At 40.4% G+C, this 72,089-nt stretch overlaps 1 protein-coding gene across 1 annotated transcript; it reads right to left on the bottom strand.

Moving 5' to 3' along the window:
- Window positions 1-21,566: 21,566 nt before the first annotated feature.
- Window positions 21,567-66,475, bottom strand: palm3 (paralemmin 3). The gene is made up of 8 exons (XM_080028968.1): window positions 66,066-66,475; window positions 37,654-37,706; window positions 36,462-36,542; window positions 30,424-30,551; window positions 28,384-28,435; window positions 26,809-26,839; window positions 26,119-26,172; window positions 21,567-23,624 (listed from the first exon to the last, which is right to left on the bottom strand). The coding sequence occupies exons 2-8, from the start codon at window positions 37,696-37,698 to the stop codon at window positions 22,591-22,593; spliced, it is 1,425 nt and encodes a 474-aa protein (XP_079885094.1). The 5' UTR covers window positions 37,699-37,706; window positions 66,066-66,475; the 3' UTR covers window positions 21,567-22,590.
- Between the last annotated feature and the right edge of the window lie 5,614 nt (window positions 66,476-72,089).

Below are 72,089 nucleotides of genomic sequence, written 5' to 3'. Positions count from 1 at the left end.
CTACAGTCTCTCCATCCTTCTCTGTCTCAGGGCTGTTTCCCTTCTTCCCTTATCTATAAAGATAAGCCCCTTACTGCGTGTTCAGTATGTTATCAGATGTCTGTGGCCCACATTTGGTGCAAAAAAGAAGCTGACACCCTCCCAGCAATAGCCTTTCCTCATTGAACCATTTACAATCCAGAGAGGTCCCAAACATGTGTTCGTATTCATGCTGCCTAAAGACTAATTGAACCGGAAAAGCCACATTGCAGGACTCTCCGTTAAAGACGCTTCACGGATGTAGAACCTGATATCTTCTTAGTTGCATTCGAGGGAGAATCCGGAAGGTGTTTTGCCTACATTTGCATGTCCTGCACCAAGTGAACCCAGTCAGTATGATTAGTATGTGAATTTATAGAGAGCATAACTTCCAAGTGTCACTAAAAAGAGGCCTGTTGTTGTTCAACATGGTCATATTTTCAGAAAAACCATAGCAAGGAATAAAATAAATAATAAGAATTAACTTCATTGCAATAGGACATATGGCAGCTCTGACTCACCTTTGGCTGATCACTATTCTCCTCTTCAGTCTGGGCTGGTGGCCACATGCCACACTTACCAACAGACTGGCGTTCTGAAACAGATAGAAAGAATAGAAAGTTAAAGAATGTTTCTGTTAATTTTGTTTGTGCCGCACATATTGAGCTAGAAAGCTGCCTTGAATCAAATTAAGAGTGGTTGAGCAGCAGAGAATAATGAGGGGAGAGAGAGAGGTATGCAGGGGGGATTAGGAGGAAACTAATGTCTTGAACATGAACACAAATAGAAACTAAAGTAGGCGCCAGAAATGAAAGAATATAAAAGCATATGACTCATTGTCTATTAAACAATAATTGCTTGTTCATTTCCCATCTCTGAGTCATGTATATCAGGTCCTATAGTGGCACACCCAGGTCAGTTTGTCACGCAGTTGTTAAAGCTTTGTGAAACTCATTCATACAGAGTGAATAAAAACTCTCCCTAACAATAAAACACAAGCAAACATACTGTATGCCCACGCTACTGTACACTAGTGTTTCCCAACCTTAATTTTTTTTCTCATGCAGCCCCTTAGCCTGCCGGATGAACTCAAATCTCCAATGTGTTGATTAGGCTTGTATGTAGCCTATTTATTTATCACTATTAATTATATAAAAGCTGATATTGTGAGTGTCATCATTTAAGTCAGTGTGCATAAGTTTACATATGTTTTAAGCTTGGATTAGAAGCTATTTATTGATCATTTTGAGACAACATACAGGTACCCAGTGACACAAAAATTGGCCTAATTGAATATAAGGCAGTATAACTTTATTGTTGTTTATCCAATTTAGCTAACCATTTCAACGATTTATCTAATTTTTAGGATAGGTCCTAAAATTTAAACCATTTATCAGATACTCTTAGCATTTTACTTCTTACTTGTTGCCAACAGTAGCTTTCACACACTCTTAATAACAAAATGTAATGTTCAGGTGTTACAGCTGACTGAACATGTGGCTATATTTTTTTAATCAAATTGTGATATAAATACACATACTGATCAGTTGAGCAACTCTTTCCATGTACTGTACCCTTGTGACTGCAGAGCAGAAGTTTCCCCTGGTTTCTCCCCTGAGAATCAACGAGGGCTAGACACGTTGAGAAGTGCATGCTCAGGGCCAGGGGCAGCAGGTTAATCACTTTAATAACTTGTCTTTTCAGCAGGCTTTGTAGGCAGCACTATATTTCACATTTGCTCTTGATGTCATTTGTCCCTAAACTGACATTGTATCACCGTAACAACTAAAAAAATAAGTTTTGTGCACTTTTTGAATGTTGGATTTAGACCTTCCAACTCTCTCCTTTCCTGCTGACACTATAAAGTATCGAGATATGACTCAGGACTTTTCCCCGCCTCAGCTTTTGCAATTAATATGACAGAATAAATGCTTTATTTAGGGTGGAGTTACAGAATTTAATTTCCTTGTCCGCCTGTTCTGATGCCTGCTATTATTGCTCATAACAGCTCAAACCAGTTTTGATGGCTGTTTGGGATTTTCCACTGACCAAGAGAAAAATGAAATGATGTGCTCGCTGGGCTGTTTCAAGGATTTTCATCATTTCACACAGATATAAAAATTACACACATACCCCCACATAAGCATCTTCCCACACAAACCCATTGTCTAATCAATTATACCCGGCACACACACCTCTCGCCTCAGACCAACACTCAGTGCTACACTAACCTGCTGGGGGTCGAGTTACATCCCTTGATGATGATCCGGGTAAGTCAGGAACAGCCAGTCCATTCAATGAAGAAGAACACAACGTTGGAGTCTTTCCTTCTGTGCTGGCCGGCCTCACTCCCCCTCCTCCCATCCCCCCTTGTTTTGAAACCTCCGTGCCTCCATACAGACTCTTCCTCTGCTTGTGAAGCTCCTTCTCCCTTTCTTGAGCCTCCCGGATATCCTGCTCCACTAATTTCGTTGAGGAGCGCAGTTTGAAAAAGGGGTTCTCCCTGGGTGCTTCCTCCTCCTCCTCCTCCTCCTCCTCCTCCTCTTCCTCCATTTCCTGCCCTTCCCCTTTAATCCCATCTTGTCCTAGTGTCCTGGATGATGAGATTTGGGGCCCTCCAGAGTCGACTACAGTGATGGGCTCTGCCTCTCTCCTGGCATGGTAGAGCTTCTGTGCTGGGACACTAAGGTTATTCTCTAGGATGATGACCTGACAGCGTGTCCCCTCAGAGAAGCCTGCTCCTCTAGGAGTCAAAGACGTGGGTCCCTCTCCTGGGGTCTGTGTGGGACTCCTCTCTACAAATGAGCCTCCTATGGTGGACGCCTGCGATGATGTGTCCTCCTGGTTCTCTATAGTAGAGATGTCACTGGCAGAGGACCATGACGTGGACTTACTCCTGGTAGAAACGCTCATAGTTGAGTCATTAGGTTTTTGAAAGGCCTCAAAAATCTGTTTCCTCTCCTTGAGTTGGCGTACCGTGCCTTTGTCGTAGTCACCCAGAACTTTCCCAAGCTTGACCAGATCCTGTTCCCTCCGGGTCTCCTCGTGGATCTCATGCTGCATCTTTTTGCCTGCAAACTGCCTGTCTTTACCTTGATAATTCTCTGATTTAACAGTTGGCAACTGGCAGAGAACACTTTTCCTTAAAGGGATCTCCACATACTCTGGAGTATTGGATGGATTCGGAAGCCCTCTTGACCTTCTCAGGCTGTGTTCACGCTCTACAGCCCGTCGAATCTCCCTGTCAACGGGAGTCTCTTTCGGTAAAGCTGTCGGAGTGCCTGTAGAGATGGTGGTGTTGACCTCCGAAGTGCTGCATGGGGAAAAGTCTGCTGAAACCCCACTGTCACTCTGGCTGTCATCACATGAGTCACTTTCCATCCTGGTGTGTTTAGAAGACGTAGATATGTATTTTTCTGTCTTGAGCTTGTGTATTTGGACTGTTTTAAAAAATGTTAACAGTCCTCTGCTGTGTTGCTGCCCGGCCGCCTTATTCCTTTCAAGTCCACCCTCTTTCTGCCCTTCCTCTCCACCTGTTTGCTTGCTTTCTCCTTCTGCCTTTACCCCCGCCCTGCTGTGCCTTTCCCTCACTGCTACAACCCAACCAGAGCCTTGAGAAGCTGCCCCACCCTGATTGGACAGCTCCATGGCAACGGTCGACAAAGGTGGAGACTCCTTGCCAAGCACCTGTTGTGCAGCTTCCTGGTTTACTCCCCTGGGGGCATATTCACATTGGCTCTGGGACAACAGCACACCCTGCTGTTTGGCTGAAGGTACTGCGGGCAGGGGTGAAGTTCGGTCTGATATATTGGCAGAATCTGAGGCTTGGAATGGCTTGCTTCTGATATTGTGTGTAGGCCATTGCTGCTGACAAGACATACGATCAATGCACACTTCCTCTTCTTCTCCACTTTCATCAGCAAAAGGAGGGGAGCACATTGCATAATCATCATCTGAGTTGTTTGTGCCAGAGGGAGAATAATGAGCAGTTGCATTTATACCCGCAACTGCATCCCAAGCCCTATTTTTATCAGCTTCACTGTTGTCAAACCCATCTTGTAAGACGTTCTGCTGTGTATCATTCTCCTCTGTTGCCAAATCATCTGCGGTCATCTCCTCAGATGTTAGATAATCCTCTCTATCAACTAGCTCAGTGAAAAGAAGTGTTGGACTTTGCTGGCTATCAGGAGACATACGGTCTACTGTTGTGTCCGAGTTGATTTCAGCATCTCTGAGCCACTCAGCCACCTCCCCCTCTATGCTGGAAAAGCCCTCTCTATCCAAGTTTTCTTCTGCTGAACAAGCACTGAGAGGAGGGGGAGGAGAAGGTGGTAATGCATCGTCACATCGATCGATGGACATTTCAGATTCATCCTGAGACTGTAATCCTTCTGATAGTTTGGCTAGTTGTTCTACTTCTGTCACCATCTCTTGTGTCTCCCTGGGAAAAATTCTTGTTGATACCCGACTTTCCAATTTGGTTGCATCAGCTATTTTGAGTCTTGAGATAGTTTGATTTTCTTCCAGAGTTTCATCTTGAGAGTCACGCTCTATGTCTTCCTCAGCTTTCGCCATGGGAGCCTCCTTGTCTTGCAGAGGGGAGTTGTGGGATATGATTTCATCCAATTCCCTTTGCGCCCAGGTCTCGTTGACCCACTCGTCTTGTAAGCTGACAGGATCCTGTTCTTGCCAGGGCTTTGTTGTCATGGCGAAGAGTCTGCTGTGGTAAAACCGTTTGGAGTAGTCAGGATGTTCGGCCTCCAGCCAGTCAGTCAGAGAGAAAGCAATGGAACACAGGGGGGGAAAGGGGAACGGCAGAGTAATTAACAGAGATCAGTATTTTCCTTTTTGTTTTCATTCATCTATCCACCTGTGGTGCAACAATAGACCTAATAAAAAGAAACCTTTAAATAAGAAATAAATAAAAATATCACGACAAACTAATACAAAATAATAGTACAATTTTTTATTCTGCATACCCTGGTTGTAACGAGTGGTTATTTGAGTTACTTTTGCCTTTCTATCATCTCGAACCAGTATGCCCATCCTCCACTGACCTCCGACTTCAACAAGGCATTTTACGTCCACACAAATGCCGCTCACTGCATATTTTTTTCTTTTTCGGACCATTCTCTGTAAGCCCTTAGGAAGTTTCTGAAATACTCATACCAGCCCTCCTGTCACCCTCAACATTGCCATGTTCAGAGTCACTTAAAACCCCTTTCTTCCCCATTCTGTTGCTCAGTTTTAACTTCAATAAGTTGTCCCGTCCAGGTCTACATGCCTAAATGCATAGAGTTGCTGACATGTGATTGGCTGATTAGTTATATGTGTTAACAAGAAAATGAACTGCTGTACCTAATAAAGTGGCCGGTGAGTGTATATGTATTATTTTGATGCCTGATACCACTGCTCTTGTTATTGTTTTGACAGACATTGTATGTTTATAACTTTGAGCTTGCCTTTCGTTGTGAGGTAGCAGCTACTCTATCCACTGCGCAACATATAACGTTTTCTGCTGAACACACCTTTTGTTTAATCAGCTTACAGGCTGGGGAATGACTCAGTACCACACACGCACACACACACACACACACACACACACGCACACGCACACGCACAGGCACAGGCACAGGCACAGGCACAGGCACAGGCACAGGCACACGCACGCTCGCACGCACGCACGCACGCACGCACACACGCACGCACGCACGCACGCACGCACGCACACACACACACACACACACCCACACACCCACACACAAACACACACAGATATGATACAACAATAAGATTGTCTCCAGGGTGTACTGACTAAAGGGGAGTCCAGATACTGTAATATCTTTCTCTTTTTACACAGTAATACACAGAGTCTCTTTGTTTCCTTTTCAAACTTGCCCCTCTATCAGCATTTTGCCCACCCAACCCCTCTCTTATACACACACATACACGCAAAGGTCAATTTTCTGTTCAGCCTGCATCCTGATAAACTCCAATTCCCACTCAAGCTGATTCTTGCCAAACCACTCTGGCTGGACTCCAACACTGTGATCATTAAGGGGAATGTAGATCACAGCACTGGGCATGACTCGTCTCTGATGAACTGGGACAGATGGACAGATAGTCGGACAGATTGTTACAGTACATTAGTAGAGATTACACAAACTGACAGCCTGTCATGACAGAACAAATGGGAAACACTGTAGTATTACAGTAGGCACCGCAGCAGGACAACATGGCCTAATATTTGTAAATTGGGGTGAGAACAGTGAGGGAACAGTGAGTAATGTAATTAGAGCTATGAGAGACACTTTTTATGATAAACACTGTTTACGATCAACAATGGTTGGCTGGGGGAACCACTCACCAGCTGCATACCGTTGCTGTACTTGTGGGCAAAATTAGTTACCATACTCTCAGGCCACCCTGCATACAATGCTATAATTTCAGCATTGTTCTCTCCTATACTTCAGATAACACCTGCCCTAAGTCCTATGTCTCATGATGAACAAACAGCTAAATAGAGGCTAATCAGAATGTGCAACTTTCTTAAAATGTACCCTGGCTGATGTCAGACTGGCCCATTTCTCATGGGGCGTGAGTGGGAGGGTGAATGAGGGTGAACCGGGCCTCAGCTCAATCACCTTAATTTATGCATACTGCACCACAACAGATCCCAGCTAAAGGAAAATAATTAGAAGCCCATAAACAGTATATATAACAGGAAACTTCAACCAGCCCTATTGTACAGTCTCACTCTCATGCAATTCATAGAGGGAGCATAATATGTAACTCATTCACTTAAACTTTCACTCATGGAAATAAATCTTTTGTCACAGTTAGAGGGTGATTTTAGTAGTGGTTTAAACTCTAAACCGTTGAAAATCTCTGCTTACAGTAAACTGTTGCGTTCACCCACACCGACTGATTCTTCTGAAAATAAATACGCTTAAATCCATGAATAGAATGATCCTGCAACACTACAGCATGGAAACAATCCCCACAGTTGTATGCAGCATTGTCATGTAATCTGACCACTTTAAATGTAAACTCTGCAAATGAGATGTTTCCCTTGTGCACATTTGCCTCAACACACTACTGCCATTCTAAATCTAATATGATGACATGTTGTTTGGTTTTATCTTCTAAGATGCTCCACAAAGCTGGCAAAATGTCTCCAACTGTTCTCCCACACTGTCATTGGCTATATAACATTTCAAGCGATTGCAGATGAAAACTTGATTGCATAACATTGTGCTCCTTATCTACAAAGGGGCTACTTTATCAAAAAACAATTAAATCAAGATCATCACTAACAGAAAATTCGACTGGCCTGACAAATAAACATTTTTAATAGGGTCAGCAGTGTTCTAAATAAGTTTAAGATTTAAGGGCATTAGAATAATATTTAATTTAAATAAATGCAGTCAACATCATCCCTAATTAGGACTAGTTCTGCTGCTAATAGATGCTGACAAAGTTCTTTGCACATTTTACATTCACTTTATATGCTTTAGTCATTTTGGCTAAAAGTAACATAGAGGGAAGCTGCTCTTTGCAGGCTGTTTAGAAAATTGTCTGTAATACAGTTTTTTTCTATAGTAAACAGATTAGAATATTATATGATAGATGCATGTCTACATGAATTTCAAATTAATTTCAAGCCGAACAAATGACCGAGTTCTAGAATACGCAGTTGCACATACCTGTTAACAAAATGATTTGAAGAGGCCTTCCAAATGACAGACAAACATTTCTGAGAACCCTCTCTTGTCTCATTCCAGGTCACTGATGTTTATTAACACAAAAGGAATCTTGTTAGTAACAGCTCTTCAGCCTCGCAGCTTGTGTCTCCTCCCTTGTTCACACTAATGGCCTCTAGTGCAATGTTTGTGCCCGCCCACATTTGCATATACCATGCTCAAACTTGCAAACGTTCACTTATACATACAGCAGAATGAGCATGTGTGCATGCACAAACACATGTGCTTGAGGCTTACCCCATTGTTAAGATGTATACTGCTAATCCAATTACTGAGCAACACACACCAGTTATTACAAAATGCATGTGAAGGAAGAATGAACCAGGGATAAGACGGTGATTATATCGCTGCACTGTCGGCATGTTTTAATTTTGTCCTCCTATATCTGGGGAAAAACATTTCATTAAAAAGCGTCACATGCTTTAACATTTTCTTTACATTACATTTTGGTATGAATCGCACCAATATATGTGTTCATTGAGTATTCTTAAGATGTAATGTGTTGTGCTCCACTGATATTCTCTTTTAAGGTAGACAACTTTGCCTCAAAGGGCTTTACAATTGGTACAACACACATTTGACAGTTCCTATTACACTATGGGCCATACATTCATCAGAATTGTAACAGAATATTATGTGTCAAAGTACCAAAGTCTCTCAGGCCTTTTGTTCCTCCGTTTTCTCTTCAATCTCAGCTACTGCTGCTGCTGCTGTTGGCCGGCTCTCGGGTTGTTCTGGACAAAGCTCCTTGGCAGGATCCATCACAACAGGTGGAGGCAGGTTATAACACTTTAGCTGAGCCTCAAACTCCTCCATCTCCTCCCGCTCCACCTCCCTCCTCCTGCTCAGCAGATACAAGTCCACAGATGTCCTCTTCTTTGACCTCACAACCCACGACATCACGACACAGTCCGGACAGGACGTATAGATCAAATGTCCTTTGAGGTCGAAGCGATTCCCCACATCAAAGGTGAAGGAGCTTCCTTCTACTGAGATGTTGTAGGGCAGGGACTGGCATTGATCAGCAAAGCGGTTGATTTGGATATAGAGAAGTTGGAAGTGTCACTGGAGTTGGAGAAGTACATAGTGATGCTGTCTCGTAGTTTAAGGGCGTCCAAGGATGGCGTGTGGTTGAGGCTGCCTGCAACTAAAGCCCATCTGCCCTCGAAATGATGAGGATTCAGCTGAGCCAAAGGGTGGAGCAATTCTTCACAGACCAGAGGAGCTGAATGGCTCACAGACATTAAGCACAGGAGGAAGATGACAGCAAACATGTTACCGACTCTGTGTTGATATCTAGAAGTCACCTCTTAATCTTGGTCTCAGATGTGACGTCTCATCAAGAGTAGAGGTGGATTAGGAGGATTGTCCAAATTTGTAGTACAATTTTGGCCCAATAATTTCCAGTCTTGCAACACAGCACAGGTTCACTGTCCCTTATCTAGATGTGGATTCCATTACTGCGCAAGGAAAGAAAGTTTGACTTTTAATTGTGTTATTTTGTGCTTATTTCCCTCCTTTTTGTTGGAGATTATTAATTAATTTAGATTATTGGTTTATGGAATAAAACGGTGTTTGCATTGGAGAAAATTATCTCCAGTCTCCAAACTGGTAATCTTCAATATTGTCTTTGTTTATGGCAACAGTGCGTATATATACAGTATAAAAAAAGTAATATTACATTGAAAAAGGAGCATGTGCTCTGTTAAGGATTCTGTTAGGATACATTACAAGAACTTTCTCCTCTTTCTTGTGTAGAGGAAATAATATGGGATGAGCTGAGATAAAGATTATGGAGAAGGGTTTGCTAACGATATGCACAAATTCTTATTTAAAAACAATTTTTTTTAAATCAATAGATACAGTAAATACTGCCTCAGAATATATCAATATAATTGTACTGATCATTTTCTACATATATATGTGACAAGGGGTTGATTCCAAAAACCTAAAGGAAGGATACAAGGTTTCTCATAATACTATAGGCCAACTTGTAAGATATGAAAAACCCCAATATTTGTTAGTGTTTTATGCAGAGTGCACATTAAAAACATATAACATTTAAATTAATAGAACATTTACTTCACAGTTGTGTCGACGAGAAAGCCTTGTTGATGTAAGAGGTCAGAGGAGAATGGGCAGACTGGTTCGAAATTATAGAAAGGCAACAGTAACTCAAATAACCACTCGTTACAACTAAGGTATGCAGAATACCATCTCTGAACACACCCAACATTGAAGCAGATGGGCTACGGCAGCAGAAGACTCTACCGGGTGCCACTCCTGTCAGCTAAAAACAGGAAACTGAGGCTACAATTCGCACAGGCTCACCAAAATTGGACAATAGAAGATTGGAAAAGTCTTGCTTGGTCTGATGAGTCTTGATTTCAGTTGCGACATTCAGACGGTAGAAAATGAAAATGAAACATTGCAATTTAGATTTTTTATTTGGAACAACTTGACAATGAATACAGCTGGAATTGAATAACATAAGAACATGCAAACTACCCGAGGCTGCTGAGAGAGGCACTGCCCTAATAATAATGCCATGGGAGGCAACCTCTCCACAGCATGGCAAGGGATTCTCTCACATTCAACAGTTATCAAAGTGAGGTGGGATAAATACCATATCCCATTTGAAAAAGGGCCCCCTGATATTTGCAATATATGACTCAGTTGGATGAACCCTCATGACCCAAAGTATCTCATGCCTGTTGCTTCTCCACAGTCTGAGCAGCTGCTGAATTGCTAACGCTCTGCTCTGGACAAAGCTCCTTGGTGGGATCCATCATAACAGGTGGAAGCATATGCAGACACTGTGCCTGAGTCCTGAACTCCTCCATCTCTTTCTGGTCCACGTCTCTCCTCTTGCTGAACAGATACAAATGCAGGAGTTCCTTTGACTCGTTGTGGAAGCGCATCAGCACACAGTCTTGACAGGATATATAGAGCAATATCACAGTGAGGTTATATTGGTCAAAGGTGAAGCTGCTGCCTTCCAGTGTGATGTTGGAGTTTAAATAATGACAGTGTCTGAGGTTTCGCTGACATTGGCAAAGTTGATGGCGGCACTGTCTCTACGTTTGAAGTTCTCCAGGTGTGAAGGATTGTTCAGACTGCCTGCAACCATAGCCCGTCTGCCCTCCAAATGAGCAGAATCCAGTGGATCCAAAGGATGGACCAAGTCCTCACAGGCCAGAGGGGCTGAACGGCTCACAGCCACCGAGCAGAGGAGAGCGATGACATACACACAGCTAACATGTTTTTCGTATTTTTATGAAATACGTTGTGTTGTATCGTTTGCAAGCAATATTTCTATCAACTCTGAGCCCCCCTGTGGTGACTAACTGAAATGAGATTGGTAAAGAGGCCTGTCTGCTTTTATAGTTGTTTTAGACTTTCAAAATCCTTCCACTGCCATTAAGCTTAGGGCATTTTCCCCTATGTGGATTTTTTGATTGTGAAATGAAGGCAATTTTGCTGTTTAATATTAACACTGGTGTGCTTCCCTTAATGTGACAAATATTTTTTCGTGTACACGTTTAACCGTGATGTCATTGTCCCCACACACCAACTTGTGAGTGCACGCTGAAACACACACAGAGAGGGACAGACAGATTCTGAAGACTAGCTTTTATCATCCCCAAATAGTTTGTGTTATTTCTGATGTTAAATTAATGAATGCGTGTCTCCAGAACATATTGAAATAATTTTCAAAACTTAACAAGTTTATTGATTTTTCCTAAACGGTTATGATTTACTAACCGATTACACGTGTATACGTGCACAGCCCTATTTGTAATGTTGTATTGCTTTGCATTTGTTTGACTCGAAGTCATTGAAAATGAGGGTCACCCCTAAATTGATCTCGAGTATAAATAAAGGTTAGATGAAATGAAATGTAGTTTATGTGATGAAGAAACATCAGAGCCAGGGAAACAACTATGGTTTGAAGGTATGTGCACAAATACACCTTTTGAATGAATAATCATATTTGTACAAATCTAATTGTTGGAAGGATTAAAGTGGCTTCAAACTAAATAATACCACAATTAAATGTTACTAACAGATTGATCTTTTATCTCTTTATGGCAAGTTTTATTCATCCTTTTCATCCTAAAATTATTTCTTGACTTATTCAGACTGTGCTCTCTCTCTGTGGTCATGTTGGCTTTAAGTTCCTGATTGCCATCGGAAACCACAGCACATTTCCCACAAGGCACTCTCCCTGTACTGACTGTAATCTATAGGTATAGCCCTAATCCTGATGAAAATCGGTTTACAAGGCCATGTCTCCATATACTTTATACAATTCATCATAAGCAAACATCTAATATTATTTATAACCTGTTTATCAAGTCGTGATAACAAAGATAAGATTTAAATAACAAATGTTTGTGGTTCCTTTGTGTATGAAGATCTTTGAAACTGGCACAGCACATGAACTCTGCAATATATAAATAAACTTGCCCTACTTTTTTGTAGAGTAAGTAAAAATTAATTTCAATTAACTTTTCAAGAGTGTGTTAATTGTTTCAATATTAAAGGAAAACATGTGTTTGAAGGCTTTTGGTCTTTGTTGATAAAATTGCAACTCCGAAAACAAAGTTAAGAAATGCATGTCATTTTACTGTTTCCAGCAGAAGCATGCATACTTGCCCATACTAGACATAAGGCAAATATAAGTTTGGCAACTAATAGGAACGTTTCAGTGTGTGATGGAGGTCTAGTACCAAAATGTTGCTATTTATTAAACCTTTTTTGCAAGTAAGACAGTCCCTTATTGACCTGCTGATTGTGTGATTGTGAAATGAAAGAACATGTCACGTAATGGGCTACTCATTGCTTACACTGGATGGTCTCTCTTACTTTTGGCAATGCTGCAGGTTCACGGTCAGTCACAATTTGTTCATCAAATAATGTGGGGGCGAATGTTTATGGTTTATACTTTTCCCAGATTTCAGTTCTATGAATATTCAAAGTTTATATTTGAATAGTCCACAATCCAGGAAACTAAACTTTAGGGTGCCACGATCGGCATTGGAGTGTTGAGGCTGTGCACAGCCACCTGCAGCCACCCCAGACAGTAAGCAGGGAATTTGTCTAAAATGCATGTACGTCATTATCTGACACTTTGGTATCATTTAGCATGACTTTATAACATTATAACAGCATTTAAAGGTCAGAAAAGATGAAAAAGCATAATGGGTGCTATTGAAATGTTTCATTATCAAATGGAAAAAAGGTGTTTGAAGGCCTTTTTAAGCTTTTGGTCTTTGAAAAAAAAAAAATCACAACAAAAAAAGTCAAGAAGTGTATCTCATTTTATTGTTTTCCAGCAGAAGCATGCATAGACTTGCCCATACTAAGTACAGGGCACATATCATTAGTTTCCGTGAGGAGATATGGGGGGCGAAGTTAATGCAAAAAGGAACTATCGTCGTTATTATGACTTTCAGTCCTTTTGTCCCACTGTTTCCTCTTCGGTTTGAGCTGCTGGATTGCTGGCTGTCTGGTCTGGACAAAGCTCCTTGGCAGGATCCATCCTAGCAGGATAAGGCATTCTATGACACCTCAGCTGATGATTGAACGTCTCCAACTCCTCCGGATCCATCTCTCTCTTCCTGCTGAACAGGTATAAATGCATCATCTTCCAGTCATCCATGGATTCCAAGTAGATGCGCATCACCAGACAGTCCTGACAAGGTGTATAGAGGAATTCTACTCTGAAATAGCCTTTGTTCTTCCCAACATATGTCAAGCAGCAGCTGACTCTACCCCGTGTGATGTTGGCGGAGTCATAGCTGCACTTGTTATCTAAACGGAAGCTGGACGTGAAGGCGATGTTAGCGTCGCTGGCGTTGTTGAAGAAGTGTATAGTGCCACTCTCTCTCAGCCTGAATTCCTCCATGTGTGACTGATTGGCCAACATACTGCCTGCAATCATAACCCATCTGCCTTCCAAATGAGGAAGTTCATGTTGCTCCAAATTCCGCTGCAAGTCATCACAGTTCAGAGGATCTGAATGGCTCTGAGACACCAAGCTAAGGAGAGCGATTGTGAACGCAGCATAAAACATGTTTGATGGTTTGAAGGCCCTCACTGGGATACGTCTGTCCGTCACACTGAAGTGTTAGATGGAGATTGTGGCCGGTGAAATGGTCTACCTGATTTTATAGAGAAATAAATTGTGTTGCACAATAGAGTAAATACCAGAGAGCAGTCTCCTGCCTACCTGTGGATTCTGTGATTGTACAAGGAAAACATGAACAAATATTGAAAACATTGACATGAGGAAAATACTTTTTTCAGAAATATTTTCACAACAGTTAAGATCAGAAGGGTACTTTGCACATCCTTAACTTAAGAGTGGTGCATAGGAGAGGGAACAGTAAGTCCAAAAAAGTGAATTCCTGCACACTGTCAGTGTAGTAGGGGAGACAATGTATTTCCATAGTTTTTAACTGTGTCTGAATGTCTTCTGGGGTGAATGTTGAGAAAAATTATGTCTCAATTTTTTCTGTCAACGTTTACATTTAGTACCTAATTTGCTACTTGAAATTTGGTTGCAATGCCAGGATCACTGTTAAATAAAATTCCCAGAAAGTCCTCTTTCAGCTTTGATGTTTATTATTTTACAGAGGTCTTAGTACCCTTTTTTTTTTTTTTTATTCTTTAAAGCTGTTGAAAATGGACTGTATAATGTGTGGGAAAATGAACACAATTTCAAGTTATATTATTTTCTGTCCTTGAAACTTGGAAAGTTTTACACAGTTGTAGTTTTAATATGCCCACCAATATCCAAATTAAGACCTTCTAATATGATTTAATGAAGGCAGTATTCTGTTGTTGCTGATGAATGTCACCATAGTCATCACTAGTCCTCTAGGTTGGGAAGCTCCTCATGTATGTTCATGAGCTCACTCTTGTCTCTGCATTGTCTGGCCAATCTCTTCTAATGCTTTTATCTCTCTTCTCATGGCTATGTCAAACATGCACACACCAAGCCCCAAATGCACGGCTAGAAATGATTGATGTGCTTCAATTGACAAGTCTCATTTAGATAGATATTTATTCTACATGGACATCAGTGTTTTAGCATACATGGTTGCTCTCAAAACAAGCTACTTGTTGATTATATGGTAAAATTGGATTAGAATTTCGGATTAGGAGCCTGATGTCAAGGCTGTGAGCTGTGCCTCAAAACACGTTTTTTCAGCCATTTATTATAATAGGTCTAATTCATGATACCAGCGTCAAACACGTCAAATGCATCTGGGATTTCTAATACTAATACTCTTTATTAGCGGATAGTCCCTTATTGACCTGCTGATTGTGTGATTGTGAAATGAAAGAACATGTCACGTAATGGGCTACTCATTGCTTACACTGGATGGTCTCTCTTACTTTTGGCAATGCTGCAGGTTCACGGTCAGTCACAATTTGTTCATCAAATAAAACGGGGGCGAATGTTTATGGTTTATACTTTTCCCAGATCTCAGTTCTGTAAATATTCAGAGTTTATATTTGAATAGTTTACTAAATGGCAGATGTCAACAATAATTGATCTCTGAATATGAGTTGTAAAAACAAATTTGTTTATGTTTTGTTATATAATTTATTGAAATAAAAAACAGCTGTGTCGAAGAAGGAACGAAAACACACTATGAAAAGGTGGAGAATAGTGCTTAAACTGAATGAGATCTTGATTTAATGAAGTTTCTCTTTCAAAACTGACAACGGCCCAAACACTTTTCAGTGGTGTATGCTGTTTACCCCGTTGACCATCACATACTTTTAGTCTGCATATTGTCAACGTGTATTACAGAGTGAATTACAATGTTCAAGCCTTAAACTTGGATTGAAAATATCTTTAATAAAAGACCAAATCCAATAAAATGATTCATCTTTAAAATCATTAAATTACAACAATATCCTCTCTGAAACTCTCAAGGACATTTCCAGTTAAATCTGATATGTGGATTAAAAGTGACCCAATGAATTATACATGTAGACAACAGTTTAAAACACTACATCTGTCATGTTTTTTTTAGCAAAACTGCATCTAGGAATAAAATGCTTTTACGAAATGGTGTCCGAGTACTCTCAGTTTCTTGTGGTTTTCTATGTAGTCTATGTGATGAAGAAACATCAAAGCCAGAGAAACAAACAATGGTGTGAAAGTAGGTGCATGAATACAACTTTTGAATATATCAATAAAAAATTATACAAATGTAATTGTTTGAATGATTGAAGTTGCTTCAAATTAAATGACTGCACAATTGAATTCAATCTCATTTGTTGAGCTGTTGGTCTTTGTAAATAAAATCACAAACTTGAAAACAAAATAAAGAAGTGTGTATAATTTTACAGTTGTTCAGCAGAAGCATGTATAGATTTGCCCATACTCAAGTCACATATCATTCGTTTTTTTGAGGTGCGTGTGCAAGTGGGCCTTCTCTTTTTTAAATTGTTGTTTTTTGATATAATTGGATACTTTATCTCTGTTAATTGTTCGAGATGAATAAAAAATCTAATCAAATCAAAAGGGAAAGCAACAGTCAAATCACAGCCTAGGTCCGTAACTTCTGCAGTTTATCAAAACTGTGTGACTAATACTATTGACATTGTTATGTCTTTCAGTCCTTTTTTCCCTCTGTTTTCTCTTCAGTTTGAGCTGCTGGATCGCCGGCTGTCTGGTCAGGACAGAGCATCTTGGTAGGATCCATCACAGCAGGTGGAGGCAGGTTCAGACACTCCACCTGATGCCTGAACTCCTCCATCTCCTCTTGCTCCAGCTCTCTCCTCCGGCTGTACAGGTAGAAATGCAGTCTCTTCCCAGACTCTACATCAAAGCTCAACAGTATGCAGTCTTGACAAGATGTGTGGATGAAGGTCCTGGTGATGTTGCCGTTATCAAAGGTAAAGCTGCTTCCTTCCAGGGAGATGTTGTAGGACGCATAGTGGCACTTGTTATCCATACGCATGCTGCGACTGAGGGATATGTAAGTGTCATTGGTGTTGTAAAAGTTAGCGGTGGCACTGTCTCTTTGCTTTAATGGTTCCATGAATGGTAGATGACTCAGACTGCCTGCGACCATCGCCCATCCGCCCTCCAAATGACGAGGATCCAGTTGATCCAAAGGCCGGACCAGGTGTTCACAGGCCAGAGGAGCTGAATGGCTCAGAGGCATGAAGCAGAGGAGAACGATGGCACACACAACAAACATGTCTGTGTGTTGAAATCAGAATATGCTGTCCCTTGTAATGTTTGAAGGCGTATAGGCCTGCTGAAATAATTATATCAAGCCTCAGTAGCACGTCTGTAACTGATACGGTTGGTTTTCTGGTTTTATAGGCTAGTTGTTTCAGAAACTTGAAGTGTCACAATACTGAAAATACCAGAGAGCAGAGTCCTTTCTCCACCTGGGGGGATTCTAGGGTTGCAAAATGACTTTTGATTATTTACACTTTTTACCATAGGTAACTTTCTGGTTTCAAAATGTCAATCGAATGCAATAACCTTAACTTTTTTTGCTGGGACATTTAGCTTTAGCCTCACTGGTAGAAATATATAATTTATGTTGCAACCAGTAGCCTATATTTAAGATTTTCGATAAAAAAACATTCAGAAGTTAGCTGGATAAGGCCATTTCAACCAAACGAAATAGTGTGAGCATGAGCATTAGCTTTGAATAGCTAGCAACAGCTGATCAAATGTGTTAGTGACACTTTTTAGCCAATTGAATCCACAGTCATTGGATAAAAATTAAAAGACAGATTTTTTTCTGACTGCTGTGTGAATGTGACGTGGTAATGGGGCTTAGGGTTAACAGAATAAACAGTTTGAGTCTGAGATTTAAATGAACTCAATTAATAATAAAACAAATTCCAGATCAACATTAAGAAATACAGATGTGATGGTTTCCACTACATAATCGCTCCTGCATTACATTTAGAGATATGTGTGCTGAATGAAATATTAGAGAGGAATGTATCACATCTAATCAAGTCTTTAATCAGACTTTTTTTGTTGATGGTGGTGTGTAGAAGTAGTGCATGCAACATGTAGGTAGTGCATGCAACATAGGCAGTGGGAAAGAAAAAGGAAATTGAGTATGCTAATTGTCTTTTCTTTGTCTGGTCTGGACAAAGCTCCTTGGTAGGATCCATCACAACAGGTGGAGGCAGGTTCAGACACTCCACCTTCATCAGCACACAGTCCTGACGTCGCTTTTATTTGTCGCTTCAGCTGCTGCCTTTCAGGGAGATGTTGTAGGATACATAGTTGCACTTGTTATCCAAACCAATGCTGTGAGTGTACAAAACGATAGTGTCACCAGTATTGTTGAAGAAATTTACAGTGGCACTGTCTCTTTGCTTGAATCGCTCCAGGTACAACAGATTGCTCATACTGACTGCAACCATAGCCCATCTGCCCTCCAAATGAGGAAGTTCATGTTGATCCACACAGGACAGAGGATCTGAATGGCTCAGAGACACCAAGCTAAGGAGAGTGATGGTGAACGCAGTATAACACATATTTTATAGTTTAAAGGCACTCACTGGGATACGTCTGCCAGTCACTCTGTAGTGTTAAATAGCTGGTTTTATAGAGAACAAATTCTGTTACACAATACAGTAAATGCCAGAGAGCATTTCCAATTTCCGATTCTGTGATTGTGTCATGAAAACATGAAAATGTATTGAGAGCAATTTTGAGCAAAAACATTGTTATAGAAAGTCCAGAAACATTTTCACAACAGTGAAGATACCAGAGCAGATAGTCTCTTGTCCACCTGCAGATTGTGTGATTGTGACACAAAAGAACATTTCACAATATGGGCTACTCATTGCTTACACTGGATGTTTACTGGTCTCTCTTACTGTTGGCAAGATTCACGGTCAGACACACATTGTTCAGCAAATAAAACGGGGGCGAATGTTTAAGGTTTAAACTTTTCCCAGATTTCAGTTGTAAATACTCTTTATATTTGAATAGTTGACTACATGGCAGATGTCAACAATAATTGGTCTCTGAGTGTAAGTTGTAAAAACCAATTTGCTGATGTTTTGTCATAAAATTGATTGAGATAAAACTCACAGTTGTGTCAACGAAGGAATAAAAAAAGAAATACGAAAAAGTGGAGGTTGTGAGATAGTGCTCAAGCTAAATGAGATTATGATCAAATTTACCTTAAGACCTGTCAATTAAAATGTGCAAATCCAATATGAAATTCATCATTCCTTATTCCCACAGTGAGCCACATCTCTGAAAATAAAGGACTTGCTTGTATGATAGCTGTGACACACACAGAGCAAACACTTATGATAAAAAAGTTATGACACTTTGTAAAATGTGATTAAAACAGAATGTGATAATTTGCTAATGCTTTTTGACATGTATTCAATATAAAACAGTACTCATAAACTGTTCAACTTGAATGTTTTTTTTATAATTATACACACATTTTAAATGTCGTGCCTGCAATATGTTTCAAAAAAGTTGGGACAGGGGCATGTTTACCTCTGTGTTACATCACCTTTTCTTTTAACAACTCTGAGCAAGCGTTTGGGAACAGAGGAGATTAATTGTTGACATTTTGAAAGCAAAATTCTTTTCCATTCTTGCTTGAAATACAACTTCAGTTGCTCAACATTCCGGGGTCTCTATTGTGATATTCTGATTCTAGCTGTAGAATAAAGGCACTTTTTTCAAAGAAGATATGCTTTGGATCTTTTACTTGATGTTCACTAATTCTATTTTACAGTTTTATTTCCTAAGATGTGTTAATAGGCAAATTGGAGCCAAAATTCAAAGGAAGAAGTATAGCTGCTTTTCCAAACATGCTTCTTTTCCAATGTAGAGACGGTCTTTCTTATGTCATTCTGTAAACACGGAACAAAATATTGAATGAAAAAAAATCCACTGTTGTAGTTGCATCTTATCTCAGCCTTTTATCAATCACTAGATCACTCAGGTTTCGAATGTCGTTTTTATTGTTTTACAACAGAAAGCAATTCTGATGTCCTTTTTCATTAAATCTCACATTCACTTTGAGGTGGAAATCAGCACAATGGCAATCTGGAACACTGTGCAGCAGCGACATTCTGCTTTTCTTTCACACGTGAACAGATATGATGTAGGCTACCAAAATCTCAGGATTCCCTGTTTTTCCTTCAGGCCGAGCTCATGCTGGGGCGTTGAAGGACAGGACAAAGTTCCTTGCTGGGGTCCATCTCAAAATGTGGAGGCATGTTCAGACACTGCACCTGAGTGATGAACTCGCTCATGTCCTTCGGATCCACCTCCCTCCTTTTGCTTAATAGGAAGAATTCCACTGACTTATATTGTGGTGAATCGATGTCCAACCTCATCACCACACAGTCTGGACATGACGATTTGAAGAAGGTCCCATTGAAGTGATAAATCTCTCTAATGTTGAAGTAAAAGCTATCGCCGTCTAGTGAGATGGTATCGGAGTTATACTGACACTGATCTCCATATCGACTGGATCTGATGTAGGTTGAGTTGTAGTAATCAATACTCATGCTGTCGGTTGATTTAAGAGGCTCTGGACCTTCTGTGATTTTCCGACTGCCTGCAACCAGGGCCCATGTGCCCTCTAAGTGATGAGGAGTCATAGGTTTAACCAGGGCCTCACAGTCCTGACCCACCGAATGGCTCACGGACATCAAGCAGAGGAGAGCGACTGCGCACACAGCAAACATGTCTGTTTGTTGAAATCAGACAAATGTTAATCTACCCTCAGTTGAACTGCAGTGTCCGTCTGAAAGTTGTGCCAACAAAGAGGTCTGATTTTATAGTCTCCCAGGTCCAGAAAAAAATACTGAGAGCAGAGTCCAATTCTGTTCTTAGATACTGAAAAAAAGTATTACTTTTCTCACTCGTACTGAGATGTCTGAAATACTGAAAATCACCTATTTGCTGAGCTTAAGAGCAACTTCAATATTTATATTGTTTGATTTTGAAATATCCATGAAACATAATCCATTTAAATTCAATTAGGTCATGACCTAGATTCAATTTTCAGTGAAATATTTTGGTGAATCTGGGATCTAAACCAATGGTAATCCCAAGCCTTTGGCAATTTAACAGCCGAACCATCTTTGCCAAAGAGGACACACTTGTTGCTTTTATACTTAAAATCAGACTCTTCAGAGAATCAAGCATACATTTTTAAACTAATGGTCTGTACACATATTGAAGGTATTTGTTTGGTTGTTCAAAAATAATATGATTGCATACCTCCCTATAAGGTCTGAACTTCATGCTTGTTTATAGCTTCTGAACATAGAACTCATGTTTAATAATGTATCAAAATGATCTGTACACTTGTTCGCACATTTCACAGGCTATCAACAAGTTGTGAGAGTTGTGATGTGGCTTGTTATTTATTTTTTGTTTATAGCTAACTGCAAAGGCACTTTGATATAAGGTTGACAAGTATAGTTAGGGTACTGCCTCAGGGGGTTAACAAGTTCCATGAATATGAACAAGGGAAGCATGTTTTAGACTTGTTGCACATCGTTCATATTTCAAGCTTCTCTTCGGGGGAATATTTAATACAACTAAAACAGTTCCACTCCCATTTTCTTAAATGTTCTAGGAGAGATTTTTAAAGGTCGCTACCCTCAACCAGTATTTCCAGGGTTAGGAATAAGACTAAGAAAGTATGTATAATTTATAACCTATGGTTATTGGTTATCCAGGGGTTTTCTTTTGCATTATGCAATGTTATGTGTGGCAGAAATCCACCGTTTGAGGAACAGAGATGCAGGAGGAACATCAAACAATGAATCACAAATGTCAGTTTAATCATTAAACCATTCACCAATCATTTCTGTAAACAATATATACATGCATGCACAGAGCTTTGTCAGGAGCCTCTCCTCAAAAACAATTCCAGTAAAAAATTTAAAAATGTACTTTCAAGGTATTTCCAAATTATTTTAAAACTGACAACAGCCCACAAACTATTCGGTAGTGTAAGCAGTTGTTTATAAATTAGACCTTTACATACCATTAGTCTGCGCATTGTCTATGTGTATAAGTGATAGAAAATTTTCAGGTCTTATACTTGGATTAAAAATATCTTTAATAAAAGACCAAATACAATAAAATAATGAATCTTTAAAATCATTACATTTCAACACTCTGAATTTCTCCAAATCTTTTCCAGTGAAATCTGATATATGGATTAAAAATTACCCAATTGATTATGCATGTAGACAACAGTTTATGACAGTTTGAAATACATCAGTCATGTCAATTTCTTTTGCGTAACTGCATGCAATATATGGGTTTTTTACTGCTCTATGGATTGGCTGGCTCATCTGCTATGCAGGAAAATTGGATGCAACTCAAACCCTGTAAATAAAAAAAAACAATATAACAACACCCCTCATATTTTTGTTCACACTGTGATACAATAATTAAAAAATTCCTGCATTGCTCTCAAACAATTTAACATGGACAAGTCCAGTCCATAGACTCCATACCTTCCCCATGTTCACGTCTCAGAGAGCTAACTTGCTCCTGGAGTAGCAAAACTCAAGAGTGGGATGAGGAAGTTTCGAGGTGAATACAAGGAATGGGGGCAGAGGCTAGGGGAGGAAAGGGAAGTAGCTTGTGGACATGCTGATTTGAAAAAGAATGGTTGCATAAAACAAAGAGACACGGAAAGGAGTGTGTTATGAATTGAACAGCAGAGACACAGACTGAAGGAGTGTAGCAGACTACTGAAGAGGGACACAGAGAGAAAGGAAATTAATGTAGAAAGAGCATTTACATAACAGAGCAGCACTGGCAGCTTTTGTGTTTGGGTGCTGCAGTCTCCACTCCCTGGCTAACTCTGTTTGGGCTGTGTGTCTCTGGGCTCTTTACTGCTGCTGCTGCTGCTTGGGTGTCTGGGGCTTTGGCTTGTGACAGAAGGGGTTCCTGTTCCCCCGGCCCTGCCTCTGTCCTCTGGTTCTCCTGGGAATCTGCCAGGGGCACCTCCTGGAACAGGCCAGGCGGAGTGGCAGGTTGCTGGGCTTTCAATACTGCCTCAGCTCCCTCTGGTGACGTTGAAGCTTCAACCTCGGCCTCTAGCTTGGGGGTGAAAGCAGAGGGTTGCGCCTCAGTGTAGACCGGCACCGGAGCCACTGTAGTGCCCTCTAGAGCGTTAGCAGGGGACTGCACCTGTAAAGAGATAGGACCTTCCAATGGTTTGTCCTGTCCCTCAGGTTCTGTCTCTGTGTCTCCATTTCCGTTGTTTGTCTTTACACCATCCAGCAAGTCTCCATCTCCATTCGCTGGTTGTGGCTCTGCAGTGGGTTTAGGTGCCTCACTCTCCACTGGCTCTGTGTGAATTTCTGAAGCCGTTTCCGTTTTTCCTACCTCCTCCAAGACCTCCCCTCCCTCTTTGCCTGCTTCTGGATCGGCTGGAGGGGTTTCCTCTGACTGCAAGGTCTCCTGCTGAGCGTCCTGAGCTGTGAGATTGTCAGGTATGTCATCCCCTTCATCTGTGATGATCACGCGTTCTGCTCTCATCACCAGAGTGCCTTCATCCTCCTCCTCCTCCTCCTCTTCATCGATGGTGACATTTGGAACGTCACAAGGCTCTGCCTCCGAAACACCCATGTCCAAACCCGGTTCCAACTTTGTACTTATAACACTTTCAGAGGCAACAACTGGTCCATTGGTGGTGGACTGATTACTCTGCTCTGGAGCATAGTGATGTGTGGTTGCTTCAAAGTCTCCTCTGCCATTGGTTAAGACAGCTGCAGTTTCATCCAATAGTAGGTTTTGGTTCGTCTTCATTTTGTCTTCTGTTGTTTCTGAATAGGAAACATCAAATACATATCACTGTCAGTAAAGGAGGAGATTTCTGTGCAATTGCATTATATAGACAAGTTAGTGCTTTTCATGCATTTAGATGATGTTGAGTGAATTCACAATCAATATGCCACACTGTCATTGACTCTGATTATTTGCCTTCCTTGTAGTAATTGCAGACACACCATAACTCAATTGCAATTAGAGGTTTCAATGGCACAAACGTTAATTTGTAGGGTTGGTAATGCATTGAACAAAAGGTTCCGCCATCTATTAATCTGAAGGAATTACACAGATGAGTCATCATCACCTCTTATCTGAAAGCTAAAATTCAGTAGCTAATACAGGCTGACAAAGGCTATAAAGTACATACTAATTAATGGTTGCTACTTTTGGATACAGAGCAAAAGGAAGTTATAGACTGTGGATGATTAAAATTCAAATGGATAGCTCAGTTTCATTTTCGGAGCTCTCTCATCCACTTCAACAGCTTGAGTAGAATTCCCTAACTGACATGTCAGCTGCCCTCTAAAAGGCAGGTTGAGCGACTATTAGCATAAATGTAAATACAAAACCCTTTTTAACATAACGTAAATATTCATCACACAGCATGTATGAACTTTTTTGTGAAGTATAGGTATGCATGCTGCCATTCCTTCCTCTATAATGCAAATGTATGAAGGTAAGTAGGCCTATACACAAAACATATAGTATTTCACTATTTCTATAGGGGATTTCATGGTCTTCACGTGTTAGGGGTTCAGAGAGAGATGCTAACATCTTGAATAAGGCTGTATACTTTATTTTAAATGTGTGCAGCAAAACTGATGTTATCACTATGCATATGAGCTTCATGAGAATATATGGTTTTATGTCTATGGACATACAGTGAGTCCAATATGTATTTGATCCCTTGCTGATTTTGCCGGTTTGCCCACTAATAAAGACATGATCAGTCTATAAATTTATGATAATATGTATTCAAACATGGAGAGACAAAATATCAAAAAGAAATTCCAGAAAATAACTTTAAAGAATATATTTTAATTAATTTGTATATCATTGAGGGAAATAAGTATTTGATCCCTCTGGCCAAACACACTCAATACTTAGTGGCAAAGCCTTTGTTTGCAAGCACAGCAGTGAGACGTTTTTTGTAGTTAACCACAAGTTTAGCACACACACCAGGTGGAATTTTGGCCCACTCTTCTTTGCAGATCCTCTCTAAATCATGAAGGTTGGTGGGCTGTCGCCTGGCCACTCTGACCTTCAGCTCCCTCCATAGATTTTCGATCGGATTGAGGTCCGGTGACTGGCTGGGCCATTCCATGACCTTGATGTGATGTTTCTTGAGCCAATCCTTTGTTGCCTTTGCTGTGTGCTTCGGGTCATTGTCATGTTGGAAGACCCAACCACGGCCAATTTTCAGCTTCCTGGCAGAGGGGAGGAGGTTGTCCTTCAGGATTGTACGGTACATGGCTCCATCCATCTTCCCAGTGATGCGGTGAAGTGGCCCTGTACCCTTGGCGGAGAAACACCCCCAAAACATTATGCTTCCACCTCCATGCTTGACGGTGGGCACAGTGTTCTTGGGGTCATAAGCAGCATTTTTTTTCCTCCACACATGACGGGTAGAATTGAGGCCAAAAAGCTCAATTTTGGTCTCGTCCGACCACATAACTTTCTCCCAATAACTTGGTTCATCTTTCAGGTGATCATTGGCGTACTTAAGGCGCGCGTCCACATGTGCCTTCTTGAGAAGGGGTACCTTTCGGGCACTGCGGGATGTTAACCCATTGCTGCGCAAAGTGTTGCCTATTGTTTCCTTGCAAACTGTGGTCCCAGCTGCCTTCAGGTCATTTGCCAACTCCTGCCGAGTGGTTGCAGGATGATTTTTGACCGTTCTCAGAATCATTGCTACCCCACGAGGTGGAATCTTCTTAGGAGCACCGGACCGAGGTCTGTTGATGATCATGTTATGCTTTTTAAATTTTCTTACAATTGCACCAATGGTTGTTACCTTCAAATCCAACACCTTGCTAATCTTTTTGTACCACATTCCAGCTTTGTGGAGATCAACAATCCTGACTCTGAGGTCCTGAGACAGCTCTTTGGTCTTCCCCATGGTGAACAGTTTGGAATCTGTCTGATTGTCTGATTCTGTGAACAGGTGTTTTTCACACGAGTGATTAGTGAGAACAGGTGGCTTCAGTTCAGGTAACAAGTCGATTGGGAGTGTCTACCTGGTCTGTAAAAGCCAGAACTCCTAATGAATACTAAGGGATCAAATACTTATTTCCCTCAATGAAATGCAAATCAATTAATATATATTCCTTAGGTTCATTTTCTGGATTTTTTTTTTGATATTCTGTCTCTCCATGTTTGAATACATATTATCATAAATTTATAGACTGATCATGTCTTTATTAGTGGGCAAACCGGCAAAATCAGCAAGGGATCAAATACATATTGGACTCACTGTACTAGCCAACTCACCCAATCCTGTTGCATTGTTTTCTCCATTCTGCATAACAGCATCTTGAACTATTTCTGAGGAAGAGATAATTTGTATTTATTACATTCATTGCAGGTTGCAGTGTAGATTTTTTTTTTTTTAGAAAACGACACCATTTAGTGTACGGTACCTTTGAATTTAAATAATCAAACTAAGATGCACCTGTTACTGTATTACAAGTCTACACCGAAGAAGGAATTACAATATAGCTTTATCAACAAACCTGTGCTTCTTTGTATAACTGTTCTTGTCATAATATTGATGCACAAATGCAACAAGATCCTGACTAAGAGCTTGCTTCTTTTCTATTGCTGCTGTCCAAGTTCTTTCAACGGGAAGGAGTCCAAACATTAAACAAATTAAATTGAATCAATATGTACTGATGCAATTAAGCAAGAGTAGCATTAGAGGCATAACTGTGGCTAACAGGTGGTGTCAGCCAGACAAGCAGAATAAAGTGTTGAAAAAGGCCGGCAGATGGATGACAACAATGCCTCACTCCTTTACAGACTGTGGCTGTTATGGCTTTTCAAATTGAAAATGTTATCTCCTCTACAAATTTGCATCAATTCATCACTTTTTCTGGTTAAAAGCCATTGAAATGCAAGGTTCTTATATGTAGACTGTAATTTTCTAACATTTCTCTGTGCTAAAAGGTTGATACCACTTACCTGCTCTGGCCTCAGACATTTTCACTGCCTCCTGTTGGGTAAGAGGGAGAGGGAATTAATAACAGTGACTCAACTGAAGAAACAGTTTGTGTTCTTTTGCCTGAACCTCAGGTATATTTTGAAGGGGATATTGACAAATAAAAACTGGAATAGCGCACACGTTTTAAAGCTCCCATATTATACACTTTTCGGTTCTATTATACACCATATTATATGGTCTTAGTGGTCCCTAATACGTTTTTCTTTAATTGTTTGCTGAAAAAAACTTTCAGATAATTTATTGTACTATGCTGATGTTCAGCTAATCTCACAATGGCCTATTTTTTAAAAAAGAGTTGCAGGTCCCCTCGTAAATATACAATCTTTAAGCTCCCCCCGCCCCCTGTCCGGAAGCGAAGCCAGATACGCCTCGCCCTCTGTCTGTCAGGGCCGTGGACCAATAAGAAATAGGGGTGTGGGCTGCACAGTGGAAGCTTCTGGCTTTACGGTTTGTGAGGTCAGAAAAGGGGATAATTCTGACTGGAGTGTTTTTGGGGGGAGGGGTGGGGGTTTCAGAAAAGGGGAGAGTGAGAAAAGGAGAGATTGTTATTTTTTTTGATATTTTGGCAGTCTCTAGGCACACCGTGGACGCATGGATATGTTGGAACACATTTAAAAAGTGCATTTAGCATAATATGGGACCTTTAAAGGAAACTAAATCCATCCAGTGACATATTTCTCTAAAGGGCAAGGACATTCTGGGAAGAGATTGAGCTGAAAAGACCTCCCTTAGTTGAAAAATTTACCCCGTTTCACAGTTTGGTGTGACATAAAAAAAAACATCATGAAAAATCATGTATATTTGTGTGTTTGTTACAATTAAAACGTCCACTTTCAAAGACCTGAACATATTCTTATGTCCCTAGTCTCACAAAAGAGCATAAAAGTCATACACTTTAAATTTCATTGTGCTTGTTTGAGTTGCTTGATATAAGCTGTCCCTCACAGTCACTGTCCGCCGACCAAATCAAGTTTTGCTGGCACGTCCTTTTTAAACTGCTGTTTTTTCACACAGCGGATAAGGCCATACAGAGTCTCCTCCATCACAGCCAGCCAACTAATGGTCTGTCACAGCCATTAAAAATAGAATCCTCTGTTTATGTCTGCAGTTGATTTTAGGCCCAAGTGAAGATGAATATATGATAACTATGAGAAAACTTCATAAAAAAAGACCCTGGAGCAGATGGTAGATAAGGAGGGAAAAGTATTTGATTGTTCTATAAAGACCTTCGACGGGGTGAGGTAAGCATACTTGCCCTTGGCTTAAGGGTGAAACAATCATTCAAGAGTGGAACAAGTGCTGAATTGTTTATGCAACAGGGCTGCTTACATTCATAAAGTTCCTGCTTTTGAAGAGGTGCTACATCAAAGGTACATTAAGAGGGGAAATGAATTATTCATTGCAGTGCCATAGACAGAAGTTGGGGGGACATTTTCTGCCTAATGGAAGAAAGCTTGTTCAACACATTTTCCAACCCCCTTTGTCCCCACGAGTGAGTTTGTGTTTGTGTGTGTGCGCGTGCGCAAGTTCCTCACTTCTTGGCCATCCTCTATCTGTTCCTTCAGCTTCTCTTCCACCTCTTCCAACCTGAAACAGATACACACACAAAAACAAACAAATCAAATCTAGATACTAAAAATGCACACTTAAACCTGCAGTGTGTAGAATTTTGGGTTTTATTTCCTAGCAGATTTTGTAGAAAGTGATTAAAATATCCATAAGTACATTTAATTTAGTGCATAATAGCTGAACAAAATGTTTTTAATTATTATATTTTCCCTTAGAAAGGGTCTCATATATGTCCATATTTCTACATATTTTGGACCTAGGCCTAGTGCCGCCATCTTGAAAGTGTCATAGTTGGAATGTCATCAGGTGCATTGTTTAAAATTTAGAATTGTTCTTGTCCTTGAAGGCCACTGTAGCTTCTGTTATTATTCGAAAGGGGTGGGGTTACCCAGGGAGTGTTGCATTCTATAACTTTGTAGAACTTTCTTGATGATGTCATATTACACACTGCACCTTTAACAATGATGATTTTAATTATACAAATGTAGGCTCAAATTACAACCTTGGCCTTATTTTATTATCCTAATCTAAGTGACACTACTTTTTTCTACTCAAGCTGTACTTTGATTCCCCTACAGGTACAGTAGAGCGTGTGTGAGCAGTCTTCTTGGAAAGCAGTGGACCTTTGGAATAAGATAGAGATCTTGGGGCCTTCAGGGCAGGGCTGTACAGTGCGACAGTTTTGATCGCATTTGCTACTGAAATTGATCACGTGCGATGATGAATACAAGTACACTCGCACGAGTGCTAATGAGCAGATGCTGTCTGTTTGAGACACAGAGGAGTGCTGCACAACACTGCTTAGAGGGCTCTACATTAACACTCTCCAAATTCGGGTAAATGTAGTCTTAGGCAAGTAAGTTATTGAGTCCACCCTCCACTTTGGCTGGTGAAAGATGTGTGCTCGGGACCTAGCGTCTACACTTCACCAACGGTAATAACCGGAAGGAGACGGCACGCAGTTAAGTTTGCGCGTGTGCAAACAAAACATTTCCTGTGCGCCTTCACATTAAAAGCATGTTACTAGCCAAACGTGAGTTGACTTTTTTGAAGCCGGTAAGAACAGGAAGTTCGTGCTTCACAGCCCTGCAGTGCGCTAGCTTGAAAATCAACTGCTTCAGCTGCAGAGAGCAGTCAACAACAGTAGTCTATTTAAACAAAGTTTGAAATAACTGATAAGCCACTGAAGAACTACTCCCAACACATTCACAACAACCTATTTAACTTATCCTAAATTGTACCAATATGTATACTTATTTATTTAATAGGCTATATGTTTTAAAGTTAGGTTTTAATTAACAGAAGGACATTTACCAAAAATGTTTATTATTATGAATATAATAATGATATGTATATACAAAAAATATATAGATATTAATTTTATGGGGAGAAATATTTCTGAATCAGCAAAAAATTGCAATTGGCAGGCAGGTTAGATTATTTTGTCTAAATTACAATCAGTGCACCCCTATTAATTTTTCTACAATTATTACTACACACACTAGGATATGACATTAATTGAGAGTTTCAAATGAGACCAAGATGACAGGCTAAAAGGTAATTAGAGCGAAATGCATGGGTTAAGGTTATGCAAGTTTTCGATCATACTTTGTGTGCTACTGAATTTATTTTTGTGCTACTGATTTTTTTTGCTTGCTAGCACCAGTGCTACCACCTAAAAAAATAAGCGTACAGCCCTGCTTCAGGGACTTGAGGACATTGTCGGATGCAATAAAAGAAAAGTCCTGTCTGACAACGGTGCAGTCAGGATCACCTTCTCACTCGCTGCCTACCAACAGTAGTGGAGGAATTAAAATTCAATTTTGCCAAAGCATAGCCTACATAAGGTACGACCACAGCACAAATTACAGGGGAAGAAAATATGTGACAGCTCTCTCCTGCTCTGTCAGCTCTGCTAACTGTCTCCTCAACACCTAGCTCAGCCTCTAACCTTCACACCGACACAGACAGACACACACACACAAACAAACAAACTCTGGCTGTACTTGTCAATGTGCTTTTCGATCTCCTGGGCCTGGGAGCCCCACAGAGGGGAGCGAGGAGGACTCTGGACATCCATTGTTGGGGACAAGGGAGGTCCCTCCATCAACCACTGGTCCCTCAGAGACTTCCTCTGGAGTGAAAATAAGGAGGTGAGAGGGTGAGTCAACCTTCAGTAACTTTCTGTATTGTGTTTTGATGGTATGATTATGTTATGTTCTCTACTTGGATATTATGATTTGCATTGCTGCTCATTATGAGCAGCACTGCAAATCAATGAGCAAAAGTACTTAATGGCAATATTGGATTTTTATGTTTAAAACGGTGACAGGCTTTTGTGATTTAGGTTCTTAATTGAGGTTGGATAAGCCACAAACAGACAGAAACATTTGTTATTGCGACTCATAATATCAGGCTGCCTTCTTACATGCAATTCCATAGTTACCAAAAAACAAAAACAATCAAAGAATGCAATAGATCAATCGCTATCAACTAGCTCAACTGGATTCACAGAAATATAGGCAAAAGTTAACTTGAATAAAACATAACAAAAAAGAATTACCTATGTATCTAGTAAATGTATGTCACAGGATAAATGAAATTTAAACTATCAACAGTACTAGCCCAACAGACACAAATCTAGCTAGAATGTTTTGAATTAGCAACATACAGCTAGCCTGGTTAGAACTAAAATTACATCAAAAAAATACATTCACTTGAATCAGCTGTCAAAAAAGATCCAAAACAGACAGGGTACCTACTGATAGTGGTCCAACAAAGGTATTTTGAGATTACTGTAGGCCTAGATAAAAAGATGCCTGTCGATATTTGCTTGTTCACAGAAACTAACAATTTCAGTTTGACTCAAACTTCTGTAGAACTCTACCAGAAGAGGTTGCTACTAGCAACAGAATGTCACTCAGAATTTATTATTTCATTGCTCTTGAGCAAGGTACATTTTTGTGCATAGGATATAACAGAAGATTTTGTTTGACTCCCTCTAGATTGATTAATAGACGCCTTCTTCATCTTCTTCATGAGTGTAAAATATAGGCTATAGCCTACTTTACATATATATTGTATATACAGTGTGTCTATGGTAGGTTACAGTGGCCTAAAAAATAACCACAACTAATTGAAAAATGTAGTTCCCATAACATGAACACCCCTGCTTCCAAAGTTTATATTAATATATAATAATCAATATAGTACTTTATTTTTTATTTTTTTATTTTATAAATGACACAATTAAAAAAAAGAGAAAGAAAACTATGGCTGTGCCTGTAGTTTGATTTCAGGGGTGTTCCTGGAGCTGTCTCACACTTAGTTTAAAATGTTCCGGCTTAAACAGGTCCTTAATTTCCCTATGTAGCCCTATACGTTAAAAGCACAGCACACTATGTTTACTTACAGTCATATGAAAAAGTTTGGGAACCCCTCTCAGCCGGCATTATAATTGACTCTGCTTTCACAAAAAAAAGATAAAAGTGGTATGTCTTTAATTTACCAGGAACAGCTAAGTACTGGGATGTTTTCCAAACAAAGATTTTTTGAAAAGCAGTATTTGGTTGTATGAAATAAAATAAAATGTGAAAAACTGGCTGTGCAAAAATATGGGTACCCTTGTGGTTTTGTTGATTTTAATGCCTGTAACAGCATGTAAAACTGATGACTTTAAACGCAAAGTTGGTTGGATTATGTTGTTAAGCCTTGAACCTCATAGAATTGTCTGTTTAATCATGAGAAAATGTATTTTAGGTGCCTAAATGCAAGTTGCACTTCTCTTTGACTCTCTGCTGAAGTGAAACAGAATGGGATCATCAAAACAGCTCCCAAAAGATCTGAAAAACAAAGATTGTTCATTGTCATGGTTTAGGGGAAGGCTACAAGAAGCTTTCCCAAAGGTTTCAATTGTCAATTTCGACTGTAGGGAACGTTGTCAGGAAATGAAAGGACACAGGCATAGTGGCAGTTAAACCCAGGCATGGCAGACCAAGAAAAAAACAGGAGCGGCATAGGTGGAGGATTGTGAGAATGGTTGCACACAACCCACAGATCACCTCCAAAGACCTACAAGAACATCTGGCTGCAGATTGTGTATCTGTACATCGTTCAACAATTCAGCGCAATTTGCACCAAAACATCTGCTTTTTATAAAGACCAAATAACTTAATTTTTGTCTCATCAGTCCAAAGCATTTTCTTCCAATATGAAGCTGGCTTGTCTAAATGAGCTTTTGCATACTCCATGCAACTGTATCTGTGGCGTGGGCGCAGAAAGGGCTTCCTTCTCATCACCCGGCCATACAGATGTTTTGGTGCAAATTGCACTGAATTGTAGAACCATGTACAGATACACAATCTGCAGCCAGATGTTCTTGCAGGTCTTTGGAGGTGATCTTTGGGTTGTGTGCAACCATTCTCACAATCCGCCGCATATGCCGCTCTTGTACTTTTCTTGGTCTGCTAGACCTGGGTTTAACTGCAACTGTGCCTGTGTCCTTCCATTCCCTGACAACGTTCCTTACAGTAGAAATTGACAATTGAAACCTTTGGGAAAGCTTCTTGTAGCCTTCCCCTAAACCATGACAATGAATAATCTTTGTTTTTAAGATCTTTTGGGAGCTGTTTTGATGATCCCATTCTGTCTCACTTCAGCAGAGAGTCAAAGAGAAGTGCAACTTGCATTTAGGCACCTAAAATACATTTTCTCATGATTAAACAGACAATTCTATGAGGTTCAAGGCTTAACAACATAATCCAACCAATTTTGCGTTTAAAGTCATCAGTTTTACATGCTGTTACAGGCATTAAAATCAACAAAACCACAAGGGTACCCATATTTTTGCACAGCCAGTTTTTCACATTTTATTTTATTTCATACAACCAAATACTGCTTTTCAAAAAGTCTTTGTATGGAAAACATCCCAGTACTTAGCTGTTCCTGGTAAATTAAAGACATACCACTTCTATCTTTTTTTTGTGAAAGCAGAGTCAATTATAATGCCGGCTGAGAGGGGTTCCCAAACTTTTTCATATGATTGTAACTGTTTTAGGAGATGTGTAGCCTATACGCTAGAGATACAGATGTGCTTTGCGGCGACGTGATGACGCACATTAAGACAAAGTGCTTAATGTGCGTCATTTTTCAAACCCGAAGGTGAAAGTTGTTTTTCAAATCTTAGTAAAGATCTAAAATTATTTCCAATACAAAAAATTTCTTAAATTACAGATATTTAACATATTGCAATTTATTTCAATATTAACACCAGCATACACTCACCGGCCACTTTATTAGGTACAGCAGTTACATTTCTTGATAACACATATAACTTATCAGCCAATCACATGAAAGCAACTCAATGCATTAAGGCAGTGGTTCTCAATTATTTTCTGTCATGCCCCCCCTAGGGGACAGAAATTTGTTCGCGCCCCCCCCTAAATTGAAATACTGTTGAGAACCTGCTAATATTTATTTATTTCCAACAGAAAACCAAATTTAAAACTTTCAAGTTAGAGTAGTGAGTAACGTGTATAGCGGACTAATCTCTAAATACCATCTGATAAAAAGACTGTGTAAAAGACACACAAAACACAACACAACATCCTTTTATGTCTAACACTCCATTTCGACCTCTTTGTTTTTCTTCTACCTTTCAATCCAAGCCTAGTCTTGCAAAACCAGACCAAACTCCAGCAAGTAGTATGGTCTGGATCCACTCTATTTAGAGCCGTCTATTCAGGGGGAAACTGGGCCTGTTTTTATTTCTATAAACCAATCACAATCGTCTAGGGCAGGGCTGAGCCCGGGAAGCAGCAGCGGTGTACCTGCAAAATAGTGCCGGGGGGAATTGTTTTGCTGGAACGTCTGCACTTTCAGAGGCTGTCAGAGAAATGGCTAAATCCCAACCGCAAACAAAAAAAACTATTAAAGACAAAAGGAATAAACATAGTTAGTTGCTTTCTCACAAGGATGTCAAGACAACATACACTTTAACCCTCGAGGAGCTCACGGGATAACTTAACGGGAATGAACTAGTCACAGTGTTTACTCTGGTAACATTAACAACGGCGGCCCGATGTCCAGTAAATCACAAACGAAAAGGAACGGCGGCTCTTAATCTAGCTGGTTATAAGGTCCGCTGCTCAATCCAAACCCCCACGCTTCATTTTCCATAGTTTATGAGGGTATTTCTGCCCGGGGGAAGTTGTACAATGAAGTGGGTAGGCTAAGCTAATAGGCTTTATGAGTGTGTGTGTGTGTGTGTGTGTGTGTGTGTGTGTGTGTGTGTGTGTGTGTGTGTGTGTGTGTGTGTGTGGGAGAGCGGCGCTGCCCTGACAGTCAGACACACACAGGTTTGCTGTGAGCGAATTGTTTCTGAGTTTGAGGGGGACCTCAATACGGGAAAGCCAGCAACAGGAAGAGGGAGAGTTCCGTTGGTAGCCGACGGACGCGCTGATGGACACTGGCAAAACCAGGGAAGCCAGACTAATCCAAGCCTAACACCGTGTGAACATCTAGACAAACTCTTTAAAAGTACTATGTGTGTGTTTGTCTGACACATCCCCCAAAGTGGAAAAATTGCATGAGTTTCCATTAGAGACCTGATTCATTCTAATCACACCAAGCCGGCCAGTATTCAGTATTTACTCCACAAATGTATTTCCATCACTATTTTGTTGATAACTATTTAAAAGAAATCCAATTTAAAATGACCTTCCCAGAAACAAACGGAAACTCCTGAAATGGCTGTGCAATACAGGTATTTCACACTCAATTACAAATAGTTGCAAGCAGCAAAATGTCATGAAGGAGAGACATTTTTCACTCCAACATATAATAACCAGCCTCGTTTCCCCATGCTTCAGGACTAATAACAGTGGCTGCAGAGTGACTTAGTAAGAATGCTGTGTTGCCACCAGTTGACCTTGATTCTAGTGCTTTTTTCAGCACAATCCTGCACCACTATTGTCCTTGAGCCAAACAGCAAACTCTTGCGAGCTCTAGGAATGGAGGTCTGTAGCTGACCCTGACAATAGGAAATAAACATTCTTTATTTAAATGTTTTGGCATTTCCAGTTATTGATAGCATGGAGAGACAGAGATGAAATGAGGTAGAGAGGGGTATGACATGCAGAGAACAGTCCGGGGTTCAAATACTGAGACAAGGAACTCCCCTCCAGCCTTTGGCCTGAGATTTAAAAATCTGGCAACCGTTAGCAAGTAGCTACTAAACTATAAGCGTCACAAACCCATCTCTGTGCTCTCTCCCACAGAGCAGAACAGAGCACGGCTCTGTTCCCCCTTACTGTGCCTTTTGCTTGCTAGACACAGGCCTCAAACTTTCCTGCAGGTTAGAAGCTGTGTATAAGTTGTGGCTCCCTCTTTATCACTTCCTCTCATCTACAGAGGTTAGAGTCAATGTCAAAGCTAATGAAAATACTAAAAGCTATGATGATATGATATCACCTCCTGTGAGGGAGCAAGTATCGATATAATCATCTAAACTTAATCTTTTAAGCCTTGTGCACCTTGATTTGGGTATGTTAGGGTAAGCAACATAGGACCTTATACGGCAATCACACATATGCGTACCTGTGTGCACACAAACACTGCAGAGATTTCACACAATTTGAGGAATGTGCCCCAGGGCAGTGTAACACAGTGGAGTAGGAAGTGGGAACGGCCGTCTGGAAACAATGTGAAAACAATGGAGCAGCTCTGTGACTCGCAGAGGGTGTAAACACTCACATAAAAACGGATTTCAGCAAAGGAAGGCTTGCCTCTAACCTAGCCACAAAAAAAAAAAAAACAGGAAGTGTGGAAGGTTGTACAGTTCATCTGTATGTGTGTGTGTGTGTGTGTGTGTATGTGTGAGTACGTGCGTCTGTGTATGAGAAAGGAAATGCATTTGCAGGCCATCTGCTTGCTAACAAGGTGAAATGGAACGCAGAAGATTTTAGCTGAGTGAAATTAAAGCTGCATGTGTGTGCGTGTGAATAAATGCAACAGGTGAGATCATCCTGTGCTTTGTGTGTCTGACCTTGAGCTGCTGTTGTCGGATCTTCTCATCCTCCATCTCCCTCCTGGCCTTGTCCTGCTGCTCCTGCAGCCGACGCTTCTCCTGACAGAGGAAAAGGAGGAAGGAAAGGAGATTTTAAAGAAAAAGAATGAATGTAGACATATTGATAGTTTGGTGGCGGAGGGCAAGAAGAGTTTAATTCCATTAAAAATAAGGACAAGGATGAACAAAAAAAAAATAAGATCAAAAGCAAGACTTATAAACAAGCTGATGCAAGTGAATCAACAGAAACAAAAAGAAGAAAGATGTTGCAGTGAATAAAACATCACTGGGAAAAAATAAAACATGGACACCTGGTCAACCATCCGTCACAACGACACGGTCACCATGGACATCAGCTACACTATATCCCATAATGCTCAGAGCAGCTGTCCCCATGGCTACCTAGTGTTGTTTTCGTGGGACCAGGGACACCCTGGCTCATCACATTGCCCATTCAATAAATTATGTAGAAGATATGCAGGAAAGCGCAGAGAGCTTAGGTTCTTTACCCCCTTTCTCTCTGTACAGACACATCTGAAATAAAGAAACCAACTGCTGCGGTGTATCTTCACTTGTACCTGTTAACCCGCCTTATAATACTGTTATGTATGCAATGTTAGTTCACTTTAAGAAGAAGATCCTGCAGAACAGGTTATATGTAGAAAATATAGTCATCCAATGCTGTTAAAATAAAAGCTATATTCAGCAAAACTTTTCTAAAGAAATTCATTCCATTCTGATGATGTGTAGTATTATCAGCTGCTTCATTAAGGGAAAAGGGGAATGTACAAGCCACAGATATCTGCTCCATGAAATACATTTTACTTTTGTTAACCTTCATTAAATCCTGTTCCGATTGCATTCTGAACAAACTAAAGATCAAGCAATCTGCCTCCATGGGGCCAAAGGTTAACAATTAGTCTGTAAGTGGTACAGTACACATTTGAGATTTTTAGTAAATAGTGAATTTCTACTAATTGCAAAGTAATAAAAAATGGTTTTGATGATTTAAATCTGACTGTGGACAGAGTGATATTTTAATGTTATTTATTCCCAAAACCTGTGTCAATTTTACCACTGTAAGTGTCTATGGGATGCAAAACATGAAAATTGTCTGGAATTCGTCAGATAAATGAGTGTGTGTGCTGTTGTGTTGTGTATGTGGACTCACAGCAATGGCCTCTTGTCGCTGTTTGTACTTATCCATCTCATCCATCCTGACACCTGCAACAAGACAAGACCGGGCTGAAAGTTAGAGATCAGAGGTCAAACATTCCATTTATTCACTGGCGGTCACTGGATTGAGAAGACAAGGCAATCCTTCCCAAACTCGCCAAAAAAATTCTCCACCCCACACCCCAATTACACCTTTTGTGTTCCTCATGACACAGCCTCAGGGGTCTTGAAGACTTTTAGCATAAGCATTTGTTTTTCGCCGCAGGTGGCACTAAATGGGACAATATAGCAAAATAGTCTGTGCTATATCCCCAAAATAGCACAGACTAGAGTCATAGCAACCAGACATCAAAAACCATAACTCTGGGTTTAGAGAAAACCCTCCATCTCAGGAGAGAAACAAATCATTATTGTTGCATAGGTAATTATGCCTTGGGTTGGTTTCATTTAAAAATATTTCACAAAAATGAATTGGTAATTGGTGTTTTTTTTAAGATATTTTTTGGGCATTTTTATGCTTTATTTGATAGTGCAGAGAGACAGAGGTGAAATGGGGCAGAGAGGGGAGTGACATGCAGAGAACGACCGCGGGTGGGAATCGAACCCGGGTCTGCTGCTGGGCCCGGCCCGGGAGGGGGACGCCTTACCAACTGAGCTAAAGGCGCCCCCAATTGGTGGTTTTTACACAATGACAGCAATAATCTTCCATTCACTGAAAATCTCACGGGGTGTGTAAATAGTCCTAGTTCTGTCCTAAACCAAAAAACACACTGAGCATTCTGAGCAACGAAGATCTCAAATTGGGGAACATCTGAGCAATACAGTGCCCCAATTCTGTGACAAATGCCACATTGTCATAGGCGTTGTCACTAATCGCCATCACAGAGCTTTGAAGCACCTTACCCCTTCTCAGATGCAAAACCCGCAAAGCCTCAAAAAACACCAGTTGCATCTAAATACTACTGCACTTGACATATTCCGTTTGAAGAGAAACCTCACGTGCAAACTGCCAAAATTAGCTCAGACACTCCAACCCCTTAACTGCATTGCTCATTTATCCCCACACTCCCCTTCCCATCCAATACTCACATACTCTACAAATGAGGTTTTTCATTTCTCCCTACAAGTTCCACAGATACGATCGATCTTTGAGGTCAGAATTTGCCTTCCTGACACCTAAAGACCACCCGCGGCACCCTGAAGGTGGGGGGTGGTTGGCGGGGTCACAAGGGAAAAGAACCCAAATGAAATAGTACGACAGCGTAGGTGTACTGTGTATGGAGGGAAATTCTGATGGGGAAACAACATCTCACATTTCTTCCATATACACTGGTGGTCTCTCAACAACTGAGGTGGAGACAGAGAAAGGATCAGCAGAAAGACATACGAGAAAGAAAATAAAAAAAATCTACATACACGATATTGGAATACAGGCCAATGAGAACATAGTAGAAAGAGACACAATCTGTGAGGTGCAGTGACAGCTTACAGTATAAGCCTCCGTAGGGAGTGGAGGCTTGTGTCTCATCAGGGCTCCAGGAGAGCGCCTAGAATAGCAGCCAGAGATAAACAAGCAAACACAAACAGAGGCTTTGATGAGGAGGTATTGAGCAGGTCCCCATAGAGACATTCTGAGTTGGATAATTAGACATGATACAGGAGGGTAGGGAAGGGGAAGGCTGACAAAGTCAAAGAGAGAAAGAGAAAGTCAAGACGGATTGAGAGAAAATTGGCAGATAAAGAGAAGAAGAGGTGAGAGGAAATGGAGCAACTGGTTTTGGGATTCAGATGTCCACGAAATGGGATGACCTTTGTGACAGAAATGCACAAACAAATGTTTTACAGGACAAACACAAAACAGATTGTTCGAGAGATCGGATGAACAGATAAAATGTAGATCTACTCAGTTACACACAAGACCCCAATCAAGCAAAATTCAGCTTAATCTGCTCTCCGATAAAACAGAGTGGTTTTGTAATCTTGGAAAGTTTCATTAAAGGGATTGTCACAGGCCGAAAAGGAGAAAATATCTACTATTTCACAAGACATTATCCCACATTCTGAGAAAAGTTAGAAACATTTTTATTTCTTCTTCAATCATTACCCCCATAGATTTTTCCTTGAACCTCTGGGATATACTGATATATTTGAATCACGTCTGTTCTTTATTGGGTAATTTTTTCCACATCATAAAACCAATAAGAAGTGTTATTAAGGATAAGGAGAAATCTTTACTTCAACTATGATTCTTTGCAACTTAACTGTGAATTTCCCACAAACCTCTTGTGGTACACAGAAAGCACAGGAACCCACACCTGTGCTTTGGAACCCAACAAAAACTACACACTGTATACAGTACATCCCAGAACCAAACAGCAGTAGTAAAACACCAATGTGGCACACAGCCATGAGCACAGCTCGCCTGCTACGGTATTCCCTATAACGCTATGCGCATAATTTTTGATACATGATTTTTGAGACCTCTTTATGATCAGTGTGATATTTTTCCCCTGAAAAACCTGATGTATACAATCAAATACATGCAATGCACGGACAATCCACCAGAGGCATTCATTCATGCACCCTATAGCAGAGGTACTCAAACTCCGGACTCCGGTCCGCCGGCGGACCGCGGGGCATGTCTGTCCGGACCCATTTAGATTTTGAATTAGGCAACGTAATTGCAATGTATTTTCAAAATTATTTTAATGCGTCAAAAATAATTTCTAATGTGAAATAAAGTGTCACCAAATATCATTCATGGCAATCTAGCTTTGTTTTACTCGTGTAGCCACCTTGTCCAAGTGACAAAATCATCTGTGTTTGTGTCCGTGTCTGCCAGTCGGCTCTGTGAAACTAAACACTGCCAGGAGACATTCAAGACGAGAGGGCTTGATGACAGGGAATATGAGCCTATCACTCAAAGCGATTTACGTTTTAGCCAATCAGAAGTGAAATAGGGCGGGCATTTGGGGAAACACGTCGGCGAAACCTGTTAGCAAGCCGCATGCGCGAACCTGACGAGCCGTTAGCAAGCCGCAAACCTGTTTCAGCGAGCACCGTCATGTCTCTGTCAAAGTGCCAAAAGAAGAGAAAAGTTGACGAAGAAAATAGAGAATTTAAAGCGGAATGGACAGAAAAGTATGCGTTCATTCTGCCCAAATCCAGCACAAGGCCGATGTGTCTCATTTGTACGGAGACCGTCGCTTTAGTGAAGAGCGCAAATGTGAAAAGGCATTATGACACAAAGCACGCATATTTCGAGGCTCAGTTCCCACAAAATTCTGAGGTAAGGACCACGAAAGTCAACCAGTTAAAATCATCATATGAGGGAACACATTCACTGTTTCGAAAAACACTGACACTGCAAGAAAGAGTAACTGAAGCATCATTTCGAGTGGTTTGGGTGCTGGCCAAACATAAGAAGCCCTTCTCTGATGCAGAAATAGTGAAGGAGTGTATCAACGAGGTTGTTGAGGCAATGTTTGAGGGAAATGAGAAGGATAAACTGTCAGATATGTTTGATAAGATACCACTATCTGACTCCACCGCAGTCAAAAGAGTGGAAGTACTTGCACACGACATAGTGCAGCAATTAACTGAGGACTTGAAAAATGCGCAATGCATCTCACTTGCTGCGGACGAGTCCACAGACCGCACAGATAAAGCACAGCTATGTGTCTTTGTGAGATACCTCAGCAGTTCAAAGGGGGTATTCTGTGAAGACATACTGGGTGTGGCACCTCTTCTTGGCCACACCACTGGAGATGACGTATCTAAAGCCATAATGCAGATGCTTAATGAGAGGGGAATTGATATCAAGACAGTCGTATCAATTGCAACTGATGGTGCCCCATCCATGACTGGAAAGACAAAGGGAGCTGTAAAACGTCTGAAAGAGCATCACCCAGGCATGCTGGCATACCACTGCATTATACACCAGTCTGTGCTTTGCGCCTCTCTTGGAAAAGAATATGCAGATGTCATGGAGAATGTCATGAAGCTTGTGAATTACTTAAGAGCCTCATCTGCCCTTCAGCACAGGCTTTTGCGAACTTTCTTGACTGAGGTGAGGTTTTCATTTGAATTTCTAGCTTTATTTTCTGTATAGTAGGCTATTGCATGTTGTTGTATTTTAGGCATTATTTGCAAATTAATTATACATAATACATTTAGGCCTACCATTATGATATTAAACAATAAATTAAAATCAGGTACCAGAAGTGCTGTAGTAGGCTATGTAGGGCTGTGTTTAGAAGTCACTCAAGGTATGCTATCTTTTCTGTCTCCCTCTACAGGCCAATGCTGAGTATGACGATTTACTTCTCCACAATAATGTGAGATGGCTGAGTAAGGGGAGAGTCTTGGAGAGAATTTGGGCAGTGAGAAAGGAGATTGAGGTTTTTTTGTCAGAGCAAAATAACACCAAAGCCCAACAGTACTTGGACTTTCTGCAGGATGCTGACAAAATGGAGCTTGTAGCTTTTTTAGTGGACATAACCTCTCACCTAAATGAGCTGAACCTCAAACTTCAAGGGAAAGATAATACTGTGTGTGAATTGATGGCAGCAGTACGCTCATTCCAAAGACGTCTGGAGATCTTCAGTAGTGACATCAGAGAGGCACATCTCCACTTTCCCTCTCTTCTGGAGCACACAAAGGGCAAACACAGTCACAACCATGGGGCCTTCTTGGAGAAGTTGGCTGAAAATTTCAAAGGGCGCTTTGACAGCTTCAACATAGGCAAGCAAGTACTACTCTTCGTTGGACAACCTTGCCAAGTGAAGCAGATTGAGCAGTTTGCAAAAGAGGCCAACAGCATCTTCCCATGGGCAAGTCCTGCAGCTCTGCAAACAGAGCTCATAGACCTGCAAGAAAATGTGGCTTTGAGTGAAGCCAATTGTGACCCTGTGACCTTCTGGACCAAGATGGTTACAGCAGGAGATTTGCCCAACCTTCACAAAGTTGCCATATTTGTGCTAACCATGTTTGGCTCCACATATAGGTGTGAGTCTGCATTTTCCACCATGAAGAAGGTTAAAGACTCATTCCGCAGCAGGTTGACAGATCAACACCTTGATCAGTGTCTCCGACTGGCAATTACACCTTTTGTACCAAGGTTCAAGCAATTGGTCGCTGACAGACAGTGCCATGCGTCTCACTAGTCAGGATTGTTAAAGGAGCCATAATAGTATTTCTTCACTTGGTGCTGATGAGTGCTGATTTTCATTTTTCATCATTTTCATTTGGAGCTGTTGAGTTCAAAGACTCAAGTTAATATATTATGTTAATGTTACATACTAAAATGGTTGATCACATTGATCGTTTCACTGTAATAAACGTTCTTGCAATTTATCCGGACCTTTGACTTTCATTGGAGAAAAAATATGGACCTTTGGGAAAAAAGTTTGAGGACCCCTGCCCTATAGCCTTCAATTGAGACAGCCAAGAAGGATGACTTCATGCAGTGATCAAATAGTGTTTTTTCATGGATATTTTTGCCAATTTAAAAAAAGTTAATGTAAGAAAAACATCAAAACTGTAACTGACACTTCAATATGAATGTTTACTGGATAGGTGCAATGCAAACTTACTTAATATTTCATAACTTATTTTCTAGTAAAACCGTGTGGAAAATGTGTGTATCAAAATAGATACAGCAGGTATACAACTCAAGGAATCTCCAACTTAGTAAATTGTATATTTTTTTCATTTCATACATTATGCATTTCATAAGGCAGCAAACAGTCTTATTATGATTTAAGTAAACCAATTAAAGGTTGATTTACATAATTAGGTATATCTATAGTAGAAATTGAGATATTTATAACCTGTGTTTTATTTTTACATATGCATAATAAAAAGCAAAATAGATTATTATAGATAGGTTATGATAAACAAAAGTTGCCAAACTAACTGAAATCCTCTTCCAACACACTGGTTCCATTTGTGGGTAATTTATTACTGCGTGATAGCTTTATAATAGCGGATACATATCCTTTATTCTGTATGTATAATGTTGTCATACTCCATTAAAACTGGTATTTTCTATGTATTCCAAAAAGGTTTTTAAAAGGATCTTATAGTTGAATGGGTTTACAATTATGTGCTTAATATGTTATTTATTGTTTTTTACATAAACTTTGAGCAATAAAATGCCTAAAATTCCAGATGTATCACAAATTATACAAATTAAAAGTCATATGCAAATCGCAATTTTTCATCTTTTTTATTTATTTTGTCAGAAGGTCCAATAAGAACTCCAGTTTCAACGAATTAGAATTTTCTGTCATTTATTTCATGGTTTTATAGGGTTAAATTACAGACCTGTTACACCCGTTATATGCTAGCCCAGATGGCTGAAATCACTGAAGCCTCAGTTCCAATAAACCCAAAGTGTTTTGGTTAGCGCAATCATTCGTTTCCTACACAAAGGGCTTCAGTGGTATGACCTCACACATGGAGTCTCTCACTCCTCAAAACCCACTCACACTTTGTTACACAACGGTCTGAAGGTGCGATAGCCAAAGACAATCGAGAAAAGCAGAAGCAAGAGAAATGGTAGTCTAGAAGGGGGAGAAAAGAACATTGTTTATTTGTGCAGCATTGATCAACAGATATTTTTCGAAGCAGACATTTTGAGATTTCACATTAGGGAAACATTAGGACCCTGAAACTAAAGCAGCTATTGAGATTTAGCCATCATTCATTTCATGATTTCAATCTGTGCTTTTCCTACAAGGAAATGTAAAATTGTTCTCCGTGACAAACGCCTTTCCTCAGGAAATTAAGGGTTACAATTTTAACAAATCATTGTTTAAGTCTTTTATCAAGCAAAAATGCCCGTTTGAGCTTCCATATGTCACAATGTGCACTTTCATTCTGTTTTATATGAATGTAAATTGAATGCTGAGTAGCATTGTAGAGCTGCAGTTGCAGATCAACTGATATGCCGATTAATTGATTGTTGGGTAGACAAAATGTCAGAAATTAGTTAAATATGCCCCAAAAAATATCCTACAAACCAACATGACATTTTCAAATTGCTTGTTTGGTATAACCAATCTCTCAGGACAAAGAAAAGTCACACATTGTCACGGTCAATTCAGTGAACAGGACTTCACTGAATTGAACATTTCCCTCCTAAAACTTTACTTTCAACCTCTTTTTACCATACCTCATTATTCCTAGGTTAGGGTTACAGATACACCCTAACAGGGGAAAGTTTGGTCAGAGAATCAGATTTCTTATGCTTGTTGCTATAGCTTTGAGCTGCTAGCCTAAAGCATAAACGAGGAGCAGCTACAGAGGTCTGGTAATGTCACTTCTCTTTAACTCCACCGGGAATACTTGTTGACATTTTAACGTAATATAATAAGGAAAAAATGAATCTATTATCAGCCTCAAAACAATTCTGTCCAAATAAATCAATTCATCACATAACGGTTTAAAAAAACAAAACAGATGGATGAACTGAAAACATATTTCAATCCTATTGTAAATTATAAGAGCTTAAAAGTGTGTGCATAGAAAGGCCCAGGGATTCTCTACTAGTCCAGCTGCTTCTCAGTCATTCAGACTCCTGTCAACTGTCAGCATGGTATCTTGGCAAACATTCCTCCAGCCGTGGTGCAGCAGAATGTATATTTGCCTTCAGTGTATGTGTGAATGTTTATATAACAATGTATATTTGCCTAGTGGGGTGCCATGAAGTCTGTATGCTATGCTGAGCTGGTGTGGTGACATTAGCTCTGTGGGAACAGATGGCGGAACAGTAGGGTATCTGGAAGCAAAAACTATAAGTAACATTTAGCTTTGCAGCTCATCGCTATTGGATTTCTCTGAAGAAGAAGTCTATTAACTATATAAGAATGCAAATACCTTAACACTTTACTACTCCTACAAGTCCTAAGGCTGTAGTATTTTTTTCATTTATTTTGTCTTTTTAAATAAAAAAAACAGAAGCCCCTTTTCTGCAAATCATTGGGATTTCAGCTAACACCAAAGCATAGTGCATGTGATGGCATATAGTAGCTACAGTACATCAGTTGAACTGTGGATATGGTGTATATGCAATGTTTCAAGAACTTAAACCCCATTTCATAATATCTATAGAATCAGGGATTAATTTAATCAAATATAGAACTCCAGTCCGACACCGATTTGGGATGACATATTATTATCAAGGAAAGGGTACAAGGTTGATGACTTCAACTTTACAGGGACACGGGCTGAATTGGAGCATCAAAGCTGGTTACTGTCGGTCATGAGACAGTCAATTAGTTTTTGACATAGGGAATCTTTCAGTATAGGAATCGCTATACTAGACAAAACCTCTCCAATAAAGAATATTCACTGTATAAAAACAATATGAAGATGGTCAATATGAAGATTGACGTTAGACAAGTTGTAATTATGTAAAAACCACTGTAAAGAGGTATGTCCAGTCTTCATTTCAGCTTAAAATCTATTTGTGTTTTTTTCCATACAATAATACAATATATTCATTAAGGTTTTATCCTAGAACAGCCAAAAACCCAAAGATATTTGCTACACTTTGGTTCCCTAACTGAAAAAAAAAACATTAAAAAAGCTGAAACAATCCAGTGTTTGGCAAAAATGCTCGATAAATAAACAATGAATCAATAATTAATATATTTAGCAGGTACATTTCCTGTCTATGTACAAATCGTTGCAGCTCTAATTAAGATGCACTCAACGTAAGAAAGGCCGCAGAAAGATCAAAGAGCAACAGTTTTCTGAATTGGCAGGTTCTGTAAAGATGGCTACTGAACACAACACGTACAGCGAGATGCTGAAATAACTTCTGGTCTACAGGGGGTGGGGGAGGGGGCAGAGGGAGTCATTAAGGCCCTGTTCTCACGGCAACACGAAACGGTGCAAACGCGGAAAAATTCCCGCGGTTGCACTATATCATGTACATGAAAACAGCAAACGCAGGCATGAAACCGCAAGTTTTTGAGATTTACTCCCAGGGAGAATTTTTTGGAAAACACAACGGTTTTGGTTTCTTGTAAACACCGAAACCATTTCCCCTGATAGCGCTGACGTCACGGCTCCACTTCACGTATGCATAGTCTATAACATTTGCTGTCAAAATACCCACACGCGAGTTATAAAGTTAGAAGACCATCACTATGATCAGCGGAGAGTGTCGTGCAGGGCTCAAATATAACACTCGCCAATTTAGTATATAGTCTATTAGTAAGTTATTGATACCATGCAACCGCCGCGCCACTTTGTCTGGGGAAAGATTTGTGCTCTGCCGGTTTTTCTAGCAAAATAAACGTGTGTAGCTTCTATATGCCAGGGACACAGCTCTCTACATTAAAAAACACTATCCATAGTTCGCAGCGGTTAAGTTACTGTTACTGTTCAACAAAAGGAGCATTAAGGCTACGGCTTCACAGTAAAAGCATGTCACTGGCTAAACATTAATAGCATTTCACTGGACAAACGTGAGTTGACTTTTATTTTGAAGTACACCTAACAGGAAAGATAGCCGCTCACAAAGCCCCTTCACTACCAGCATGTCTTCTATTTTCACAAGTTCAATGGGTGAAATAAGAGGACAGAAAGCTTGTCATTTACAATACTTGTAACCCCAAGCTTACACCAACCGCTTTATGAACGTCAGTGGCATTAATTTTCGGTTACAGTAAGGTTTTATGCATCAAATTGTACAGGAAAAGCTATCTACTACTACCTTGTACCACCAACTGTTGGCATGGCATGCATACTACAGCGATTTCGTCCCGTTTCCTCTGAAAACATGTGTACGAGTGAAGATGTCAGATAAATTGTGTCTGAACAGGGGTTTTTTTTAAACCAAAAACGGGAAAACTGTCACGTTTTCACCGTGAGAACAGGGCCTAAAAGGCCACCCAGTGACATTCTGTTTTTGTGTGATGATGCAATTACGCTGCTGTTAGACCGCTGGCCACCCTGCTTCCCTGCACTTTGAAGTTTCTGCCCCATTTATTGGAGAGACAGGGGGAACAGAGGTGTATAGGGGATGATGATAGAAAAACTAGGAGAGAGAGGGAGGAAGGGAGGGAGAAGAAAGAAAGCCGAAGGTAGGGTTGGAAAATCATATTGCGTGACCTCAATTACATACTGTACTGTAAGCCCACTTGAGTCCTTGTGTTAATAGTTGTATTAATTCCTAATGCCTACATTAATGATGCTATGGTGGAATCATCTTTGCTTTGAAGTGCTGTTTACCTGTGAGAGGCTATGAGCGCTGATTCTACGTGTCCTATTATCCTGCTGCTCCTAATTCAGCACTGTTGGATTTTCAACACATTTCACTCAAAATGGTACATCACTCAATCGTAGCATTCAAACTGCATAACTGAAAAGACTGAAATGGAACGAGATAGGAGCAGAAAAGAAGGTTTTACTTTGACTTAGACTGTTTGAACATCTGGACATATTCAGGCCTGTGAGACAGAAAGAGAAACAGACTGTAGTATAGAGTACTCCAAGGCCAATACGTTGAAAATATCCTTCCACCCATGTGTTTGGGAACAGGAAGATCGCAAACAACGATGTCCTCCGGATGATTAGAGATAGACCAGGCAATCGCAACGACCCTGATCTCTGAACTTCTGCATCCTCTGCTGTCGTCACTCGCCATTCCTCAGGAAGAGTCTGATTTAAATAGACAGCCAACTAACTGTAAAACTAATTCCTAGATAGAACTTAAATTGGAGACGGGGCAATCACAGAAGCAATCGCTCTCAAGCTTGAGGGAGGGACAGAGTGAATTTGTTGTAAAGTGCTTTTTCATCAGCTATTGATTTTCCTTTGCTTTACAGACTCCGCAGCAACAACTGCATTATTGGAGATGGATATCCTGCTTTCTACATAGAAATAAATCTGACACAGTGTGAGTGTGTGTGTGTATGCATGAGTGTGTACTGTATGTGTCTGTGTGTGTTTATGTGTGTAAGGGTTGGTGGTATGAGTGCAATTTGTATATATAGCTTTGACGGTGCAGAGCCAAGTAACTCCGATTGACAGTCCAGGTCGGCAGGAACGCAAACACTGCATTCCTCTGCTGTGTGTGTGTGTGTTCACCAATGTGTAAAGGGTGAAAGGTTAATATATAATACATGTGTGCCTCATATGTCACAGAGTTAAGTGTAGTAGACTTTGAAGTGTGTCAGGGATTATCAAAGTCAACCACATGCGTAACAGAATTACTCCAAGTAATGTATCACCGTTGCATTACACAGGCATGATAGTCCTGCTGCAGCTTAACAATCTCCTATTATACTACTTTTCTGGTCTTAATTTCTCATTAATGACTCCTATAGAGCAACCTGACACGAATCACAGCACAAAAAACTATGTAGATTTTCGGCAAACTCTTCCTCTCATCTGGGCACTTTTAGCATTCTCTGTCAACACTCGGCTTCGTCGTTCTCCGCCCCCCTCCTGCCAACCCCACTCCGTTGTGATTGGTTACCTTCCGGAAGAATTTCAGCGGCGCGCGGGCAGATTTGAGCAGGCAGGAGCGTGCCTGAGCACGTTGCAGCATTACCATACATGGAAAATCCGGATTGTTCTACGTAGATAAATCCCGGAAATTTGAACAAGTGAATCGCGACCGGTATCCTTAGTGTTTAGCGCTCTGCAAAGCCACCCCAGACAGTCAGCAGGGAATACGTCTAAATGCATGTACGTCATTATTTGACACTTAAGTATGGTTAAACATGACTATAAATCATTATAACAATATGTTATATATGTTTATATGTCATAAAAGTTGAAAAAGCACAATAGATGCTCTTTAAACTCTAACACAGAGGCTCACATTATGTGTGCACTTCAAATAATCAAAGATGTCATCAATAGGGCTGTGAATCTTTTGCTATCCCACAATTCGATTTGATTCCGATTCCTGGGGTCACAATTCGATTCGCAAAATAATTAATCGATTTAAAATCACAGGAGATGGGGGCGCCCTTAGATCAGTTGGTAGGGCGTCCCCCCCCATGGGCCTCGGCCAGCAGCGGACCCGGGTTCGATTCCAGCCCGCGGTCGTCCTCTGCATGTCACTCCCCTCTCTGCCCCATTTCAACTCTGTATCTACACTATCAATAAAGCATAAAAATGCCCAAAAAATATCTTAAAAAAAATAAAAAATAAAAAAAAAATCACAGGAGATAGGAATCAAGATTTTTTACATGAATCGATTTTTCATCAAAAGGCCCGCTAGTGTTCTGTCCGAGCCCGGCCCGTTCCATTAACCTGATTTATTGGCCAGAGCCAAAACCAGAAAGTTGCCTGCTATAAATTAAGTTTTAAATGACAATTCCGTGTTGTTTAAATGACAGAAATCGGTTCAGAAGAGAACTTAATGAGCGGTGCAACACAGATGTAGCCTGGTCCAACCAGACCATCGTACTTCATTTAATTTGTACAGAAGGTCTGGAAGTGCTGTAATTGGCAAACGTTCACTCACTTGGAGGCGGGTGTCTGTCCAAGTTCAAAACTATTGGATCTGCCCAGTGCCACTCTGGATTAGCCAACCAATCGCATCACGTTTGGTCGTCACGTGTGTCATGAGCCGGCTTTTGACGGTGCGTTCCACTTGGACAGGGAACTCGGAAATTTCCGACTTCACTACATATTGTAGTCTATGAATCTACCGGTACCTGGCAACGGTAACTTGCTAGAGCCTAACGTTTAGTTATTTGGATGAGAAAGGTTGTAGGCGTCCATACTTTCGCGAGCAGATGCACTGGAACACAGACAGGTCGGAACTCGGAACTACCAAGTTGGAAATCTCCTTCTTCAGAGTATAAAGGAAAGCAGCATTCAACTGAAACTGGAGCGCGACTTCGACGTCATCGTTCTCAGCCACTCGCACTGTTCGCTGATTGGACGACTGTAGATTCTCCGGCTAAAGCTGGGAAATGCACTGTACACCCAGACTGACTACTGAAGGGAAAATTAAATTTGGCCGGAAGTAGGCGGGCGGGCGGAGCCAGGCTAACACAGATGCACAAGAGCATATAATGGCGCTTTTCCACCGCATGGTATCAGCTCGACTCGACTCGACTCAACTCGCATTTTTGGCTTTTCCACCGCAATTTCATGGTACCTGGTACCACGTAGCGGCTGCTTTTTTGGTATCGCCTCGCTCTAGGTTCCAAGCGAGCTGAGCCGATGCTAAAAGGTGACGTCGGCAGACGGCCGGCCACTGATTGGCCAGAGACTATTGTCTGGCCAATCAGTGGCCAGAGACTACCGGCTTCATTCTGTTGTTTATTCTCCCCAACTCTCCGGGACTTTTGAGTGTATTTACGCCGCGTGCAGCCTTCTCTGGCTCTCTTTCATTTGATTTGCATCACAGATCTGAATTTATTTTCCATATATTCGCTAAGCTCACCCAGTGTTGGTTGTTGGGGAAGTTACTTATCATACGAGAGGAGACGTAGGGCAGCTAGCAGCTAGGCTAATAGTAGCCAGCTGGGACAGACATGATAGCGAGCGATTACATTACAAGCCTCGGACTGAACTGATTACCTCAATAAAATATTCAGGCTGAGACACGGTTTGCATTTGAAAACACGTATCCTGAAACAAGCACTAAACAGTCAACTTTATCATGCCCGTGTTTACGTGCATAGGGTAGGGATGTACGTGACGCATCCCTACAGCTGACTGTGTGGCAGAGTCACACACATCGGGACAACAACCATCCCTTTTAATGGCCCGTAGCAATATTCTTCTACTTCTTTTAGCAAACAGATACAAGGGGGGTATTTCTTAAACATTTTTCATCCGTGTTTTTGGCGGTTGGTTCAGTTAATAGTGCAACAACTGCTCGCAATTTCTGCTCTGCTACTTTGCTCCGGAGTAGGCTTTCAGCCCCTTACAACGACCCCGCCCACGTTCAGCAGGTACTATTTGCGGTGGAAAACGACCCGTGCTGCTACCAAACCAAGTTGAGTCGAGTCGAGTTGAGTCGAGTCGAGCTACATTTGCGGTGGAAAAGCGCCATAATAGAACCACACTGCACGCAGAACCGCTTCAAAGCGCTGGGAACAGCAGCCAGGTTCAGGTTTAAGCATCGAGAAATTATGTTCAGGGTGTTTGAAGGCGGTGCGACAATAGGAGACAGGCTGTGCATGCAGTGTTATAATATATAGCAAACAAAAAACCGGCCTGGCCCGAGGGGAGTGGGGAAGAATCTAACATATAATAGATCCCCAAAAGGAGCAAATTCCTCTGCCCTCAATTTGTTTCTACGATCTACAGCCAAAAAAAGGATTGAGGGGGATCAATGGTGTTCTGTCAGGTACCACACACACACACACACACTAGAGTCTCTGTTCAGCAGGAAAGAAGCTGGTCTTAGCCTTCGCCTGGCTGTGCCTACAGTATCCGAGTGCGGTAAAGCAACACTTGCATACACAACACACACCCACAGCATCTGATCTCTATTTGGGCCGATACGGAGAGTAATGTGTGTCCTGACATGGACATTTCCAAGTGTAACTGGCAAAACTGCCGTGGCTCATAGGTTGCTTTCACACCTGAGTTTTCAGTTGTGATTAATTGTGCGTCACACTGAATGACAAACCAACCAATAATGACATTATATGCATGGAATGATAACAGGTTTCAAGGTATACCGGCAGTATAAAGAAAGGTTTCAATAACGACATTATCTTTGTCATACTGTTCTAAGGTAGAACACACAGGATGTTAATATAGTTTATTTATGTTAAGAATATTAAAGCATCACAACCACTTTTACTAGGAGAAATGTGTAGAAAAGTGAGCATGTCTCTAAAACCTTGTTGAGCTATACTCACTTAAAAGGACTGCTTTTATTAAAATTTAGATTAAGTAATTCAATTATTGTAATCATACATGTTTATTAATGTTCAGAATATGTTGTTTAAAAAATTAGAAGATTGTGTTAAGGTGGAATTTTGTTTCTTGTTTTTTTACCCAGACATTTGACCTGCAGTAAAAAGAAACAAGTAACTTTACATTTTCAGAATTTTGGTATTCACTTCTTTCGGCACTATCGTTTCTCGTGACATCCATACTTCTTCATTAGCGCTACATGGCTCCACGTGAGGAAATTAGTGATTGACAGCAAACGAAGACATCATATAAATGGAAAATCCTGCAAGTGTCAGCAAGTTAGTGATGTGAAGTAAGTGACTGAAGAGGGGGGATTAGAGTTTGAGCACCTGTTCTGACAAGACACAAGAGGCTGTGCCACACATAAACATTCTGCCTGCTTCTCCACCAAAACCCAGCTCAAAGACACCTTACAATGCCAGCCTCGGTTGTGTCAGTATCTCACATGCAGAGACATACCCAGAGGTGAGACAGTAAATTTAACCACCCTGGTGCACAATTACAAGTTTGACAGTGTAATTTGTGAAAATGTGATATTAAATATGTGTGAATAAATGTGAACAACTGCTGAAACCTGAAACTATCCAATATGGTGGATACTGTTGTGCAAGCAACAATAAGCTTTAATTATGTCGTAGGCCTACATTAAAATTAAGTTCTACAATAAGGCCACGTTTAAACAATAACAGTCTCGCTGGAAACAGAAAAGTTTTGACGCATTTGTTTTAAGAACTTTCTTGATGCACGCATGGACATATAAAGAAATGGACACCGTATTGAAACATGGCGCCCATTCATTCCTATGAAAGCTGCTCATTGGCACAGGGAAGCCACAAGGAAGTGACTTTCTAACGTGAGCTTGGCACGCCCCTAAAGCATGACGTTACTCAGTGTAACGTTATAATATGTCGGGACGAGCACAGTTGCATTGTTTATCGACCATGGAAGTATAAGTTACTAAGTTACGTGGCCACCTGTCCATGCTGGCTGCTCGGAGAAGGCAGCGTCCTGGGGGCCTGGATGCACGCCAACAGGGCCGAGATCGCTGTAGTACGCATGCCAGGCCAGAAGTTGGCGGTGACACTTGTAACAGATCTGCTGGCGCAATTTGGCGCATGTAAACAATCAGTTTAACACAACCAAAAATAAATGCCACTAACGTTTATAAAGCTTTTGGTGTGAGCGCAGGGCTACTTATTGCAAATTATAAGCTCCTTGTCCTCTTTTTTTCACCGCGTAGAACTCTTTACAGTCTATTGACTGGTGCGCAGCGGGCCTGTGAAGGGGCTGTGTCAGCGCTGCCATCCTGTTCCTTTCTGCTTCAAAATAAAAGTCAACTCACGTTTGGCCAGTGAAATGCTTTTAATGTGAAGCCACAGCCTTAGGAAATGCGCTTTTTGTATTAACAGTAACTTAAAGGCCAGGACACACCGGCCCGACTACCGACCGTCGCCAGAAAATGGAGTCTGCCGATGCAGTCAGCTTCATTCTCCCTGACGCGGTCAAAAAATTAACACACCGAGCCGACTACCGACTTGCCGTACGTTCTGAGCTTGCGCCGGATGACATTAAGTAGCTGTTATCAGTTATGTAGGCTGTCATTATAATGGAGAGAATGCATGCTGACACAGACACACAAACTACCTCGACTATTTCTGAAAACATACGAAAACGTCATGCACGGACAATCTAATGATATGTGCTCAGACAACCTCACAGCATCACTGCCTTGCTCTGCCAAGCACACTCACACACAGCCATTTTAGGGGGCTACTATTTATGCTTGAGTAGATTTTTTTAATGTATTTTTTTTGTTTGGCCTACATAACAATCCGAATATTCTTCAATTTTATCGATAGCTTCCTAAATCATGTTTGACAAAAGTGAAAGTAATATCTGCTCCGCTGCCGTGGCAGTGCAGAGACGGGCGAGCCCTCCACCAATCAGACTGCTCCGGCTGAAAAGAAGCCCGACGACATCAACGACGGCCGACGTCACCAAACAGATTTGTGTCCCCACCCCCTCCAGACTCTCCGACGATGTCCGACGGCCGATTATCGGGCCGGTGTGTCCTGGCCTTTACGGCTGCACGCTATAGATATTGTTTTTTTATGGAGGAGGCCATGTCCTGGGCATTACCGGTGGTGACACAAGTTTATTAGTCGCTAAAAAAGAAGTTCACCTTTGTGATGGAAAAATTATTTTCAGTGGGTTTTTTTCCAGGCTACTTTAAGAATGTTTACTGTCTTGGGGGGCGCCCTTAGCTCAGTTGGTAGGGCGTCCCCCGATGGGCCTTGGCCAGCAGCGGACCTGGGTCCAGCCCGCGGTCGTTCTCTGCATGTCACTCCCCCCTCTGCCCCATTTCAACTCTGTCTCTACACTATCAATAAAGCATAAAAATGCCCAAAAAATCTTAAAATTTTTTTTTTTATTTTTTTTTTTACTGTCTTGTGACACATTGTCTTTTTAAGTAATTGATGAGAGAAAACAGTGGAGCCCTGAAGGGTGACTGTTTTCCTTATATTGATCTGTCATGCGTTTCCTCTGTTTAATGTCCTGTTTTGTGAAGGGTCTTTATTCTAGTTTCCTGAGAGAATCAACTTATTGAGTAAACCCCTGTATAAATATTCTGGCTGGCAACAGAATGTTGTCAGTCTCTTGAACCAACTTTAGGTGAAGGAGTTGACCCTGCTCGGCCGAACAGTATATTTTTGACTCTGTTTGTTTTAACCTTTTTTATTAAAATACTTAAAACTCAGTTGAGTTTTGGTTCTTTTTCTTACAAGTTGTGGATATATCACATTTCCACAACAACCTTAATTTGGCGAGTGTTATATATTTACATATATACATGTGCTCTAGACTGAGTCAATATTTGAAATATTTGGCTGTAGCAGAAGGCAGTTGTTCGCCAAAGGGCTGGAAAGCGGTACAATAATGAGTGTCTGTAGGCAACAGTTAAGCATGGTGGAGGTTCCTTGCAAGTTTCTGCAAATGGAGTTGAAGATTATAGGTCAGGATTAATGGTGTCCTCAATGCTGAGAACAGTAGCTGGATGTACCTGGGTCCCACCGGTTTCTGCCAGTTCTGAGCTGATTGCACTGCAGGATTAAGAGTTATCTTCTGTTCCTTTACTGCATTTAGTTCATTTATAAAAATTATCTGTTAAAACTTTAGTTTTTTAAAGCATTGTTAGTTTAGAGCATTTTTCACACCTGCCTTATATATGTATATATATATTTTTTTATTATCCAACAGCAGCCCTCTAGAGGCATAGTATATCTGCAAAATGGCACTGGGAAAAAAGGACAAAGCCTAAAGTGGCTCTGCCTCCTCTGCTCACTGACACATGCAGTCAGTGTGGATCAAGTGTGGATCTCTATTGAAACTGCTGGCTGCAGGTTATTCCATTCAGACTGCTCTGATGTTTAATCACTCTCCATGCTGCGCATTAGGAAGACACTCAACTGTATTCATGGAAGCCAGGTTTTGACTGAGTTGTTCCCACAATGCAACATATTACAATGAATAACAGATTTTAATTGGATCCGGTTTAAATAATTATCAATCAAGAAAAAGTTTAAAGTTATTAAACTTTAAACAGTTAGAACTCCAACAAACTGAGTTGCACCGATAAACTACAGGGAAAATCAGTCATTGCCATTGTTTTCAATGATTTGACTTTTTGATATTATTGTGATTTTCAGCTAGTTTTCTGATTCCCAATGTACTCCCATGAACACACTTTTCTTTTCGTCTTTTAACTGAGCAAGCGTGTGTACAGACATGTATTGGCTTGCTTCAGTGGTCTGTCTGTCAGTCTGTGTGTACTGGATTAGTGCGTGTGTGCATGTGTGTGAAACAGGTTTGGAGAGGAATGCAAGACAAGTGTAATCCAGGCTCGGTTAATTTTTTTCTATTGTCATGGAGTCAAAAGCTGGTAGGCCTGTGTGCCATGGGGCCTCGTAGCCCAGTAACAATTACACACATCATCTCACACTGCAGCCTAACGGAATTAAACCGCATCAGCATCACACGTATTACTACAACACAAATACATCTCTCTAAAACATTCGTTCAGATACAATTTCTTTAAAAGAAAAAATAAGCTCATTCATTACCAGTTGATAAGACTTAGTAATGCCCAGCCATGGAGTTTGTGTATCTATACTACAAAGGTGTCACTTTGTCAATGTCAGGTAAAGTAATGTTTAACTTTCCACCTTCCTCGTCATCAAAATGTGTAACAAACAAAATGAAAAAAAAAAAAAAAAAAAAAAAAAAAGTTTCCCCAGAATTTTGGCAAAATATGGGGGGTGGGAAGGGTGGGACAATTTTGTTGGGAGGGGGGATATTTCTAAGCAATGTTATTTTTTCTACCTTTTTTTGTTTGTAGGGGAGAGTGGCCTAAGTTGTGCAACTTTTTACTCAAAGTGATTTTAAAGTGAGGCCTCGACAGTTATGTACATATATTTCAGGGTGTTGTGCATCCCTGGCAATAACAACTTTGGATCTGGAATAAACTGTTATAAAATATAGCTTTCGGAAAAAAAGTTGTCTTGTGGCACAACTTGTCCCCGGTGTGGTGTAAGTTGTGCGGTTGGAGAGAATACCATGGGGTAAATTGTGCCATTGATATATATCTCATAAACTGTAATGCAAGACAAATCCATAAGACAATTACTTATTTAAGGTTTATTTAAAGTAAATAAAGTAAATATTTTACAAAGATTGAAGGTCAATTTTCTTAAACAAGGCCTAGCAGATCTAGGTTGTTATTGCCTACAAAGCTCACAATGACAAAGTCACCATTATCATCTTTCTGGCCATCTGAACTCTCATCAGTGGTGTCGTTAAGTGGAATGGAGATGTCAGTCTCTTCTGAGCTACTGTAGACAATCACTTTCTTTTGGTGACCAGCGTATACAGCCATGCCACTGGCACAACTCTCAGAAATGTACTTCGCACTAGTTGCTCCGTGCTTGTGACTGCCACCTGACAAATGTGATTCCCCCTCCATTTCTGCCTTTAAATCAAGGCTCAAAACCCATCTTTACACCCTGGTTTTTCCTCCCCATTAACTATCTTACCTCTGCACTACTATCTTTGTTTATATTTGTGGATGTATGGGCTCTATGTCTTTTATTTTTGTTATTGTTATTTTACCTTCATTGTTTATCTACTGAATGCCCTATGTACAGCACTTTGGACAGTGCAAACTGTCATAAATGTGCTTTTATAAATATATTTTACTTACTTACTTATAACTCACATAGGCCCTTTGGCACAAATCACCCCAACCCCAGAATTTTGGATAATAGGCATGATGCAGCAGTTTAGGGCTGACATTGTGCAAACTGTATAGACTCAAAGTGTAGCATACTAAAGCACTAAAACATGTGTCAAAATAAATGTTTTCAAACGTGTCTATAATTGTTCAGACACAATAATCAAAAAACCATGATCATGGAAATTTTACTTTGAAAGGCAAAAAACAGTTTTTTGAGCTTAAATGTGCTTATATCTTATTCCATGTTTCTCCCTTCTTTACATGATGAGTCAAATGGATGGCTCTTCTTAAATATGTGGTCACATTTCCAATTTCTTCTATGGTTTTCTAGAAACAAGGGATGGCACACTTCCCCAACCGCACAACTTAGGCCACTCTCCCCTATAAGGGTTTATTTGGTAAAGACAAAATGAAAATAGAGAACTGTTTTACTTCCTGTAAAATGTAACATCCCTGATCCTCCAATAAAAAGATTTATAAAAAAAAGAGATTGTAAAACACCCTGTTAAAAGGATCCAGGCTCAAGAGTGTAGAACAAATAATGACTGCTGCCCACTTTGTTATATATTTTGCATAAATACTTTAACTGCCATATCCTCTGCTATTTCCTACAGCGTCATATTTCAACAGAACTGATTAACTCTTTTTCATTCACAGTTTTTATAATAATATATCAAATTGGATTTACTTCATCTTTCTCAGTTTCCTCTTGTCTGCTGCTCTTGGCTGTGTTTAATGTCATCCTCACTTACCCTCATCCACTTCTTATGTTTTCAATATGTCTTTTAAATGGTTGTGCCTTTGTGGTTTTGTAAAAGCCCTCTCTGATGTTCTTTTGGTTTAAAATGTTAATGGAACAAACTCTTCTTTACAAAAGTATTCTAAATCACTTCCAGAAGCCAAGTTAGAGAAGTTCTTCAGTCCCATCGGCTAGAGTATAGACTGGTGCACCTAGATGAAAAAGTTAGGCGCACTGGTGCAACCAATGAAAAATGTCTGGAGCACTGCTGGCAGTAATGCCAGACTTTCACAAATCGTGTACAAATCTACACATACACACACGTACAGTACACATCTATTTAAGTTCATAAAAACATTCCCCTCTTTTAATATATAAAAATGTCAGTTCGAAGACTTAGAAACATATTAACTAGTAGTAACATATTATCTGGTCTTTTCCATTTTGGTCTTAAGCGTTGCTAAGGAGCCTGGAATGTTCAAATGAATGATGTTACAAACATCTGAAATTATTTAACAAATAATGTTTTTTCACCCGTGTCTGGCTCCAAAGCTAATTGTACCAGGGTTAAAGGTCAAAGATGGTTCCCAAGACCCATCACTGTGGAGCTGCAATAACAACTCTGTCAACACACACAGGAACGTAGCTGAACCAGGGTAAACCGGCTGGTGCAGGGGAATGACTGCTCTGTACGGCAAAATTATGTGTTCATCAGGTTAAGCAAATAATATGGCTTTAACTTTTTTATTAATGAATCACAGATACAGAATGCGATGACTGCTAGACTAGTCTTAACTAGTAAGTCTTAACTAGGGCTGGCCCGAATTATTCGAATATCCGAGTATTCGTTTGTTAAATTAGTATTCGGAGCTCAATTCAGTATTCGGGATATTCGTATTTATTTTTATTTTATTTTTTGCAAAGGTAGCTCAAACTGCAGTATATTTTGTCAGCAAATAATATTTGGATATAAAAGTTATAAAACAATTGTAAAATACAAATTAGACTTTAATTTAAAATATAATATCGAATTATTTGAACTTTGACCTAGTTGGCCGGTGCCCTTTCATGCCGGTGATATCAGCTGTAGTAGGCTACGTGATGTTACCAGAGTGAGGCAAACTAAAAGCGGCACCAAGCGCAGGAGGGAGAGAGAGATGGAGGAAGAATAGATTGTGTTCCTAATAACTCCATAGGCTACCACAACATTAACTCGATTTCGGAAGGAAATGTAATGCTTGACGTAATGATAACGTTAGCTTAGCTCAGCTGTTTGTTTACATTCAGCCATGCTATTCAGCCATCATCAACTGTGACTTGCTTGCATCATGGGAATAGTCAGTCAATAATGGATATAATATGGACACAAAAGACTATCAATATTGGATCTTTGTATGGATTTATAAATCGCCGAAAAGAAGTACGTTCCTGGATGAATTGATAGGCTCCTGTATGGGTTACGATGGTGCGGGGGACAGCTGATTTGGAACGGAAAAACAGCTATTTGCCTCCACGGGGAAAAAGTAAGGAACTCCGACTTTACTACCGTTCGAAAGTTATTAAAGCATCAACAAACTACGCAGCTTGCTGTCACGGCTCACACACTCGGTTTCAGTGAGTACATTAGCATTATTAATGTTGGTTTGATGGTGTGTTTTTCTGGAACGAATATCCGAATATTCGCTCGGAAAAACCAACGAATACTCCAAGCCTGAAAAATGGCATTCGGGCCAGCCCTAGTCTTAACATGTGGATATACTTCTACTACTCCTACTCCCTGGGGTATATGCCTTTAATTAAACATTCCTTAATTAAGAAGTCACATTCGAGATATTGGCAACATGTGCAGATAGAGCTGCAGTGCACAAAGATTCAGAATATTTATTTTAAGCGAACACCTGACAAAACGCATGCCTGTAAGCCTCAAAATAAATAGTTAAAACATTCTCAGCATCCTCTGATTATACTGTATGCAGAGCCCATCACATGCCAGAACAAAACCACAGCTACCAGAACTACGCAAACCGAAGAGGCTTGTTAAATAATTTTGTTTCGGTGAGGGATATCTGTTGTTTGCATGTTAAGCATTCAGTGACAGGTGAGTTTCTTACAAATACGATTTAAATTGGCAGCAATGAAACTTTTCTTTACCATCTAATTGACAAGCCAACAACTTCACACAGCTTGGAAGGACACGTAACCTTAGACAGCTTGCTGGCATCGCTTAATTGTGACAACACCTGCACACCTTGTGACACACGCACGCAAACAAAACAACTTGCAAAAAGATATGCTCTTAACGCTACATAACTTCTTGGCAGTGAAAGCAGTTATAATGTTAAACTTATGTTGAAATCACTTGTTGTTTTGATCGCTTGTTGTTGATTCAACTTTACAGACATTTTGGAGGCTCCAATATTGGATGCTGTTGAACTGTGTTTCCATTATTTTGTCAACCAAATCAATATATTTATTATTCATATAACAAATAACTAAAGTGCAGGGAACAGTTCCTTAATGGAGAATGCAATCTGAGACAAGCCTCTCGAAAGAAAGTCATGAGACAGACTTTTAATTATTATACTGTCAGAGGCAGTACAGGTCTTTTGCTCGAAGTCCGCCTCCAACCGAAACCTTAACAAGCATTAGCACAATCCTTAACAGTCTAATCTTTTGTCTGCGTGATAAATACACTGTTGCTTCTGTCAAAAGAAGGGGATATGTACTGTGTACAAAAGACCAAGTAAACAGTGGGATAGTAAATGTTTTCTCTCCTCCTCCTTTTTCTCAGCGACTGTCAGATGGAATTTCTGATGCTTTCAGTCAACAGATTATGGCAAATGAAAGGAATACCAGCCACAGACACACAAACAGAAGGATTAAAGAAGAGACATCTGAAAACCGCCTTCTGAGTTTAAGGAAGACACAAATACCCAAGGACGAAAGGACAGGCTGAAGGATGGCTCCTTGAAAGACTATAGATCCCAATGTGGATTTTAGGTCATGCAGGTCACATTTAGCCTGGTGCTACCAGGAACTGCTCTATTTGGCAAACGTTCACTCACTTGGAGGCAGGTGTCTGTTGAAGTTTAAAACTATTGGATCTGCCCAGTGCCACTTTGGATCAGCCAACCAATCACATAACGTTTGGTCTTGACGTATGTCATGAGCCGGCTTCTGACGGTGCGTTCCAGTTGTACTGGAAACTCGGAAATTTCCGACTATTGTACATATTGTAGTCTATGGATCTACCGGTACCTGGCAACAGTAACTTGCTAGAGCCTAACGTTTACTTATTTGGATGAGAAAGGTTGTAGGCGCCCATACTTTCCCGAGCAGATGCATTGGAAAACAAAACTCGGAACTACCAAGTTGGACATTTCCGAGTTCCGAGTATAAAGGAACGCAGCACTCAACTGAAACTGGAGCGCGACTTCGACGTCATCGTTCTCAGCCACTCGCTGTTCGCTGATTGGACATCCAAAACTCTGGACGAGCAGGATCCCACTTATACACCCCAGCCCAGACCGACTACTGAAGGGAAAATTAAATTTGGGCGGAAGTAGGTAGGCGGGCGGAGCCAGGCTAGGTCACATGAGCATGCTGAAGAGAAATGTAATAACAATTTGGAAGTCTGAGAAAGTGATCCTGAAATCATAAATCTGATTTCCAAATATAAACATATTCATTATTGGAAGAAACCATATACAAGTATAATATTTCACTTCTAGCTGCATTTAAAAAAAAGCATGCTACAAACTGAAGCTTGACCTATTCTCATCACTAACCTTGTTTCTTCCCTTGAATGAGATCTCCCAACCCCAAAAAAGCTTTTTGTGTGACCAGTGTGTGTCTATGTGATCGCTTGTTTCCAGGTGAACCATCTTTTTTCAACTGGTGCCTGACCCTAATCTTTTACACAGCCATAATAACAACAGCCTGAGGCCTTTTGTCAGAGCAGTGGTAACATGACACATAAGGTAAAAATGTGAACTATGACGTTCATTGTGGGGTAATAATTATGTTCCCAGGGCAATATTAAATAGGGCATGCTTTACACCTCATCTAGTACAACTGCGTTAGAATGTGGGAATGTACCAACAGCAAACAAGTTATGCTATATTATGTAAGAGAATGGACAAAGAGAGAGACACATACACACACAAACATACGCTGGGGGCAATATGGCAGTGAGGAATTTCCCTCCTGCTGAAAACACATCAATCACCCCGTTTGCCAAGCAAAGAAGTGGTGGATTTCATCACTCCAAGCTGCTGTTTTGTCTCCCTCCACGTTGTCAGAGTAAAACTCTCTCCTTCAATGCAAGTTGAAAAGATAAAACACTTGCTGATTGGCGATGCTGACGACTACACAGTTTCTCATCCCTTTTATCTGTCTTTAACAGTTATCTTACCCATTCTACCCCCTCTATCTTCCTCTCCGTGCATTTGATTTTTCTTTTAAGATTTATACAAAAGCCTTTGCAAGTGACTACATCAACTCCGGTTCTACAATATATATATTGTTTGCGTCATAAAGAATAAACTTTGTTTCACAAGAGAGATACGACCTCAACAAGCTCAGCCACTTCCCACTAATCATTGCATGCTTCTTATAGCCCGACCAATACAGGGTTTGTGAGGCAGATACGGATATTGATGAGACAGGGACTGTGTTCCAGTACCCATACTTCCCAGTAATTTAGGAAGAGAGAAAAGGATTTACGATGTTCCAAAACATGCAGATTTGGAACGTTTTCAAAAAGTTATTGGCATTTCTGTTCTTCATGTTCTTTTGATGTAATTGGCACACGCATACAACACAAACGGTATACTTGCAATGTCTTTATACTGACCTGGGCTTTCATTTTTACAATGGCAAAAAGATCACAAATGCTTCAAATCAAATACCTAAGAGCCCTCCATTGGATAAAAAAAAATGCAGTGATTATTATTTTTCAGTTGGCAACAATATGTTTAACCTTATTTCATTTTCCTTTATTTATTCTCGAAAGATCAATTGAGGGTTACCCTCTTTTACAATGACGTCGAGAATTACACACAATATACAATGAGAATACACAACAAGCTTACAAAGAGACAACAACAATTAAAACATTCAGATCAATTGAATAAAACAGAACAATAGCCTAATTAAAACAGTTACAATTGGAGTGTGGCTGATTCAAAATAATAACTTTAAATTGGTTAACAGTTATGAGTGTATTTATTTTAATTTGATGTTGTAGGCTGTTCCAGGAGTCAGGGGCACTGTGGCTAAAAGCAGTTTTACCAAGATCAGACCGGGCGTATGGAACATATAACATGAGCATTTCAGTTGAGCGGGTATGATAAAGCCCATCTGAAATATGCAGCATTGTTGTCAAATAGAGTGGTAGCTTTCCGGTCAGGGCTTTATATATAAAAATATGCCAATGTGCATCACGTCTCTCTTTAAGAGAAGACCACCCAACCTTTTCATATAAAAGACAATGGTGAGTGTCATAAGCATCTCCTGTAACGAACCTTAAGGCAGAGTGAAAAACGGAGTCTAGGAGTTTAAGACATGAATGAGATGCATGCCTATAAACCACATCGCCGTAATCAAGGACAGACATAAAAACTGCCTCAATATGCAGTGATTAGCTTCTTATTTCTTAAACAACCATGTCAGAAAATATGCTTTCACTCAGTTACAGTAACTCTGTTTCAGAAGGGTCAAATTATTGACCTGTATCATTGACAGCGAATCTGTGCCATAATCAAAGCTAAAGGTGGTCCAACAAAATATTTGAGTCTGTGTCTTTTTTTTGGCCGTTTCATATAATGTCAAATAATTATATAATTCAAAGCGAGTAGATGGATCTCTTGATGTGATAATCGCAGCAGAGATGAGCAATTAAAACCGAAACGTGTCAGTGTACAAGAATGTGAGACAAGAACGGTCAACACAGCACTCATGGTATGGTGTGGAATAGTATTGGTTTAAACAGAATGGTAAACCAGTGACATTTGGACATCAAGCTGATGTGTCAAAGTTCCCACAAAGTTGTCCAGATCCCTTAAGATTATTAACAGCATCTCAGACATAGTCTTCCTTATAAAATGTTACTATCCTTTGACTGAGAGCTATAGAAAAGGAGATTTATTTCTGAGGGCGCAACAAGCTAATGTTTATTTCATCATTTCCCAGGACAGTCCTCACACTCCAGTGGTATTCCTATTTATTGAGTCATAACACAGCAGTGCTGATCTCTAATCAGCTTGCTTCTTTGGCTGCTGCGACATTTACATACCCACGCATCCTGTACAGTGAGGCATTATGTGCAACTTCTCTTTGAAACCTAGGCCATAATAAGAAATGCTTGTTAATAAGCCCTCAAGAAAGTAACTCTTTCCTGAGAGCCAAATTAAACCAGAGGTGAGAAACACTCCCCCAGATGTGGCCTCAAGGCCTTCAGTTCTTCAGCCTGTCACAAGAAGAGCCATGTCAGGAGCACCTGCTGGGATTTCTGCTTGTAAATCAGTATGCTTAGATGCGTGACTGTTTGATGGATCATGGCAGGGCAGAAATAGTAAATTTTCTCTTAATGAAGTTAATATATAGCAGAAGTAGCACAGGTGTTTATCGAAGTGATGAAACAGCTGCATGGTTTGCCGTAAAGATGGTGAGTCATATGAGAGCGAGAAAAGCAAAAAATGTGTGGTTAAATCTGATACAGAAATTGAGATCTTAAACTGCACTTTTGAATGTGAGTGAGTGAGTCAGTCAGTCAGTCAGTCAGTCAGTCAGTCAGTCAGTCAGTGTGTGTTTGATGGTGCTGAGCTGCAGCTGCAACAGCAGCTATAGGAAAGTGTCAGAAGATAGCCCCATTATCTTTATGGCTGGATCATAAAAGTGTTGTAAATTCCCAGCAGATTTGAAGTTTTGGACTTAATTTCTCATAAACCTCCTCCTGCAGAAAGAAGCTACGGCTAGTCTTAAACTGTTTGCTGAAATAAATTTAGCCTAGGCCTAAGACATGTAGGCCATATTTACCCACATCATGGCATATCTTGAAGGATAAAGTAACAATAACAATGATAAGGAAGTCACTGTAAACTCACACCTGTGCACAATAAAAGTCTGTATCCATGTAACCTACAACATGTTTTTTCTTTACTAGCTTAAGGTTTGGTCAGGGTGTAAGAATAGACAGGGGAAATGATCAACAGTGAAAATTAGATTTCAAAGGGCTTTTAATCATTATGTGACTCTTTGGTTTGCAATGCTTAACAGAGGTCAGACAAGACCAACAGCTGCGGGGACTGTCCAACTCTGGCTGTGCACACTTCCACCTCTTGGCTAGCTTTCAAAAGGTTTCAGCCGAACACGTAGCCTAAAGCACATCAAACTTTTCAATTGAATGCATGCAGAAAAAAATGTTGGCCAAAAAAACAAGATAGCCACAATACGCATAGCTTACCTGTTCTAACGTGGGGCACTTAGGGATACTTTTTGGGTTCCAACGAAGTGCTGAAGGAAAAAGAAACCTGGCAGAAACGTGGGAGGATACTGGACATGCGACAAAGAAAGCGAAAAGTCCTCCTTCCTTGCAGCCCAAATTAGTGTGTGGCGAGAAGAAAAAATACACGACACAAACTTCCCCGGTGAAGTCAGTTGAACACCTGAGTAGCCTGTGCTGCGCGCGAGCTAGCTCCCGAACGCGACTCGTCGTTACGTTTACCAAACTTTTCCCGGTCTTTTAAGTTTATTTCAGAAAGAAAGTTGGAGCTCTGATAAAAAAAATAATAATGAAAAAGAATGAATTGAAACCGTCCAGGGGAAGCCGCTCTCACCGCCTCCCTTCCTGCCTGAACCCCGTCCGCGAGGAGGAATAGGGTAGCTCGCTCTGTCAGGGTGGTTACCTGACTCCAGTCATTACAGTGAGGCCAGCCCTCCAGACAGCAGCAGCAGCAGCCTCATGTTTCCTGTTGTTGTCACCCTGAATGTCTGCAGAGCACATAAACAGATTTCTTCAAGAGCGACAGGTTAAGTTGCTCTCTGCTTTTGTTAAACACCATCGGCTACGACATGCCATCTGGATAGCAGTGCTTTGTAGAAAAAGACAAACGTTACTGGGATATTCTCTTTGGCTCCTTTTCAAGCTTGAAAGTGTAAAACCAAGTGTCAACATAATTATTGTAGGCTAGGCTACTATCTTAGTTTGGGGTGTGCATTTTAATAGGAATGTTACTTTCACAGAGAGACAATTCAGTGCATGTTTGGGTGCAACAGGAGCTTCCCAGGATCCTATAGCTATTTCCCAGTTCAATATTTGTCTTACACACATTTTTTAAAAAGGTTATGTATGTGTGTTATGTTATGAAACTACTGCTGCAGATGTGGTTTTAAAAGCGTGTGTGGACTGTTTTGCTATATGTCTTTTCTCCCCTCTCTGTAATGCAGTGTGTCCGTGGGAATCCGTTGTAAATCCAAGCTGGATGCTGAGATTATCCTCTGTGAAGGAGGCAAGCTGCTGGGTTGACATGTGTAAGATGACATAGGCCTAGTGTCATCTTCTTTAGGTAGGTTTTTTGTGGAGTATTCCTTTTAATTTACTTGAAAACACAAGACTCACTTGGGTTAGAATGCAGGATTTTAGTTCCAAATGTGTTTTTAGTTTTTTAGTATGCTACTTTCTATTCAAAGCTTTGCTACCTTGTGTTTTTTTTTGCACAGTAATTTACAGTTCTGCGAGTTTAGTTAGATGAAAATGGGCACTGGACATATTATCTGCAAACGTTTGTGATTTACTAATAGGCATTGAATTGGCTCGACTTTAACAAGCTTTTCTGGTTACATTTACTCATGCAAATCCACTCCTCAGTTAATTTTATTTTACATTCAAAACAAACAGAGTATGCAAAATTTAGAAGGAATCTATTGGGTGTGTATTTTGCATGTAATTGTAACCATACTGGCACAAATTTGCCTTCACACTGCTTTGACCAAAAAAACATTACCTCAGGTCACAGAACACCTGGAGTGCAAGGGATGCTAAGCTTGTTCATAAGTGACAGAAACAACAGATCAAAGGCACCATTCGACTACTCTATATTGTAGCTTCATGAGTTAAAACTAGGCCAAGCTATTTTTATGTATATTTGATTATAGATAGCTCATATTTCATTTATTCCACAATATACTCAAGGCTAATTTTTATCCCATAACGTTTTTTTTTAATATGCCCATAGAACCCCTGAGGTACTAGCGTGATGGTCAGTATTTTAGCCACATACATTTCTGCCTTGCTGACCTGTGCTTTATATTTTTTTAAACCCCATTTTGCTACAAAACCGATTAAATCTTTTATGACTGAAATTCCCTAGCATGGCAATTTGAAGCAAGATGTCCTTGGCCGTGTTCCACAACGGTGGTGTATGAAATGAGCACATCCTGTGGCCCGGCCTACTTCTAATTCCCCAAGACAAGAGATATTCCTCACATGAACAGCCAGATAGCAGGAGAACGCAGGGTCCTATCACACGGCTACCCCTTGACACTATGGCGAACAGTGGAACAGTCTTTTGTGTGTTTTTGTGTGTTAGAGGTATTTGTTGGCCAACCTCTCCTTAACAATACTGCTTGCATGTGCTTTTGTTCCCATGTGGTCATGCATATGAGTACCAGCACCTTCTAAATGCTGCTCTTTGTTTGCTTGTATGTGCTTGTGTAGCACACTGTAGAAAGAGATCTGTTTGTGTCTGTGCTTTTGTGTTTTTGTGCATACATTACACATGTAAAAGGTGGAAATGATCAGGGAGGCCTGAAGTGAGATGCATATAGGTTGCATATATTTTTCAAAAACATGTTGTGGGTAAAAATGTCATGGTAACTGTTACCAGGCAGGGTGTGTGTTTGTCGCCAAAAAAAGCCACCAGTATTTGCCGATCAGCTGAAGGCCAGTTCATCTGACCATCCTAGTGCCATAGAAGTGAGTGTGTGAAAATGCTGTCTATGTGAACCCACAAGCCCAATAATCTCCACACTCAGATATAGAGCATAGTACTCAATGCATAGAAATTGGTTGTAGAAGCTGTCCGATATTCAGTAGATGGTATTCCCAGGGAAACTGGCCTGAAAAGGAGTGTGGGAGGACATGTAGTCCACACTGTATGTGTGCGTGTGTTCTTACTTTTGTGTGTTTAGCCATTTGTAGGCTATGCATTATGTTAGATGCTCTATTTAGGTCTTCCTAAGGCACCTTACCTTCCCTGTTTCGCCCTTCACTTTGACAACCCCTTTCACTCTTAACTTTAATGTGTGATACTGCCTGAGTTATTTAGTCACATACATCACTTTGTAAGGCCAGACCGGACATATTTAAATTAATCAAACATCGACGAAGAGATGCTATTGAAAGGTGCACACTTGCAGAGTAGGCTATGAGTTAAAATGATCGGACAGATAATATAGATGTCCTTTGGGAGCCTGTAAAAGACAGATATTAATACGGTCAGTGAAATATACTGTGGTAGTGTGGTTGTTCTTTTTCTGTGTCCTTGAAGCAGCCAGGTGCTGTTACATAAAAACCCTGCATCTGTGGAAAAAGTCCACCTATTTATGGGCTTTAAAAGGTTATGCTTTTGCCACCTGTGCCTTCACATTGAAACCACCCAATGGGTGAAGGCTTTAGTGAACTCCTATTGGGTTTAACCAAGTGGCAGTAAGAACGTGTGTATAAGAATGTGTAATGAGAAGTTCAGTGCCTGAACTTGCTTGATTCACTAACTGTGTTATTGTTTGTGATAATTTTTCTTTTATGCCTTCTTTGTTCCCAACTTCTATAATTGTTTGTCGCCTCAGCCGGCAGCTTAGCTGCACAAGGTGTGATGACGAGTGTCATTGAGCTATGGGAATTCACTGGTGTGTGAGCAATGCAACGTTTAGGTGACACTTTTTTTTACGTTCTGTGTGCGCACTTTCAAATGTCTAAGTGCATGAGTGTGTATGTCTGCATAATACTAATTTTTCTCGCTTGCTATTTCACCCTATGGATGCAGCGAGTTGCCATGGGAACTATTATATCTGTGACACCCATGGGGTTTTATCTATCATTCAAGACACTACTGTGAATAGTCCATGGTCCCTCTCCAGCTGTGAGTGGAATGTATGAGTGCAGCGAGAGGATGGCCAGTTTTTTTTAATAATGAAAGTATTTTGTAAGAAATGTGTTTGGAAATTTTGCATTAGCAAATAATATACCGAGTCTTATCTTTTCGTCCTCTAGATTCTACTAGATTTCACTTAATGACACGATCTGACTATACACTTTTTTTAATTCGCCCAACTCAATCTTAGATATCACAGGGAAGGTGATGTCATGCCCCCGGTTGATTTGTTTCACATCTGTGGGTAACATATGTGACAGGATAATATGTAATGTCCTAAAATGTGTTAGATTGTGATATTTTGGGAAATGCACTTACAAACTTTCTTGCCAAAAGGTAAACAATATAAACCAGTCTCTTATGGCTTTGTCCAAAGATTACACAATCTGAAAATCAGACATTTAAATGTCCCTGGCTAACATTTTTTTTCTAGTTTGTTACATTCATATAACAGTCATAGTTAAAAAAACAACAACCACATAACCCCCCAGCTTTGGCTGGACTATTCTTGTGGTCCAGCTAAAAATGTAGCTGTGTCTCACATCACATACTTCTGAACTTACACTTGCTGTTTTGAGTGCACAAGTACGTTCACACAGACATTTGGCAAAATAGTCTGCCCCGTAAGTATTCAGAGGGTGCAATCAAAACGGTCAAAAAGTTGACACTTCTCACCCTCAACGGTTGCCATCTTTCCTACGTTGCTGAAGAGGTGGGGCCACCAATACATTTCAAACTAAATGTGTATTTTTCACTAGTACCACTCACTTTAATACAATAAATAAATATATACAGTTGAACTCAAGTGAACAAACCATCAATGTACATTGCACATCACAAATCCTTGTAAAATGTTGGTAATGACCACTGCACTTCGCATACAAAAAATACATAAATAATTAAATAAATAGCTGTCGAATGTGATTTAATGTCAGACAGCACTGTTGATTATTTTAAAACACTACCTTGTAGAAATGAGTGCACTACACAAATATGTACAGTGTGCTCTATGCAACTGTATCAACAGAAGTACCTCATTTGAGACACAGCGTCTGTTTGTTGCATAGTTACGTTTAACTAACAATATAACATAGTTATTTCCGGTAGTTAGTCAATTAAGTAATTGTTTAATGACATGACATAAAAGTGATAATTATCTTTTGATCTGAACCGTTTCCAAAACAGTATACAGGTATGAGCTTATTTTATAAAATGTTGAACTAATTTTAAATTTAATACAATTTCCCACAAGTACCGACTCGTGTCCAAGTGTCCAGCAATTCTATGGTGTTCTCGCAGCATGTCTAAACATGAAGCAAATTGACACATACATGTTTAGACATGCGCAGAAACACACGCATGTCGTTGTTTCTGAGGGCGTCAGAATGCACACACACACACACACACAAATCATTGTTTGGCTGATCTGGGTCTGTGCTGTTTGGCCTTTTAACAACAATTTTTACCTTCTTTTCAGCCCCGACCACCCTCTCCTAAAAACGCTTTTGTTTTTTGCCAGGCCGTCTTTGTAAATAATAATTTGTTCTTAATGACCTGCATGTTTAAATAAAGGTAAAATTAAAATAAATAAAACAGCCAAGCGCTGCTTTTAGGTGAGCCTGTACCTGGGGGCCTCTGACCCACATAGGGCTATGCGCATTACGTGTCCCATTTTGCCTTTTGGACTATGCATCATTAACTTGTCTACTGTCCAAAGGACTGAGCTCACATTGTCATTATGTAGACACACATTGCTTACAAACACAAATTCATTTTATATGCCCCCCCCTACCATCCTCACCACACACACACACACACACACACACACACACACACACACACACACACACACACACACACACACACACACACACACACACACACACACACCTGTGCACAAACACTCTCAGCTCATGGTTCTCTTTGCAGGGGTTGACACTAAGGTTTCAAATGCACTTGCCCTTAGGGCAAGTACAGGTAATGTTTTACTTGTCCGAATGTCATGTTCACTTGCCCAAAAAAAAACAAAAAAACTGTAAAACAATGATATATATAGGCTAATTAAATTATACATTTTAGCGAACCGTATCTCTTCAAATGCAAACACTGCTTACTAGTCTCATCCTGATCACATACAACCAACAACAATTCATATTAGCCTATATATCATGACATCACACAACACCAAGCGCTTGGTCAGCATCGTGAAAGGGCCTCTTTTTGTCATGCACCTGGCCTGGTCTCAGAAAACTCAGTCTAGCTCAGAGTCAAGCTGAATGTTAGCTTCCACACAAATGTGTTCAGAATTTTTTACTTATTTTACTTATTTAAAACGG

The sequence above is a fragment of the Ammodytes marinus genome, assembly GCF_949987685.1.
Source record: "Ammodytes marinus genome assembly, chromosome: 6".
NCBI lineage: Eukaryota > Metazoa > Chordata > Actinopteri > Uranoscopiformes > Ammodytidae > Ammodytes > Ammodytes marinus.
The sequence above is the reverse complement of the archived record's forward strand: the minus strand, read 5'-3'. Positions and strand labels throughout refer to the sequence as shown.

Bases quoted from the DNA above. Each gene is read 5' to 3' on its own strand.
- palm3 (XM_080028968.1), bottom strand. From the start codon at position 37,698: ATGGATGAGATGGATAAGTACAAACAGCGACAAGAGGCCATTGCT. The intron at 36,543-37,653 runs GTGAGTCCACAT...TTCCTCTGTCAG, and splicing joins AGCGACAAGAGGCCATTGCT to GAGAAGCGTCGGCTGCAGGA. The intron at 30,552-36,461 runs GTCAGACACACA...TTTTCACTCCAG, and splicing joins TCCGACAACAGCAGCTCAAG to AGGAAGTCTCTGAGGGACCA.